Consider the following 68512-nt stretch of genomic DNA (forward strand, 5'->3'; position numbering starts at 1 on the left):
ATTGTGCAGAAACTTTACAAAGGTATGCAGTCTACAAATAATATTTGGAGGATATGTTTGTTTGCAAATAGTTGAGGTTTAGTGGTCTAGCCATTTTTATAGCCTTTTGCATGCATCAGTAGAATCATCTTAATGGTCTGATCATTTTTAATGCCTTTTGTTTTTAGAGTAATCTGTTTGCATCAGTGGAATCTTTAAGCTCAAACCATGATTCGAGTGGTTTGTTCAAAACTGTATCGGTTTTGTTATGATTTATTTAAAAACTTTCCAAATACATTTACTGATTTTCTTGGAAATAACATGAAACCTTGTTGATCAGATAGTGCCTTGCAAGAAAATGTTCATTTATATATAATAATTTCGGTATGAACAATATATTACCGTTAACGTACCGAAATTGCAGTATGGTATCGGTATGAAATTTATATCATACCGAACAATCGGTATACCGACGTTTCGGTATTCCGAATATTCGGTACGGTATCGGTATCATATTTTTTAATACCGAATATTTTGGTACGGTATACGATATTTGGTAAAAATCTCGGTATACCATACCGACCCAGCCCTATGCATGGAGAAGACGAAAAAAGTTATGATATGATGTCGTAATGGTAGTATCAGTGCATGGAAAAGGCGGAAAGGGTGATGATATGTCTTGACATATATATAACTATTGACATTATCAATATATGTGAGGTCCCCTATTTTTTAGTGGACTATGCATATATTGATGAATAATCACCCTTAGATCTATCATGGAGGTAGTGCCCTTATAGGTAGCATGAAATATTCCATGATATGTTGTCGTGATTGCAGTATCATACTATCATTACAATATATTCCATGATTCAATTTTAATTAAAGGTAGATGAGATCCTAGCATATCAGTAATACTCAAATCATGCATCCAACGGTTCGTATTTTTACACATAGGCGTAAATAATTAGATATTGTTGACGTGACAAATCATGAGACATTAGATCTATCATTGGGGTATTACACATATGCTAGGTTGAAATCTACCTTAAATTTAGTTATATGGAGACTATAAAAAGATATAGATCCAAATATTAAAATCAATTTTGAACATTTAGATTTAGTATAACCCAATCAAAAAAAATCAAGAGGGACAAATTTATTATCTTACTGGATGTTTGCATGATCTTTAATTTGAGATAATAACATCAATATCGTGTATCAATGTATGGAAAATGCGGGAAGGGTGATAATTATGCTAACGTGATGGTAATTTCATCAAACTATGTCCAATATTTCTATCAATTTTGAACATTGGATTTGGGAATTTGGAGTACTACTTTTGTGCTTGGTGAACTCAATCGAAAAAGGTAAAGAGTGACAATTATATTTTATTATTAGATGTATATTTTATGTTACACTTGGATGACATTTTTTATGATAATAAAATAAATGAAATATAATTAAATTTCAAGGATATTTGTGCGATTTATAATTGTAGTAAACTAGTATCCGTTTTAACTAGTTAAGAGACTAGGCGTGTTAGAATTGTTAAAACATGATCGATGAATCTTAATTTGAGTAAATTTAGTAGAAAATCAGATTCAGGACATCCGGAAAAGATCCGGAAGGTTCCAAGGACTCGAGTAGTTGGAAGAAGCATTGTAGTTCGGAAGTAAAGGGTGGGTTCGGAAGCTTCGAACCCACGATCAGAAGTTCCGAAGTCATGTAGTCATACAGAGTATGAGTTTTGATTGGGTGATTGGACAGGTGATAGTTTGGAAGGTCCGAACTATGTGGGCAACAATGTGTTGTCCAATCAAGAACACGTGTTTGGCGGACAGTGATCGTAAGGGCGATCGGAAGCTCCAAAAAGCGCTCGGAACGTTCGAACTGGTGATCGAAAGGTCAGATATTTGCCTATAAACAGAGGCGAGATTTTCTTATAGTTAGTGCGTGTTTTAGGTGTGGGTTTCGAGACAATGTATATTTCTTAGTGATTTAGTCATCTTCTCGAGGGTCGGGCGATAACGAGGTGCTACGGGGCATGTAGCAGATCTGTGCTTGGGTCAGAGTCTTTGACATCAGCAGGCTGGCGACGAACGCAGGTATAAGCTTGGACTCTCAGTAGCTATTGAGAGTAACTGTTAGTCTAGTTAAGACTTTTAAATTAGTATTGGTGATGTGGTGTAATCTTGCCTTGTAAGCTTGGACTGTAGACAGTTGTTCACCTAGACCAGTAGTTGAGGTACGTACGTACTGAATTAGATAGTCAATGAGTATGCATATATTTATGTGTTGCATTATTATTAGAGCTGTCAAAGTGGTTTGAGCTCGTTGGGTTGGCCCGCCCCGCCAAGTAGTGGGTTGTGGTGGGCTTGCAGGCCAACCCACCTCAACCTGCCAAATATAATTAAAAATTGGCGGGTCGGCCCGTCCCGCACCGCCAAATAGGCGGGTTGAGTTGGTAATTTATCAACCCGCCTAAATGGTGAGCCGCCTCGCCAACTTGCGGGTTTCGGTGGGTTGCGGGTTGGCCCGCCCTGCCGGTCCATTTTGACAGCTCTAATTATTATGTGTTGCGTTACTATCTGACATGAAATGCATGATATTATTGTTCATGAATTATATGCGGCATTGACATATCATGTTAAGCCTATGTATTCTTTCGAGATAGCTTGTTGTTTCTATGGCCGCCCAGTCCTAGGATTTATTTGTACGATCGGGTACCGTGTGACACCTACTGTATCAACGAAACAACGTGTGCGGTTTTACCCAGGACGGTGATATTCCAAGATTGGAGTTCAGTATGTGTGTCATCCACTGTATCTTCGGAGCAGCGTGTGCATTCTACGAGCGACTGTGTTCTCAGCACGATGTTCCAGATCTTGATCCCAGTGTACAAGAGCATTCATTATTTCATGTTGCATGCATTATATAGACTTATGTTCTCGTACTTTGCGTTCTGGGTGTTAGCGCTCACGTCCCTGCTTTTATCTATGACACCTCATTCGATGGGACATGTTTGTAAGTGGATCAGGATCGAGTTCAGTGGTTGATCAATGATCAGGGCTTGGTAGCAATGGATCACCAGAGGTTTATAGTTTTAGATTTTATGTCGGGTATTGATTAGGTTCCGGTGATTTACCGATTGTATTTTGCCATGTTGTTAGATGGTTTACGCTTTCCGCAGTTTCTCTCATTTTTGTTGTTGTTTAAGTTTTAAATTGCATGCGTAATAATTATTTAGTATGCGATTCCGGAACGGATCGCTACAATAATAATAATAATAATAATAATAATAATAATAAAAATGTAAGTTTGAGTGCAACTTAAAGTGTGTACTCGAAATTGTATCAATTAAAATAAGATCACTACTTTATATAAAATACAAATACAAATAACAAAATGGGCCAATAATGGCTTCTTTTTTTTAAAAGAATATATTTAGATATATTATGATTATGATTATGGTATACTAGATTAAAAAATCGACGAAAATAATTGGGAAAATAAAAAAAACATGTCCATATTTTATATATATATATATATATATATATATATATATATATATATAGACGAGTGTTATGGTTTTCTTATTAAATACAAATAGAAGGTTTGTAATTTATGAAGAGAATAAATTTTTTTTATCAAAAAAACATATAAAGGCAACAAATTAGTTAATTTAACCTTATAATAATAATAATAATAATAATAATAATATATATATATATTTTTTATTATCTTACTATCTTACTATATTATTAAGTGTGCGTAGGTTATATAAACTGTTTTTGGTGTCATGGTATTTTTTTTAAAATTTACCCATTATATCCTCATACCCCTCATTAACTAACAAACAACCTTCTTCATGTCTCATTTCCTCCCGACACCTTAATCAAGTTAGAATTTTTACCAAATTATATATTCACGGGACACACATCGCGTGTGCCATGGTGGCTTGTTATTTAAAAAAAAAAAGAAGCTCATAGTAACTGCATTTGATATTTTAATGTAAACGTCTTAAAATGCCCCTAATTATACTAATTGAAATATAAAAAAAAAACCAAAATAAGAAGGATAAAAAAAATAATATTTCATTATCACTATCCCACTTTCTCAGCCTCCTTGTCGCGTTCATACTGTAAAAACATAAAACATTTCATGTCTTTTATCTTTTTTCACTCAAATTTTTCTTTCAATTATTGTATTTTATGTAGTTTTCATAAATATGTGTGCTTTTTTGCTATTATATATATATATATATAGAGTTTTGCTATCCTGTCCATCCACCGTGCCCACCTAATGTGCCCACCATGAGGTGGCATTCAACTATTGGACGCACAATTAATCACATCAAATAGTTGAGTGTCAACTCATGGTGGACACATTAGGTGGGCACGGTGAGTGGGCAGGATAGCAAAATTGTATATATATATATATATATATATATATATATATATATATAAATTAATGGAAGATAGACGTGTCAAATTCTCACACAGTAGAATCTCAAAGCCTGTAAGCATGGCTGCCATGAGTTCCTTCACCATGTCGCTCAGGCCCCCGGAATTTTCCTTCACAGTTACTAGCCACCGAAGCTCCGCCACATTGATTCTCGGGAGGAGATCATCACCATTCGCGGCATCCGTTGTTTCACCGGAGACGTCCGCTTCCCCACCGGAAGTACCCGAGATTCAGCTAGAATTCATCGGGGTACGGATTCTGTTCATTTACGCAAGTTACTTCATTTCTGTTACTTTGATGTCATGAGTAAACCTGGAAATCACTCGGTGGATCGGTTTGTTTGCGATGTGTCGTGTAATCGAGATTGACTCTTGAATTCGAGTGTGTCAGGGAGTCTTGAATTCGAGTGTGTCAGGGAGTGTTTGCAATAGATTGTGCTTTTGTAGAAATGATTAATTTATAAATTATAAAAAAAGTTGAGTAAAATCAAAAGTTGGTAGTGTTTGAAATAAATTTGAAAATCTAAAAATCAATGTTGGAAAGTGTTTGATAAACAAGCGATTAGAGTGATTTTAAACCTTCTTATTAGAATCACTTTTTAAGAATCATGATCACCACATGACTAGCTTTTGGATTTTAATTAAGTTAAGCATAAGCTAGCACATAATCTAGGTCTAAGAAACACACAAAAATGATTTTTTAAGCCAAAAGCTAACAATCAATTTTTTTTTTGTGATTGCAAACACTCCCTTAATTGCTCTAGAAAATTCAGAGAAAAGAATGGTAGAATTGGATCCCCAAACACTTTTGGGGCAATCCAGTGCCCTCGCCTACAAATTGCAGTTATCCCTAGTATAAATGTGAAATGATGCGAATTAATTTTAATTTTGTTGGTAGCCCAATGCAGGAGCAGAAGGGGGGGAGTATCCGGTGGATAGAGCTGCGGCCGTAAGTGGAGAGAAGCTGCTTAGAAACATCATGTTGGATAACAAGATTGAGCTCTATGCGGCGTACGTAAGTTCGGGCACTCGCATCTCATAAATATTTATATGCATTCGTTCATATGCTTCATATACGATCTGTAAAAGTGTTGAATCAAGAGTCGAGAAGATTGTCGGTGATGTGAAATCTTGGATGCCATTTTTAAGAATTAGTCTGTTGCACTTGCACGTCGGCAGTTGGCACCATTTCTTGGTGTACTCTAGTGTCTCATCCTCATTTGGTGCTACTAGGAGAGTATGGTTGCTCTCTTAGCACATTTGAGTTGTATCAGTTGGGAAAATGTGAACTGTGAAGTACTGTTCAAGATGGCAAAAACTGGAATTCATAAAGAAACTACTTCCACATTTTGTGAACCGTGCTCAGGAAAAAAACCTTTGGATCCTTCTACTTTTCTGTGAGGTTCATTTTTGCAGTAGGAATAGGTATAAATAGGGCATTTGTTGTGCAGCTTGATGGTTTTAACTCTTCATTTTTGCAATGGAAAAATCTCCCCAACGGCCCAACTCTTTTTCCGGCTAGCTGCTCGAGTTCTTAACAGTTTCCCCCCTTTGCATTTATCAATTTTTTTGTATCATTCCTCCTTTAAACATGCACTTTGTTTGGTTTGGATAGGGTAAAGTGATGAACTGTGGAGGTGGTGGAAGTTGTGGGACTTGCATAGTGGAGGTAACACACCAATCTTTATATCAGCTACTCTCATCTGTAACGTCTCTTATTATGCTTTCTGGTTCTTGCTTCATTCGTAAACCAGTCTGTCGGGCACACATGATGCATATGCATCAAATGGCCAACATTGCAATGCAAAGTTTTCATTTTTTTACCTGTGTTTTCTTCTTTATCTTGGAAAGATTGAAAACTACGACAAATTACAATCCTCTGAAGTATTAACTGGTACATTGGCATCCTTGAGATTTGAACAACAAATGTTATAGTTTGTTACTTTACATTTTAACTAATATTCAGCTTGAAATGAACCTGCTTCATTCTCTGGCAGATCATTGATGGAAAGGAGCTTCTCAACGAGAGAACAAATACAGAAGTTCGATATCTTAAAAAGGCACGACTATTTAACTAGTTCTCTCCAAGGTTTCCCATTTCTGTTTGAATGATGTTGCTCGATATTAAACACTGAGATTTTTATTGTAAGACAAACACATGTCCAAGCTCGAATGTGTTTGTCTTACAATAAAAATAGTTTCTTGATAAATCCTGGCTTTGCAATATTCTGTAGTGTGTTGGGGTTGGTTAAAGTTGGCTTTTCTCATGTTTGATTCGATTCTGCAGAAACCTGAGTCTTGGAGATTGGCTTGCCAAACTATAGTTGGAAACAAAGAAAATTCTGGGAAGGTATGTATGGACACTTACTTGCGTGTTTGGCATAAGTATTTTAAATTTAGTCAAATTCGAAATTTCTTGCACATAGAATTTATCCTCATTCATGTTTGAGTACCAAACTAGTGGAGTCACTGAATGGACCTTTTCTCTGTTTGAAATTTGAAATCGAGCAAACTTGTTTTGTGTTTGAATCTTGGTAAATGATAATAATAATAATCAGTGACATTTTTTTTTCGCAATTAGATTTATTTTTTTGTTTTTCGTTTGCTGCAGGTAATAGTTCAAAGGCTGCCCCAGTGGAAAAAATAGTTATGTGGTTTTTTTTTCCATGAGAGAAAAATGTTTCATTAAAAACTATTTTTAGAAGTCATTGGATACAATATCAAGAAGCCAAAATGGATAATCACCACCTATCCACTCCACATTTAACAAACATTTAGTGAAGAAGAATGTACAAAAATAGCCCGTTGATGTGCAGCTTGGTTTGTTGTTCTTCACTTATGCTTGAATGGTAAAAACTCTAGAGAATCAAGAAGTGATGTTATTTCCATTGAGACAACACCCTCAAGCCCAAGATCCTCATCTGGTTTTGTTACTGTTTGAACGTCGGTATGAAAATAATTCAAAAATATGACAATAGAAATAGAACCTCAACTTAGACAAAACTCCGTTCCGACGCAAAGAACCTCTGACCCCGCTCCCTGGATTTTTGCTCCAAGAACGTGCGTGGCACTTGCATCTTTATAAAAAGTTGAAAGAAAACATACTCTTGAAACAATCAGGGAAAAAAGAAGAGGGAAGGAGATTGAATGCAACAATAAAAAAAGGTGGAAAGATTACCGTCAAAAAATACATAAAATTGTTTTTCTAGTACCATGCCCAGATATGAAAACTGATTCTACTTTTCAAAACAAGATACCTAAAAAAGTTGGATTAGTAATTTTGTTTAGGTTACAACCTGTGTATCCAAATCGCTCGTTGTGATGTTCATGTGATAGATATATTCTGATAATGAAGTCGGAACAGAGATGCAACATGAGATTGACGATTTTATATAATTGATTGATATGTTGAATTTGAATTTTTATATATAGTTTCATTTTTTTTTTTATATACAAGAAAAAAACAACTTATTCCAATGGATACATCCCCCACAATTGTGTCCATGTATGTCTGAACGAGCTTCCACACTTTGAAATACGAGGGACTCTTCTTCCTTCACGATGGCCAAGATGAAGCACAATAAATGTCTCATTTGAATTTGAATTTGAATTTTGAATCTATCAAGATTAATGTACATATTTAGTCACATTAAAAAATAATTCGTAGGTTTTATAGGTCCATCTAAAGTTGTGTATTTACAATTTTACAGCACTAGACTAGGGTACGGTTTTGTTCACCATATTACTAATATATGTATAACTCATCTCATCCCATCTCACGTTTTTCTCATTATATTATTTATCCATATATTAACTATTTATTTTAAATCAATCAAATCATTAATTATTTATCTCATATCAATCAAATCATTGAATTAAAATTACTATATTATCCCTTATAAATAATATAATTTTTATTTTATTTATTGTTAAAAGGACAAAATAGTCATTTAACATTTTTATATAAAATTTAATCAATCAAATCAAATAAACCATAATCTATCAATCAAATTCAATACTATTTTAACTATCATTTTTTATTTATTTTTTATTACATTATATTACTTATCTATATATTACTTATACAATGGCTCAACCAAACGGTGTCTAAATACATATGTAAAATAATTGTATTTAATATATATATATATATATTTATATATATATATTTACGATTGAACCATAGTCGCTGTTTTTGGTGTAAATCGGATCATGATAGCCAGATAAACCATATTCACGGTATAATTTTTCTTTACTATATTGAGTAGATGATTTTTTTCCGCATATTATCACGCGAGATCAGATAATTTACAACTGTTTTCAAATCAAGAAGATGGCACATTGTCAGACATGGACCACGCAAGTAAAAGGATCTGCCCTCATCTAGTCTTCCCCATGAAAGCAAACCTTCACTGTGAAAGCTGGAATTTTAAATTTAATGATTAAATTACTCTAATAATTGGACGTCGTAAAGAGACCACATGACTTGTCTCTCCAATTATTTCCTAGATATTTGATTTAAAAATATATATAAATTATTCGTAATTTTAATTTTTTTTTAAAAAAAAATTGTATAAGTTTTACCAATTTTACCGGTAAACAAATGAGTGCACGCGTTCCTCATGCGACTGAGCAAAGATTTTGATATTTTTTTGCAACAAATATCCCTGTGAAATATTAAAAATGCATATTTGACCCCTGTGAAAATAATTTTTAAATCTATTCAACCCATAATACACAATTTTTAATAAAATACAATTATAAATATTTAGAAAACATTTTTTGTTTTATTATTTTTTATTTTTTATTTTAAATGTATTATCATTAATTAATTATTTTTTAAAAAATATTATTACTTTATCCTGTTATCATTATTTTATTAAATTCATTTCGTATTTCCAACTTTTGCATTAAACATGCATTCATAAACAAGTATTTAAATAATTTCAAGTATCAACATATTGAACTATACTGATAAGTTCAAACATATTGTTTTTTCGATTTAGGACTATATATTGTTGAACCAAAAGTTAAATTTTTCGAGAATATGCATTGCACAATTTGTAATAAATAATAAAAAAATAACATGCGAATATAATTCTAAATTAAAAAAGTAACATTCATAAACTTAACATTTGGTTCAATATTTTGGTATTTTTAGATATTTAAATCTTTATTTATGAATCATGTTTAATGAAAAAGTTGAAAACAAGAAGTGATTTGATAAAATAATGATAACGAGATACATTAATAATTTTATTTAAAAATAAATTAATTAAAAATTAAAAATTAAAAATTAAAAATTAAAAATTAAAAATTAAAAATTAAAAATTAAAAATTAAAAATAAAAATAAATTAAATGAAAAATGTTTGGTACTTATCATTCACTTATCATTTTGATTTAATATTTTGGCACTTTTAGGTATTTAAATCTCGTTTATGAATGCATTTTTAATGGAAAAGTTGAAAACAAGAAGAAAGTTTAATAAAATAATGATAACAAGATAAAATAATAATATTTTTTAGAAAACAATTATGTAATCATAATAAATTTAAATTTAAAATAAATTAATAAACACAAAAAATGTTTGCTAAATATTTTATATTTAGATTTTAATAAATATTATGTATTATGGGTTGAATATATTTAAAAATTATTTTCATAGGAGTCAAATATGCATTTTTAATATTTCACAGGGATATTTGGTGCAAAACAAATATTAAAATATTTTTCCAGTCGCATGAGGGGCGCGTGCGCAACAAACACTAATCTGAAGGGGCGAGCGCGCTAGTTTTTTTATAGGTTAGGGTTGATGATGCCTATTAAAATTTTTACATGGAAAAATGTGCATTTTCAATATTTCACAGAGATGGTTGATGCAAATAACTCGTAAACAAATATACAGTTTTTTTTCCCTGTTTCGGATTTTATACTGAATGGTGATAAGAAACTCAGCAAATTGTACACATTTGTTTCATCTAACTTTTTTTTTTTATAAGTCATGTGAAGTTAGAGTTATAAATTATTATGTTATCTATATAAATATTCATATTATCTATATATTAAGCATAATTCATCATAAGAATGAAATTGTGATTTCGAGCATGAACCTCATATGATTATACTAATGATGATTATTTGATATGTAAGCAGTAAGGAGCGTGAATCAAATAAACATTGTTACCAAGATAGATTCAATATCCATCTTTGTTTCAAAAAAATTTATGTGATCATATGAACCTCACGTGTTTAAACCAATGATGACTTTAATACCTAGAGTGAGCATAATAATTCAGCATAATATCATCTCATTAACATGACCAGGGTAGTTGTTTAAAATCGGCTAACATTTAATTGATTGTATAAATATCACTACACTCTTCAAATTCTTCAACTTTTATTTGATGGGTTTTATTTATGGAAAATTTGATGATTTTGGTTCTTATACATTTTTTTAATGTCTTTTTATTCATGGAACATTCGATAAATTTGCTTCATATTGCAATATTCTTGGATCCTCGATTCTTAGCAAATTTTAAGTTACAACAACCCGTGCATGAATCTAGTCGATCGACCAAGGATTTAACATCGCAAATACTCCTTGTTTCTAAATAATTGATTCATTTGACTAAATCAAGCCATTAAATCTTGAAAGGTCTAGAATCCAATGAATATATACAATCTCAATCAACTACCAATTTTATGCAAATTTGCAACCAAATTATCTCCCACAAACTACGACCAATCCCTTTTTTAACACAAAAAAAAAAGAAAGAAAATAAAAACCACCATAGTCGCACGACTCAATTCGAAATAAAAATGTCATAATTAATATATGATTATTATAAAATATAAAGTTTATTTATCGACAATGTTAAAGTTTTATAATTACGTTGATAAACACAGTGAACGTTATAAGAGATTTTTATATATAAAAAACTTAACCGTGATAGTATCTATTAATTATATGATTTAGACGAGAATAACCAAAATGGATCATAAAAACCTAAATTCAACGAAATAGAAAAAGGACTTAAAATATCATACTTCAGTATCTACAATATATTCCAAATTTTTCCTTTATTAAATTCTTGGATGAATAAAAACTAAATAAACCAAATCAAATTGACCTATACTAATTTATATTTGCATTTAATACAAAAAAAATTATTTAATATCATCATTTATTACAACAAATATGTTAAAGGACATTTATAGTTTACTGATAAAGATTGACTGCGAATTTATAAACAAGAGGCGTCGCGATGTAATTTGGAGTGGAAGTAACAAAACAGGAGTGGCGATAGGAAAGTTTGAACTTTGCCTGCATCCCGCTATCCCTCCACGTGTATGTATATATATATATATATTAGTATACCTATTGCTTTCACGCAGTCTCCCAATCAATCTACACCAGCTGCACATATATGCAATGCGTTTCGATGCTGGATCTGATTCAATGGGTTTCGGGATGTAAATGCAGGGGAACCCGAGCACTTCGCGTACATTTCTTACATGCATTCTGTTGTTTCGCCCTTTTTGTGCTTCTACGATGTTTTTAGCTTCCAGATATTTGTTTTTGTGCTTCGAAGATTTATGGGTTTTTTCATTTTTTGTGCTATTTATCTGTTGTGATTACTTGGGTGGATCTTTTCAGGTGAAGGCGAGGTTTTTGTTTTCTTTTTTCATTGATTATTGTATTTCATGCACGAGCCGGTGGGATTGTTGTTTTGTGTGTGGAAATCTAAGGTTTTTAACATGAAATGGATTTTTGACTGCCGAAACAAGCTGCAGATCTTGAAGTATCTGTCCGAAGGAATAATCAAGGACTGATGTTTTAGCCCTCTCTGTTTAGCACAGTAGAATGAAATTCAAAAGATCACTTCTTTTTTTCTATTTCCAATGAAATTTTGATAGTTTGATTTCAACTTCATAAGTAATACAATACAGGGCACTATAATGGGGGATAGTATCGTACTAAATCTTGAAATCGGAAAGCCTAAAACTTTTCAGGTTAATGTTTCATTAGAATGGAAGGCTACCAATGAACCAAACATAATGTGATATGGGCCAGTAGCCTACAGTATTCTGTAGTTATGTAAGAATTTTCCTATGCTCTACATATCCAGTCTTGATGGTTTTTCATTTAAAAACTAATAGTGTGTTGTTCTGTATAGGTGGCTTAAGTAGCTTTGGTTATTATTGGAATTATGCAGAGTGTATGTGATGCCTTCAGTTGCTGGAGAGATATGACACTGTTATTGTCATAATTGTGCAAAAAATCTGACCAGCCATCTTTAAATTTTTTTAAGTTACATGTTAAATGTACATGTATAAATCTCAAAAAATTACAGTACTTATAAAATTGTGCAATAAAGCTTCTGCATCACATTGAGCTTATTGTAACAATGCATTATACTATCTCTCAGGTGTCAAGACATTGTTGTTTAGCCGTTCAAATCGTAATCTATGAGGCATGCGGTTATAAATGACGAGAACGTGTCTTTCAACCTCAGAGAGCCCGCTGCACGAATCACACGAGCGAGGGCCAAAGTGTCGGGCTCATCAGAAGGATTACCTCCATTATATCCTTCTGCCAAACTAGATGGCAAACGGTTCCTGAGAAAAAACTTTAAAAGAGCAGCACCAGACAACAAAGAACCTGGAACAAGCTCAGCTGCCCCTCAGCTTAAGAAAAGAGTTGTTCTTGAGGATGTATCTAATATCAAGAATGAGAATTTTAACTTAAACTGGAAAAGTGCAGCCGGAAGACAGGTAGCATTTCATCCTCAATTTGGAGGAAATTTAAGATTAAGTTGTCAATTGAAAGACCATAAATAATTATGCACAAATTCTCAAGCAGTAGTTTACATGGGGAAGGCTCGATTTATTTCTCATATATTTAAAATCAGGATATTTATTTTTTCAACTTTTATGAAGTACCTTTTTCCGAAAACAATTTGAGCTATCCTTTTCTTTTGTTACAACCCTCAATGTAGATGTTTTCGTTTGTCAGTCTAGCAAGCAGGGCAGAAAAAATTCCTTATTAAAACATGAAAATGTGGCTACCGCCCGCTCTGAAGAGTCTCAGGTTCAAGAGAACAAAAGAGAAAACGGGATGGAAGAAATGGAGTTATTGGAGGAATCACTAGAAACTTGTTCCACAATATGCCCGAAGAATGCTGAACCATGTGAAATGATAATTGCACATAGGTCTCTTCCAGCAGGTCTGATTTCTTAGTAGCTAATTTCTGTTGAGCAAATTGTTCCAAATCTTACCTGAGAAGAATTTATTTTTCATTGATATTTTATCTCAAAATTCAAATATATGTATGTCAGAGTGATGTGGTTTGGGTAAAAACATGTAGCTGGAGATTAAATGTAATGTTTGATGATATTGCTTTCAAGCTAAAACATTTTTATGTTTAATCATGCAGAAGATGTGAAGCTTTGCAACAAACAGGAAAACCTGCCCGATAGGGGCATTATTGATATAGATTCAAAGCACAAGGATCCACAGATGTGTAGCATATATGTTGTTGATATATATAACAGTTTGCATGCCGCTGAGGTTTGTAGAGCTGCCAAGCTAGACTTAACTTCCACAATCAAATAAGTAGTTCTTTCTCCAATGATTACATCTATGGACAGTTATTACTGTACCTAGCTACACGGCAACTTCTGAAGCCTCTACTTTTTTCCTGCTATCAGTTCTACAATCCATGTGAAGGATTCGAATTATTATACGGAAGCGTGTCTTATTTCAGTAATTGGAATCTATAAAAACTTGGAACTGTTGTATCCGGGATAGAAGGGTTAATGGTCTACCCATGTTTCTCTAACTTTTATTTTTCATGCAAAAGTTCTGTTTCACACAACCTAAAATGAATTTTCATCTCCTCTCAGCTTGATAGAAGACCTTTGCTTGATTATATGGAAATGCTGCAGCAAGACATCACCCCGGGAATGCGTGGTGTTTTGATTGATTGGCTTGTGGAGGTTAGTGAACAGAATCAAATACTCACAACACATTCAGAGATCACTAGTCTTTTTTGTTACATTACTCTGGATTGAATATAAATACAAAGATGGGGACCTCAAAGAACATCTCGATCCTAGTTGTTGAGGATAGCTCTCTTTTTTATTACAGCTTTTCATTGGGAACTTTTGTCCTTTAATAATGCCTGTTTTTTTCTTTTGTTTCCGCATCATTTCATTAGTATCACATTTTTTCCAGGTCTCTGAAGAATATAAGCTGGTCCCTGATACACTCTATCTGACTGTTGATCTTATAGACAGATATTTATCTGAGAATTATATTGAGAAACAAAATTTACAACTTCTTGGGGTAACCTGCATGTTAATTGCTTCGTAAGTGATTCTTCTTGAACCTGCACTAGTTTGTGATTCTTGGGATTTGCTTTATTCTTTCCCCTAAAAATTATCATATAATCATGAATCGTGGCACCGATGCATTTTCTATTCTAGAACCATGTAACTGGAAGTTTAACAAGCTTTGAATTCGTGTACTAAAATGTAAATGGATAGCTGATTCTTGTCTAACTATCTTTTACTGGTATTGTGTTGGCTTATGGTTTGAAGGAAGTATGAAGAAATCAGTGCCCCTTGTGTGGAAGAGTTTTGCTTTATCACTGACAATACCTACAAAAAAAAAGAGGTATATGCCCTTGCTGTTTGAAACCATTTATTTTTAATTTTTATCTCCTATCAACAGGAAGTTCGTCCTTTATTTGGTCAAAGAACTAAAATCCTAAACTATCAGACCACAATGGATTTTCAATGGATAAATTTTTTCTATATATTCCTCAACATGAGTTGCGCGAAGTTAATAAACTTCAATTTGCCAACGTACCAAGTCCACTGCATATTCAACCACTTTAAAGAGTTATGCTCTCAAACTTTCGTCTTAGTTTCCATCTTCATTTCGTACCAAGTTAGCAACAAGACACAGCTGCCTATATAATTCAAATGATTTTACCTCCCTTTTGTTTTAACAATAATCAAGTATTGATAAGTACTTTCATAGACATTATTTAAATTCGCTTGTGTTTTTGGTCATGATAATTTTAGTTTCATATGCATAACTCGTAATCCCATCTGCAGGTAGTGAAAATGGAAAGTCGTGTTTTGAACGTTTTAGGTTTTCAAATATCTGTTCCCACCACAAAGAAGTTTCTTAGGTACGTACGTGATCTATTCACGCACAGTCCTTAACCTATGTTAATGCCAACTGGCTAAATTCACCAACTGATTGTGGCTTACTTTCATTTCTCGTTATAGAAGGTTCATCCAAGCAGCGCAAGTTTTTTACAAGGTAATTTTAATGTATGCAGTACTTTAAAGAACAATACCTTTATTATATGAATTGCTCATGCTTCGCACGGGCTCCCTTTTCTACAGGTTCCTACTGTTGAACTGGAATTCTTGGCAAATTTTTTAGCAGAACTAACTCTATTTGAGTACAGTTTCCTTAAGTTTCTTCCTTCCCTTATTGCCGCATCTGCTGTATTTCTAGCCAGATGGACACTTGACCAATCTGAGCATCCATGGGTCAGTTTTCTTGGTTCACACCTTCTGACTCCACTGATCTTTCCTTCATTGTTTAACATGTAAAATGTTTTACGCGTTCTGCAGAATCCTACTCTGGAGTACTATACAAGGTACAAGACCGCTGAGCTGAAAAGAGCCGTACTAGAATTGCAGGACTTGCAACTAAACACCAGCGGCTGCTTACTTAACGCCATACGTGACAAATTTAAGCAATCAAAGGTAATAAGTGCCATCTGAAACTGGCCTTTCTGCCATTATGCCACAAGTGTTTAACTTCATATATGATTCAGAATTTGCATGTTAAATATACGTATTTACTCCAAAACCATGCAAAAGTTACATAAGAACAAGAAAATCTGAAAATCTATCTCTGGATTTGATTATGTCTTCAACTTCTGAATCATTTCTTGTTCTTGCGATGACAGTTCAAGGGTGTTTCAACACTCCGGTCAGTAAAACCCGTGCAATCACTCTTTACATGACCAACCCTCGATGGCCAATATTGATTGTCTACTACATCTACATATGACTCTCCAACTGCAGACACTTCAGTTCACAACGTCACATTCTCTATTCATTTTACCCTGAGGCTTCAGCTCTCACCATTGTTGTACTGTTCTAATCACTCCTGGTGCTTCCAGATTTTTGTTGTAACAGGAAACATGTAAAGGCAAGAGCGATACAAACTAGCTGTTAATTATATGTAACAGAACATGCTCTTTAGAGCACGTTTTCCAGAATTTTTACAGACTTGCTGCAACTCATTCGTTAGCAGCTAACTTGTATTTCTGCTGTCCGAGTCTCCTGCATTAGTTCTTCACTAGACTGAACTTGAGTTCCCATTCAATTGGTGAAATAATTTATTTTCATGTCAGATTCTCATTTGACATATTTTATTAGAATTCTGAATTAGATTTTATTATAATATCTTTTCGTAGTCCAATCTTTCTATTATATGATCAACAAAGTCAAAATCAATTCGTTTATTCATTTCATTTTGCACAAATAATCATGAATATTTAAGTGATTCCATTTCTGCTTTAAGCGTACATCTGCAATTACCAACTGCTTCCACAATCTATAATGTATATTACAATAAACACTAAGCAAATAAGCATATATTATTGCTCATAAGTATTATGATTTAAATTTATCATGATTACATCATACATTCCAAATATCTGGTAATGAAGCTATCATGGATTTTGACGCTCAGCTTAATTAGGAAAATTTGGAGTAAAGATAACATTTCTCGTTAAAATTTGCGCTACTTGCTACTTCAAAATATGTGACAATCAATGTAGCGAAGATTTGGATGAAAAAAGTTGAAGGTAAGAAAAGACCAAGATACATCATACAACATTCCCATACACTTTCAAGGGGAAATGGATAACATATTCAAAGAGCACAACTGATTACACCATTTTACAACAACAGGAACAGGTTGTCATTCAGATCATCTCAATCTACAGCCATTATCATGCCGACCCTTCTTGTTCCCCGAAACCAAAACAAGACGAACAAGTACATCAGCACGAGCATCGCATGAAATATCTCAAAAAAGTTCAAGTTACCAGAACAGCAGTGTTTCCAGATACCGGCTGAAGATTGGCAACTTTTTCCAGATGTTCCCACGTTTTCTTTCGCTTTTCAACTTGCTCATTCATCTTCTCTCGTTCCTCGTTGTAACTGGAAATGCAAGACGATGCCAACATATTGTCCATCTCTTCGAGTGTCTTCCGTGCGTTTAAGGTTAGGTTCAGGACATGTTGGTTCCAGTGGTTTTGTGTGTTGAACACAAGAGCTGGAAATAGCACTGGGAATATTACTTGTCGGTTGTGAGCGATCAGGTTGAGGATTTGGTCGTTGTTCCATAGGAACAGAGCCCGTTCAGCTACCTGCAGTAGAAATGTGAGGAGAATATGTTCATACTGCTGTTAAGTCTAATAATCAGAAGTCAACAGCTGCGGTGAACCTTCCCACGACTGGTGGGTTGAGTAAAATCCATACATTTGTTTCTTATACAAGATTTAAAGTTGACACTGAAAAATTTACCTGAAAATGGTAGCTATTTATGCAGTGTCGAATGCGGCAAAACAACGGAACCATGATCTTTTGGAACTCAGAGATGTTAATGACTTCCAAAATCTCCTCCAGCTCGCTCAAGAACATCACCTCCTTCTGGGTGTTTGTAACCGGCCAGTATTTCAATAGCCCCAAAATCACACTACAAGCCAGATCCGGCTCTTTTTCGATAAATTGTATCACACAAAACGACAGCTGACTGAAGTAAATTGCCAAAGATTTTGGCTTGTGGAGGGGAATCAATGCTCTTAAGAGAAATATCTTATGCTCCTCCTTTAAAGGCAGAGCAAATCCTGTTATCACACTCCCAAAAATCTCCAGCAATTCGGCTATCCCGTTATGCTTCTCGGTCTCCAACACGAATCGGCTAAACACATTGCTTACGCATTTCCTAATAAATGGACGGTGAACCATAAACTTCCCATAAATCCTATGCAGAATTGCTTTCAAACAATCCCGTTCCCTCGGATCCTCCGAATCAAACAAGTCGATGATTCGCAAAATAAACGAGCAATCTATATATTTCTTCGCGACTTTGGCTTCCAAAGAAGCAGAAGCCAGAAACTTAAGCAAGAAATCATAGACTAATTGCAAGTGTGACCAAGAGGGATCAAATTTTGGTTCATCATCACCATCATTTTCACCGGAACTAGCTTGACTCGACCGGTAGCTAGGCGGAAAAACACGGAACAAATTAATGGAACACATCTTGAACGAAGCTAAAATCGCTGGTTCTGAGAATTTAGGAGGATTCTGCAATACGAAATCGAGAAGCTCAAGCAATGTGGCTTGTTTGAGCTCCTTTTCTTGGATGTTTTTCGCAGGGTCAGTAAAATCAAACACCACACAGCACAAGCTCAACTTACTGATGAAAAGATTCATCTTTTCGGAGCTCGGGACGTCTTTAAAAGCGAGCAATGGCTCGATGCCCACGATCAGACTTGCTGGAAAGACTGCAGCTGATGCCCTTTTGGCAGCATTGGCCAGGGAAGAACCCAAATTGGGCGATGATATTTTAGAGCCCCCGTATGGGATTCTTGACGAATCTCGATCATGTTTCTGTGATTTCCGAGGTATTTTGCAAAGGATTTGCTTCCACATAACGGGTTCTTTTTATTTCCTCCCCAGATTTGATAATAATGGAAAGAAACAATCAAGAAAACCGATGATTTTAAAATAAAAAAAATTTAAGAGAACCAAGCAAGATACAAATTCATCGCTAATAATGAAATTGGGGATCCATTAAAACACAAAATCCCAGTTTTATACAGAAAACAACTTAGAAGTTGAACAAAAAGAACGAGCTAGGACTCTAGTGAATTCCCAGCTGCAGAAACAAAAAAAAATGGATTCTTGAAATCATGCGTAAACAACAACTAATAAACTATTTTAACAAACCTAGGATTCTTCAGAGAGAGGGAAAAAAACTAAAAGAGGGACAAAATCTGTAGATTACAGGGAAAATAGTTAGATCTTAAATTATACAAATGTACATGTACTTGCAGAGAGTGTGAGTGTGTCAGGTATCAACTTGGCCATTCTTGAGATGAATAAGGATCAATAATTTCACATGAACAGTTTGCCATTAATCCTTCTTTCTGTCCCTCTGTCAAATGAGATTCTCTTTTATTCTCATTCAATTTCACCATTTTGAAATACTTCAAATTAAAAAAATAAAATAAAATTCCAAAAATAATAGTATTCCTAAAAAAAATTACAAATTTATCATTATAACATATTTAATTTTTAACTAAAATTTAAAGACATAATTTGTCCATAAAATAGATATTTCATATTTGCATGTAAAAGCTCGTGACTTAATTTTATAAAAACCGTGGCTCGTCAATTATAATTACTTATATAATATATGGTGTGTGCGTGTGTATAATATTTTTTTAGTCTTGTTTTGCTTTACAAGTAATTAAATAAAAAACTTAAAAACCACAGGAAAAACAAAATTGGGAAATGAAATTAATATGTGGAAGTTGATGAAAGTTTAAAGATAGTTTTTTGAATTAAAATTATAAAGTGAAAAGGTATGCACATATATGATGGTTTTTATTAAATGAACAAAATAAGATTTTGTTTTTAAAATTTGAAAATATGAACTCCTTAAGTTCTACCTACGCAAAAAGTAAAAAAACATGAAAATTAAAACTTGGAGGTTGAAGAGCGTTTTGGGGATTTAAAAAAAATTGTCAGATTACAGTTTTCACTAGATTCTCTCCAGTGATTACAGTTTTTACTAAATTCTCTCCAGTTATATATAGTATATAGATACATTGTAAGAATAATTTTCCCACAAAACATGTGGTTATAGACCATATTGAACGTAAATATAATCGTTACCTGCACACAACCATGCACAATATATGTGATAAACAAATCATATTACATGATTGCTTTAATAAATATTTTTTTATTGAAATCATCTGAATCATCTTCTACTTTATTTCTCTCGATATTTATTTGCGCTTCATCAAGAAATATTTGTTTATTCCATCAAGTAGAGCTTGAAAAACCATAATAAGATTCTTGAGATTCATTTGAAGACATTCTCAATCACACGACCATCCATAAATATTGTATCACCTATATATAACATCTTGTTTCAAACTCGATCCATCTCATACAAATTCTCAATACATATTATGGATGTAGAAGATGTCAAATAGAGCATGTTAGATGTTTCAATGTCTTGCTATTATAACTAGATGATAGAAACTGACGCACTTTGCTCGATTATTTCATCAATCATTCCCTCAATTGTGTTTGGTTTTCCTGAAGCATAGTGAGTTTTATCAAAATTTCATCAAATGTTGTTGTACTTGATCCTTTAGCCATGCTCAACGTGAGAAAAATTAACGAGAGAAAGAAATCAAGAAATCAAAGAGGGAAAGAAACCAATGAGAGCACTAAATGTTAGAGTGTCAGTTTGAATTGGTCGATCTCCTATAGAATAGGAGAATAGCAGAAAAGATAAAAGAGAAAAGCGAGAATTTAAAGAAAAAAAATGAAGTTTTATTCGTATTGATCTTGTAAATAAATTATATGATATTGATATATTTATACATTTTTTTTACCATTTTACTAAACTCCACTCCCTCTAGATTCCTTCTAACTAAAAATAGATGCTTTCATAAACTTGAAAATTATATAAAATATGGTTCGTTAACAACTATGAACTAACAAAACAACACACTTTTTGGCAACGAAAACTTCTCAATTCTCATGCCAAGGAGAATTCAGATTTCAGAGTTTATAATTTCAGTTTAAATATTTCTGAAACAAGTCGTAAATTAATAAAACAAATTATTATTATCACATAAAAAAAGTGAAAATAGGACATAAATACTTGTCGGTGGAGGGTAAAATTGGCATATAAGGCAATTTGGTCTGCATTATCAACAAATCAATTAAAGAAAGGAAAAATGTATAATTACTTGGCAAAATCTTACTTGGCAAAATTCTTTCGATGTAATCTTCTCCCTTGAATTGTATTTCACCGCTCAGATCTGAGATTTCTTAATTCCTTTCCATTTCCAAGTAGCGGAGGGTTTAAGATCCTGCAAATTTCCCTGAACTACACCCCCCGATCCCTGATTTTCTTGAAATTCTGGGGCGATTATTTGTTTGTTAGACTTTTGTCTGCTGTCACGGTATTGAATTTTTAAAAAATCTCTTTTAATTGTGGAAATGCCGGTGAAGAGTGGGAATGCGTCGATTAGGGATCGGACGCAGGAGTTTTTGGGGATAGCGGAGAGGGTAAAGAAGTCATTTGCGTCACCGAATGGGCCGAGCAGCAGTGGGTCGAAGACCGAGGTACAGCGGTCTGCTACGGCTACGCAATCGGAATTCAATCGTAGAGCGTCGAAAATTGGGTTTGGAATCCACCAGACCTCACAGAAGCTATCGAAGCTGGCAAAATGTGAATGATTGAATAAGCTTTCTGAATAATAGTTTTTTTTAAATGTTGATTGATATGGTTTTTTAAGCATATGGGCCAATGATTTGTGGATAGATTAATTGCAGTTCAAACTCATGCTTGTTTTTTTTACTTGTTCATGCACACTAAGCTCTTCAAGCTGCATAGGATTGAATCTATTCAAGGGCAGATTAGCGAATTAGTAGGGTCCAGTTTCTGTAATTAGGGAGTCAAAGCATACATTTTTTTTCATAATATAAGCTAGGCATCAATTATAAATTTTTTCCATTTTAGGCCAACCATTCTGCCGTGCTCTGTATATATTTTACTATATCATCGACTTTTGAATTGAATGTCGCCTGTTTTAATGATTAAGTGAAAGTTTATCCCTGGTTAAACTTTTGGATGGTAGAAATGCGGTGACCTTCATCATATGTAGGTGGCCGTGTTGTGCTTTTGCTATGGTTGACCGTATCTTAAATCAGAGAACGGAGACTGAAAGTTTGTGGTTCTTCATCTATGCATTATTTTCCAAGTGATGCATCTTATAAATAATGCAAAGTTGTACATTTTGTCTCGATGATCCTACTGTAACCAATATTTAACTTATGAAAACCCATGCGATCAGGTAGTAGATTGTTCTTGCTTTGATCCGATTGCAAGGGCTAAATGATCTGGTTATTGAATTTTCGAAAATTTACCAAGCTGGAAAATGAGACAGAACGCTGCTGAATATTTTTTGTTTTTTATTTTCCAGATCTTGATTAACCTCTATTTGTTCTTATGCTTGAATCTTGATATTTTCTGCTTTTGATTTTAATTTACATTGCATGTATAGACCCGCTTGAGTGAATTGGTGATCTTATGCTTTCTCACTGTAGTGGCAAAGAGAACTTCAGTTTTTGACGACCCCACGATGGAGATCCAGGAGATAACCGCAGTTATTAAGCAAGACATTACAGCACTTAATTCTGCTGTAGTGGACCTTCAGCTTCTTAGTAATTCACGTGATGCAAGTGGGAATATATCTAGTGACACCACAACCCATTCTACCACGGTAGTTGATGATTTGAAAAATCGATTAATGAGCACCACAAAGGAGTTCAAGGATGTTTTGACCATGCGTACCGAGGTGATCCCAGAATTGCTTCTTATTTGTTTTGTTGATTAATCTACTAGTCTGTTTTCTTTCTTGGTGAATACCAACTGTATTTCCTCTTCTGGTGTATTTACAGAACTTGAAGGTTCATGAAAACAGAAGACAGTTGTTTTCTTCTTCTGCTTCCAAGAACGCCACGAACCCTTTCGTTCGCCAACGTCCTTTGGTCACGAAGCCCGCTGCCAGTACCTCAGCTACCCCTCCTCTACCATGGGCTGATGGGACACAGTCTTCATCTCAATTGTTCCCCAAGTATGATTCCCAATTTATTTTTCCAGCCACTGGTTGTGCTATCTATCATTCCCCTTGAAAAGCGTTTTTAATTTCTTTTTTGTGTTTGTCCTTTTAGTTCTAAAACTTGGTTATGTACTTATGTTTACTTGACAAACACGTGGCTTGCATTTAATGAAGACTAAAATGTAGACTGTGGTCAAATATGTTTGTAATATACTTATTAAATGAAGAAACATTATCTGAATTTCCAGATGTAAACAGAAAACATTGAGAGTCTGAGCTTTTTTACTGTGGTTGCTGTGTGTAGCAGAAATCAAGTGGATGCGGACACTCGGCCACTACTGCAGCAGCAACAAAATCAACAGCAACAGCAGATGGTTCCATTACAAGACAGCTACATGCAGAGTAGAGCTGAGGCTCTTCAAAATGTGGAATCTACCATTCATGAGCTTGGCAATATCTTCAATCAGCTGGCTACTTTGGTTTCTCAGCAAGGAGAAATTGCTATCAGGTATATATATGCCTTTTGATTGTCACATACTCGCAACTTTCTACGTGCACACCATCAAGAGTCAAGACCTTGGTGGTCTTATTGTCTGTTCATATCAATTATCTGAGATGTTTCATACATAATAATTGCTTAATGCTAAACCTCATACTATTTTAATGTTTCTGCTGTTGGTTGTATCAATGTGATCAAATATATTTGACTTCTTATCATAGTGTGATAAATTATCAAATACTTCATATCTAAACTAGTGTGGTGATGTTTCTTTTCAAAACATAAACAACCAGTCCAGTTTTTTTGAGATTTTGAGCAGTGTAATTTATTGCTCAATAATTCTGTTCCAAATATAAACATTCAGTTTGGTAGTACTGAAAAATGGGTAAATGGTTAATTAATATTAAGCAGGATGAAAACAATATGCTAATAAGGCTGAAAATGGGTAAAAGGTTAATTAATATAAAGCAAGGTGAAAATTATTGCTCGGATGCATTTAACTTCTCATATAAATTGACCATAAACATAAATCTGATATTTACTAGCCTGTACCTTTCTTCCAGTGGGAATATGATTATTAATGCAAGTACTTCTCTAAGATCATTCTTGATAATCCTTGTTCCGATTGAAACTTAAATTAGCATAGAAATATAATGAACTGGGCACACAACACAGCACAATTTATGATTTGTCTGGGACAATCACAAAACCATGTCCAAATCATTTAGTGGGCTAAAGCTCTTATTACTCTTGACTTTATTTTAATTAGATGCCTGCCACCTGTCTTTCTTCTAACCATATTTTTGAATCCTGAAAATAAAATTGTTGTTTTTTGTAGGATTGATGAAAACATGGATGACACCGTGGCCAACGTGGAAGGAGCTCAAGGAGCTCTGCTGAAGTATCTCAACAGCATCTCATCAAATAGGTGGCTGATGATCAAGATATTCTTTGTATTGATTTTCTTTCTCATGATATTCCTATTTTTTGTTGCGTGATACTGACGTCAGTACGTGGGACGACATTACATCGACAGATCTATTTCTGTATCGAAACATATTTTGTAGGAGGGTAATACATGTGCTCTAGACTTGATAAATCTGTTTGAACCCATAAATATGTTAAAAATTTTCACATTTGTATATGTTGACTGTAATTATTCTGGAGCTTCAAGTGTATTTTCATGTGATATGTTTTGAGTTTGTAGAGAAAATTCACGACGGTGATGTGTGAAATCCTCTTGTATGGGGTAAATTTGTATGCTAAATGTGAATCTCAGTGGTTAATTTTTATAATTTACAAAAGGAAATATTTTATTGATCTTCGTGTTTATTATGTTCTAAATTTTTTGTTTTGTTTTGTTCTCTCTTTATTGTTTTTTTTTTACAGGCTCTCTTTATTGTTTTTAATCAACTCGAGTGCAAGAAAAAAAGATGATTTGGTTTGACATGGGGTGGGGCAGGGAATGCACATGCATGTTTTCGGATCAATTTTTTAATATCCTAAGATTTGTATTTAAATAATCAGATTTTAGACAAATTCTAATGTGCTTGAATACTTTTCGAGTTAAATTGAGCCAAAAAGTTTCGTTGTATGAAATTTTAGCGGAACTTCTTTTATGAAGTATATTTCATGATAGAAAAATATTTGGATAAAACAACTAGCTATACCATTAAACATATGTAACCAGCGGGATATTCCAAAATATCCAATAATTTCTAAGATGGATCGACTCCATCTATATCTGAAAAATAATATTTTAACATAAAAACAAAAAATAATAACACTTTTCACACAAATCAACATATATAACACAATATTTCTTCATAACATAAATAATAAAAAATCATAGTTTTCCGGTGGAAAACAATAACTTAGACATAAGATATAATATTTTCATGGAGCGAATACTTTTAACTCGAATCAAGATATGTATTACCCGATATTTTTTTATAACATAACTAACAAAAAAAAGATATTTTTATTGTGAAAAATAATAATTTGAACATAAAAATTAATACTTTTATTGGTCAAATCTGATCCAAAATCTATCACATCAGGCCACACTCACAAAAGTTTTTGTGTTTTCGATATCATTATCATATCAAACAAAATATCCATAAATACAATATTGTGTTAAATATTTTACTCCTACTATATTATACTATATGTCTATATCGTAAAACATTTATCCCCTGATCTGTAAATAGGGTAGAGTTCAACCTAACATATGAGCATTACTCCAATGATAGATCTAATGTCCTATGATTTGCCACGTCAACAATATAACATTAATTACGCCTGATGTCCCTAAAAAATATACGGGTCTAACCCGACCCGAACCCAATAAACCATATTTCTTGAAATATACATTAAGGCTCATCTAGTCTTGTTTTTTGAGAAACCCAGCCTGAAATGGCCCTGTTAGGGAATATGATCATAATCATAAATTCATGGGCTTGAGCCCTAACTGGTATGGTTGAATCCCGATCCGGGCCCAGGAAGGGCCCAATAGCTGGAACCTTCCAGTACTTTCGGACACATGAAGATCTGCAACCAATAAGGACAATATTCAATGAATCCAATATTTGATATTATCTCTAAGTTGGTTTTAGAGTCCTACTGGGTCAAGGATCCTACCCGAGTAGAGTCTTACTCTAACACATGTTCTACCTCATCAAGGTAACCTACCCCTCCAAGCCTCTATAAATACAGGTATGGTTCATGGTTTATTCATCATCTCTTCTATTCACTTCTTGTTCACACACTCACGCACACATATTCTCTTGTTCTTACTTTTTGTCGAACTCTTTCACTTTCGAGCACTGACTTAGGCATCGGAGGGGTCACGCCGAAACACCTTCGGCGCCCCCTAACTTGGCTTTTTTTTTTTGTGCAGAAATCCGTCGTGCCCGACCCGATTTACTGAAGATTTGGAGATCCACTCTACCAGATCGAATCCGGAGAAAAAATCGACATCATCAACGCCTATGTGTAAAAATAGAAACCATTGAATGCATAATTTGAGTATTACCCATATGCTAGGATGATCTCATCAACCCTTTAAATAATCCAAATATATAATAGATAATATCATTCAACAACAATTTTTAGAGGTTTACTAGTGTCCGAGGTTGACCTATACAAGAGGTTATATATGGGCCATATGGGCTATGGCCGATATCAGCATCAAATATTATCAGCATTTTTATAATTTTATCCCTGAATTTTATAAATTGCAGCATTCTGGGGACAAAATGGAAATAAACCATTCTACAGGGTCCGAATTGCAAACGAACGACAGGTATATAAACCCTAGCTTCTCTTATCTTCCCCACGGCCAATTTCAGCCGAATCTGCACACCCCCGAGTCCTCGCTCTCACTCTGCATAGTAAGTTCTGCAGTAACATCTTTGTTCTATACTTCTATCTATACAATATATATATATTATATACATATATAATCTCATACAAAATCCCACATACTCTACAGGCATTAGCCTCCGCCGCTACTTTTTGTCAAAAGCTCTGATTTTTGTACGACTGTGTTCTCTTGGTTCGCATAATCCGGCGACAGGCTGGAAATATAGGGTTATGGGAATTTAAATTTCCTCTGATTTTATGTTTGTATTGATTTTGGGAGTTTCTGCTCTGTTTATCATCGGAAATTCGTTGCTGTTTTGTGCGAGCAGTGTTTGGTAACTGATTGATGGTTGATAGGAAAGAATACAGTGATCGATACTTCTCTGAACTTGAGATTTGCGTATTTCATTGCATTTTTGCGTGCTTGAGAAAATGGTAGGAGGTGGGAACAGGAGGGACGATGGGTCGTTCATAGGAAACAACACAAATGGGTTTGCGGCGCTGGAAAACCTTAGGAGGAAGAAGAAGTCTGACAAAGAGAAGGTATCATCTAAGGGTGCTAACAAACTGAAATTGAAAGAAGTTTCTGACGAGAAGCCGCAAGTATTTTGGGCTCCCGCACCTTTGACTGTGAAATCATGGGCTGACGTGGAAGATGAAGAAGATGATGATTACTATGCGACCACTGCTCCGCCACAGGCAATCTGGGCCGGTTCTGGTTTGAGTCAAGCTAAAGAGTCCGAAGCACTTAATCCCGTGGAGGTATAATGAACGGAAATAATTGACTTTATTATTAGGTTATATATACTTTTTTGTGTGTGATATTATGCATTTACAATTATCCAGTTATCTATTGGAAGATTGAATAAGACTGGTGCAGCAATTTGACTTTTTTTATTTTTGCTCCAAATGGTAGAAAATCACTAGGTTGTATTGATTTTTGCTGGATCACGTGGACGTTTGCATGCACATGATCCAGCAGCTTAGTGCACTACGTGTATCTTTCATGACATAGGCACGAGGTTGTTATTTGATTAGACAGTGATGAACTGATGAATACCAGAGAAGATCATTTATTGATGCAGTTAAATATCCCGAGTAAAAATACTGAGACAAGATAAATCCTGAAAAATCGTTGCATTCATTATAATTTTCTCTTCTGAAAAACTTTCTCGTTCTTATTCCATGGTGATTGAAATTTTAAGCCGTCTCCACTCTGGCTTGATAAGAATGATGATATATTTGTATGAAAACTGGTCTTTCTTTGTCCTTTCGGTTACATGACCACCCTCAGGTATTATTTTGATCTCTGGACTGCACTTCCGGTGCTCAAGTCTATCTATGTTCATCACTTTATGTCCCTAGGGGAGGACTTATTTGTCTTAGCATTTCAGTAGCATTTTGCCGAAGAGAGATAATTTTTATCATTGGATCTGTGTATGGAGAATATCAGCCATGTCTTGAATTTCGTACTCTTTTTGGTTCAAACAGAAGTAACACTTATTTGCATTAATGCATTGAGTTTCTTCATGATTATAAAATAATTCAATCCTGAATTCCATTTTAGCATACTGATTGCTCCCATAACTTGTCGTGGTTGTCCATCCAAATCGCAGGAAAGCGAAAGTGAAGATGAACTTCTTGATGAGGGTGATGATGACATAGAAGATGATCATGATTATCAAGAAGAGGTACAAGACCAACCAGAGCCAATAATGCAAAAGCCTGTTGAAGTTCCTTCGGTGCCGAAAGAGACAGAAAGACAGCTCTCCAAGAAGGAGAGAAGAAAAAAGGAGCTAGCTGAACTTGACGCTATTTTGGCTGATTTTGGAGTTGACACAAAACAGAAAGCTGAAGAGGAATCATCTGGTATTTACCTTTTTGCCAGGAAGCTGTTCATTTAGTTCATTATGGAGATAAAATCATTTCCACCTGTTGTTTAATGCAAAATAATGGTGATTGCTTTTTGGCGGTGTTGTTCTGTTTCATAATCTATAATATAATATGAGTTTGATCTTCTGATATGTACCAGTGGTACCTATCTAGAAATGTTTTACTAGCAGTGCATGCTCTTGTTCTGCTCATTGGTTCATGCCCATAGAACCTTGACATGGTCATTCATGGAACAACGAATAAGTACATAATTTTAAAAGATGACTATCACACTCAAACTGAAAGCGTGTTTCTTGAATCTCCTTTAGATGTTAGCAAACAGATGAAAGAGGGAGAGCTGAGTGGAGATGTAGAGGCAAAGGGTCCTGCCCCTTCAGAGTCCAAAACTTCAAAGAAGAAGAAAAAGAAGGATAAGGTTCCAAAAGACGAGAAAGAACCCCAAGATCTACCGAAATGCCCAGTAGTTCCTGATAGGCAAGAACAAGAGGAAACTGCCGAAGCTGTACAACTGGTGGAAGATGCAGCTGCTGTTGATGTAAAAGATCGTTTAAAGAAGGTGTTGTCTAAGAAAAAGAAGTCTAGTAAAGAGATGGATGCAGCTACAAGAACGGCTGCTGTGGAGGCTGCGGCCAGGAGTGCAAGACTTGCTGCCGCTAAGAAGAAAGAGAAGAACCATTTCAACCAGCAGCCAACGAGATAAGAGATGATTCTTTGAGCTGCATATTAATGGAGACAGGCATTTTGAATATTACATCATAAGCCTCAATTTTCAGTGTCTAGTTTTATGTAGTTTGATGTCCCAGACAGTTTTGCCTACTGAAAATTTCTTCATTTGGTAATTGGGTATAATTTATCGTCTTAAATCGGTTTTTGTAATGAACCAGTCCTTGCTGTATGTATCTTCGTTTTTGAATCTTGAACGGAAAAGCCGAGACTTGAAATGATGTATCACATTTTGGAAGCCTTAGCTGAATGTAAATGAAGCCATATTCCCCGGGTGTCATCATGTTTTTCATATATCTTCATCAGGTCTGCTATGTTATATACTTATATGGAAACAAAAGCTTGGAGTCGTAGTGATTAGGATGCGAAGGGTGGTTTATGTATATTGTATATAGACTACGAAATGATTATGTTATGGAAAAAAATTGAGGGATACACGCTTGAGATGATATCGGTACGTAAAAAGGCGACCTATAAAGGATCCAGTTAAGACATGGGAAGCTATGACTAGTGCCCATGTTACTAAAGGAAGAGGTATATCAAAATATACTTTGATAAATAACGATTAAGTGTGTGATATACATTATTTAAAAATATAGATCAATATATTATAGGAGATAGTCGCCCCCACTTGGTGAGATAAATTCTTGTGGTGGTTGTCTAAACGAAAAATGAGACTAAGAAAATTTCATGCAAGCGGAATAAGATATATAAAATTATATTTTTAAAACTATTTGTATACATATTAATATATATGTCCAATAGTTTTTTCGTCTGTCATATGTGTTATTTTATTATTGGATTAATTACATATATTATCTCGATAAAATCACTTTGTTAACTTTTTTTTTTTTTTCTTTTCAAATTTTAAGCATAAATATTATTAAAAAACACACACGAACAAAGGGCGAACGGGTGAAAGAAAATATTAATATGGCAACGTCGGTCTGTTCTTCTATTTTACGTAGTAAGATTTTTTTATTACTTTTGAGCTGAAAGCCTCGAAAAAATGAAGAGTTTAATGTTAATATCGCAATCTATTTCCCTCTTACGATTCGAGAATTTCAATCGATTGCATTGACTTTTGATTCCTTTGCGTTACTACACATAATGTTTTTCTTTATGTGGGTTTGTTCTATTTCTCCAGAATATTAAGAAAAATCTTATCTTCACTGAAGTGTTATGCCTCATCGTTCAAGAAAAAATTCTTGAATTTTATTGAAGATACAGTATAGAAGTTTAATCTTTTCAAGATTCGAGGGGATTAATGAAGGGTCATGAAGCAAAGGTACTACTTTTCTACAAAATGTAATTGACCAAGGTTGTTTTTGTTTTAATATCAACTCTCAACTTCGCTTGTTACGGGGAAGTTTCGTGAGAAAGCCGATGCTTAACCAGTAATTTAGTTCAATTTGGGGTGAAACTTAAAATTTTAGAAAATCTTGTTATTAGAAGTTGATTTTTTTTCCCAATTCTCTAGGGATGGACCTTGGCAACCCGGAGTTCGATTTGAGCTGATGAATTGAAATAGAATGATTTTTATGTTATTGGTATGATTTTCTAGAATAGGCAGTCAATCCATTAGTGCCTCAGAAGCTTTAGTTATATTCGGTGGGCACTTTTTACGGGGAGTCGATGGGGAATTGCCTGATAAGATTTGGATAATGGTAAATGACAAAATTTATGCTACATACGGAATTAGAACTGACTTGGCATTTGGCTGATTTATTGACGGAACTGTTTTTACAACTTCATATGCACGATAATAAAACATTGTAGTATCAATTCCTAGTTGATGCTTTTTAGCATTTCGAAGTTATAGTTTTGTAATTTTTTGTTTTTATCATGGCAGATGGCTAGGATGGAAGACATACTAAGTCTTCCTGTGCAGGATCCTCCGTATGCAGAGTTTTCGGCAGCTCATATAAATTGGGTGAAAGTGGAAGGTGGCCGTCAAGGTGGTGACGATATAGCGATTATTCCTTTTTCTAGAGTGGATGATTTCGTAAAAGGTGAATCAAGTAATGCACAATGCCCAGCTAATTTTCGTGTGGAATCAAGAAGGAAGAGAAATGAAGGGAGTCTCCATAAACCCAGGGTCGATGGGTATCTCGAGTACACACTGTATGTCACTCCTTGTAAGTTTTATTTTATTAATATGCTCTCTTGGAAATCATTCTTGAACTGGAATTGCATGTTGATAATGATGCCAACAAGATGCACCATTCTTTTCTTTTTTAAAAATAAAAATAAAAATTTAAAATATTAGTATTATTATTATTTTTTAATATATCAAAATTTATCGATGGAGTCTTAAGATTATCAAATCATTCAATTATTAATCGAGGACAATATGGGTAGCTAACCAATTGATAAGTAGTTGATTTGAGGTTTTTGTCTGGATTCCCAAAGTGCAACCTAATATCTTATTCTTTTCGGCAATTGGGGTGCGTCTCCACGGATGTACATTCTACTAGCTCAATATATCCTAAAAGATCTTTGTTACTGTAAATTTGTTGCAAATTCATTAATATGGTTTTGAAAGGAACTAAGCTAGAATCGGTGATGATCCTTTTTTTCCTCCTTTCGCGGACATACAGGTATTGGTGCTCTTATGGTCCTGAAGATTACCGGGATGTTGACTCTAATATTGGGGAAAACTCAATAATGAAACCTTCTTCTGGTAAGGGAAGTAGACCTGGGAGACGACACATGATGAGGGGTTGTCTTTGTCATTTTACAGTCAAACGCTTATACCCTCGGCCTCTTCTTGCTCTTGTCATCTACAATCAGAGATATCACATCGATAAAACCGGAGCTCCATGCCACGGAATTCTTGATCAGGAAGCTGTTGGAACAAGGGCAATGTATGCTCCACGAATATCTGAGGAACTACGACAGAAGGTGATGTCCATGCTCCATGTCGGAATATCATTAGATGCAATAGTCCAGAATCACATGGAAGAAGTGCAGAGGCATGGAGGGCCACTCAATAGGGATGATTTCCTCACACGTAATGATGTGCGTAACATGGAAAGGCTTATCCGCTCCACTTCTCATGAATTTCATTCCAATGATCAATCCAGTGTAAAAATATGGGTGCACCGCCACCAGAAACATGTTTTCCACTATCATGAGAACTCAGGTTCAGAGCCTTTCATATTAGGAATACAGACAGACTGGCAGCTGCAGCAGATGCTTCGCTGTGGACATAATGGATCTGTAGCTTTTCATTCAGTGTTTGGTTCTAAGAAAATTAAGGTTGTCTCTTTGCTGTCTTCTCAGCAATTACCTTTTAACGTTGGTGATTTAATATTCCTTGTTAGAACCTGAGCCTTCAAACTTGCATGTTTGACTGCTGCTGTTTCTCGAAGGACAAGATAATAGTAATCGAGACAACTATCTAAAAAAAGTAGAGTCGGTGCACTTGCATTTCTGATATACTTTCATTATTTTAACACCTTGATTTGAAAGAACTATACTAATAAGGTTTAATAGCTCAGTAATTTTAAATTATGTTCTCCTTTTTATCTCTACAGTTTTCCCTATGCTCTCTTCTTGCATTTGACTCAAGTCAGAACGCAATCCCTGTTGCCTGGGTGATTACCTCCTGTTCTGTTGGTCAAGATGTTTGCAAGTGGGTATTGCCTCTAGTTGAAAGAATACGGGGTAAGGACCCCAGGTGGAGACCTAATGCAATTTTTGTGGACGATCCCTCTGTAGATGCTTTGGTTATTCGGTAAACCTAACAACTTGGCCAGGTTATCTTTTGAATATTTGTATATTTTAAAAATTCACCTAATATCATGCATCTTCTTCACAGAGAGGCCTTCCAATCCCGATTTCTATTATGCCTCTGGCATGTTCGCCGCGGTTGGCTTAAAAGTTTATTGAAATATTGTAACAATTTCAATGTGCAAAAAGAGATGTTCAAGCACCTAGGCAGGATTTTGTACGGCACAAAAAGTGGGCTGAGCACTGGCGATACTCTTGAAGAGTTCATGCAAATATATGTGGATCAGTCTGCCTTTATACACCATTTCAAAATCAAATGGTTACCAAAAATAGGTTTGCATCCTCCTTATTCTTTATTTTGGTGGAGATGTGTTTTGCATTTATTTCTTGGCTGACGGTCCCCTCAATATTTGTAGGAACCATGTTGCTCTATATTTTATCTAAACTCAAAACTATATTGTAGTATATCTATTTATTTATGTTTTTTAATATGTAGTTCATGGAAATCATTTTTTAACTTGTGATAGTCTTTGCTGGCAGAATTGTGGATCAACTGTGTTAGGACTCTCCCGGTGGCCAGCCAAGAGCCTTGTGCATCAATAGAATCTTATCATCTAAGATTAAAGTCTAAAGTGCTGAGCAAACTACCGGAAAATTCTTTTCAGAGGGTCGATTTCTTGTTACATGAGTTAACAACTCAATTTCACTCTTGCTATTGGTTCGAACAATATACAGCTGAAACTGGGCATTTTAAAAACTCGAGGGATGGTTTCAGCGTAATGAACTCTTGGAATCTAGCCATGCAAATCCCTGATGTTGACGTTTTATTGGATGAGGAAAATCTCGAGGTTGCCAAAGTTGTTTCTCAGGCAGATAGAAGCATGGTATATACAGTTTGGAATCCTGGTTTTGAATTCGGAATCTGTGACTGTTCTTGGTCTATGATCGGTAATATGTGTAAGCACGTGATCAAGGTTGCAATCTTCTGTCGAAATTGTCAAGTAGCAAGGCCATTATTATCTGCTCAAGTTTATAGGCGAGCATTGCTTAATATGCTACAGAATCTGCCAGACGATCCTCTGGTTCTTGAACATTCCATTGCACATTTAACACGGTTACAACAAGATATAAAAAACTTGGAGGATTTGTCAAACAATGGATTGCTTCAGCCATTGCCTTCGAGTACAAACTCGACACTAGCTGATAACCTCCAAAACTTTCCACGAATTTGATGATTGATCACTTAATTCTGTAATTACTTTTAAAGGGTCTCCTAATATGCGGCTTTGGAATCGAATTGAAAAGTGATCTCCAATGATTTCTTGTATACTTTACGAGATGTTTGGGGTCTTTTCGAGTGAGATATACTTCAGATCTTGCAATTGGATGGATTACTTTTCTGGTGAGTATTTTATCACAACTTTGTCTGAAGTTCGAGATTTTTCGTCAAATAAAAACATGGGTAGTGTTTGGTTCTATTTTCCAGCGTTGCTAGAAAATATTTGCTAAGAATGTGGTTCAAGAAAATGAATTGCGGAAAATGATAAGTATTTGATTTGATTTTTTTAAGAAGAAAATTCTGTCTCCTATAGAATGTATTAGTTTATCACTTCTTTAATAGTTATTTTAATATTGAAATAATTTTTATGGGGTTAAAATATAATACAACGGCTGACATATCTTTGTGATTGGCAGAAAGTTGAACTTAAAAAAAATGCTTGCGTAGAAAAATAAGAAATGGGATGAAATTTTGTCTTGGGAAACATATTGATGATTTTTGTTATGGTTCTCTGTCAAACGGTAAAGGCAAAGGGTCCAGATCTTATACTCATTGAATTTTGTATTATTAAATGCTACTGTTTATGCACGAGGAACTGCAGATGATTTGAAAGAAGGTATGAATCTGAATATGATCCTTTTTTTTCCGTAAGCAGTAGAATCATTGTCAGTGCAGTGCGTTCTCCTACATGAATCGGTATAGTTTCATCACAAGCGAGAAAGTTCTTTCTTGTACCTGCTTTTGATCTTTCTTTTAGCTTTGATATTCCTTGTTGGTGGCATCCTGAGACAAGCAATTCATTCTTCTAAAAATGAACGTTACAGGATTGGCTTGATGTGCAGTTAGGACCGAAAGAAGTGAGGATTCATTGTTGATGGGACCACAATTACTGACTTGATGGTGGAGCAATTTCTTCAACATGTGGAAGTTGTGATGAGGTTGAGAATGGAGATGAATTAAAGAATATGATTTTGGAAGAGAGGACTGAGTTGTTAAACATGGACATGTCAGTGAAGGCTGGCTAGGTGAGATCTTAATCAGTTAATCGCGGAGGCGGAGGCATTGGTACACAACCTGGCGGAGGCGGAGGCGGAGGCGGAGGCATTGGTACACAACCTGGCGGAGGCGGAGATGTTGGTACACAACCTGGCGGTGGCGGTGGCGATGGTGGTGGCAGTGGTGGATGGTTAGGGGGTGATGGAGGTGGAGGTGGAGGTGGAGGTGGAGAAAACAAGGGCGGAGGTGAGTAAGTCAAGGGTGGGGGTGGTGGGCTTTTTGCAGGTGGTGGTGGGCAAGGTAACGGTGGAGGAGAAACAGGCGGCGGTGGAGAATAAATTGGTTCGGGAGATGATGGAGCTGGTGGCGGAGAGCTACCACAGTTGAAACTGCTACAATTGACCCTCTGAGACAAAAACTTCTTACACTGGACCTCTGATCTTTGCATCGGCCTTCCTCTTAAACAGTTCTTTCTGTCTTCAAATTTAGTTGATTTCAAGCAAGCCGGAGCCTCAGCCCAGAAAAAGTTGTGATTGAATGAAAAGCTTACTAAATTTGTGAGCGAACATGTCCTCATAGAAATTGTCCCCGACATCATGTTATGGGCCACATTCAGTTGCTCCAAGCTCGTCATATCTCCTATGCTTTCAGGTAACGGCCCCATTATTCGGTTTCGGCTCAAATCTAGCACAGTCAAGTTCTTCAGCTTTCCAATCTCGCATGGAAAACATGACGAAAGACCGTTGTTTCTAAGAATAAGTTCTTGCAGAGTCCTTGCCATCTGGCCTAAACTTACTGGTACACATCCCTCAAGCTTATTATTGGCCATAACGAGGACGGAGACGGGGGAGTTACCAATATTATCAGGTAGCGATGAAGAAAATTTATTGTTGTTTACAAGAATGGCATCAAATTCTTTCTCAAATAGCTTACTTGGGAGCTCGCCTTCAAATTCATTGTACCGAATGTCAAGATACTTCAGGATCGGCAACTGGAGAAGAAGGTCAGGAAACTTACCCGAGAAGCGGTTGTTACTGAGATCTATCTCAAAAAGTAGCTTCAAATTCAAGAAACTCTGTGGAATGGTACCACAAAAACGGTTCGAGTTGACATGAAACAAGGCAATATCATAAAGCAGCCCGAGTTCATGGGGTAGGTGCCCCGCAATGTCACCGTGGGTAATATCGATACCAGAAACCGTACGCTGAAAAGGGTCATCAGGTGCTGGCCAGCAGAACACACCAGTGTAGTTACACACATCAGATCCAACCCAATCCGCAGTTATGTTGTTTGGATCAGATATCATGGATTCTTTCCAAGATTGCAGTGCTATATAAGCATTCTTCATTCTTGTGTTCTCGAACCATAGCCATGGCTGGATGGCTAGAGGGTCCCCATTGTAGGACAAGAGCCGCCTATGGTTGTGAAAATGATTGTGGTCATCAAAACTCGCACGAAGATGAGGTGAGAGGAACAGAAGGGTAAAGACGACGTATAAGGAAGCACGAATATGGAGAATCTTGTTCTTCATGACCAGTTTTCGATCTTTTTTTCATTCAAATCGTCATGACAGGAATTTTCTATGGGATTTTGGGCAAGAATTTCGAGGTGGAGTAATCGTTTGACGCAAGATTTCAAGTGAAGAAGTGACACAGTTGTGCAGTTAGTAGACAGCACAAATGTAGCATGTAATTTGACTCTGCATATTTATGTTGTGCAGGAGGCAGTTTGTTTAGATGAGCTAAAGATGGCTATATTGTGGGGACAAGGTAAGGGAAAGGCGTAGAATTGAATTTTTCTAAAGATGGTACATATATCTATTTGATTTATTCTCCGGTAAAATAGCCTAAAAAGCTTCAGAAACTTTTATGGCAAATTTTGTGAGGTGAAATACGATCAATATTCATTTATCAAATTAGTGAAAATTCCTTTTTTTTGACAGAAAAAATATTAATTTCGACATAATTAGGCATTTCTGTTAACAAATAAATCCCAGGTAAAAATTCCAACTTGAGAACCACTGGAGCCCGAAATGAGAGCATTATCTACAATCACATTATTTATTATTCCCAGAATAAAAATTGGATCTTTAGTTTTATAAATCGAACATGTATAAAAACTTTCAATAAATATTATTGAATTTAGGAAGAATATCATTTTTCCAGAATTATTCACAGACATCGTATCTGTAATAAGGTATTAAATGTTCGTTCTGTCTCTAATTATGATTTGTCGCGTTGCAATACAATAAATCCAGTTTTTGAATCTTCTTCCCTAAACAGAAATAAGCTTTGTGTTGAGTCTAATGGATGAATGTGCAAACTGAACATTTAAAAAACTGAAGTAAGCCGTCTCCTTGCCCCGACTGCTCCTCCACGTTCAATGGGTGAGTAGGCATGTAGGAGTCTCTCTATCCTCTTACTTCTGCTCTTGAAAGCATCCCAAACAAAAGGGACATACAGAAATGGGAAAGAAACCAATTAGGAGCGCGCGGTTCTGCATGATAATAAATGAGAAACTAGAAATCCACTTTTAGCTTTTTGTCGATGCTTGAAAATGTTCTGTAAAATGCCTTGAAGTGTTTGTAAGCAATGTCCACGTCTTCTTTTCCACAGATTTCCCTCACACTGAAGATAAAGATAGGAAAGCAAATGGGAATATGAATATGAGGGAGTTATTTAATGCGAAACAGATATATGAATGCTGGTGTATCAGCATACATACAAGATGGCTTATTTCTTGCATAGCGCTTAGCCTGCATAGGAGAGCACAACGTGAAATAGGCATCAACTTATTAAAATGCTAACCTATGCATAGATAGCTGAGCTATACCACAATCAACAGTACGAATTCCAACTCCTGAAGCAAGGATGGGACCTATGGTCGATCCACATCCCACATCATTTCTCACAACAAATTCCTGCATAAACCAGGCACTACATTTAACAACTGCACTGCCTTGATATTGAAAACAGTAATCAGCACATCATCCACATTCACTACTTTCTCCAATCCCCCAGCCTTTTCCATCAACTACCAACAATTCTTCCCATTCCGGCTATAGTGAGATTGTTCTATCCAGTTCAGGATTTGAATTGAACGGTAGTCAGGTCTATCCCAGACAACTTGCTGATTGTAAACTCCGGCAAATATTGTTGTCTCTCATGACACTAAAAATTACACATCTATTAACTGAAGACAAGTTCTTTATAACCGATTGCATCCCAAAATTGTTGAACTCGAAGAATACTTTTCACCCAGTATTTCAACAACATTATTAAAATAACCTTGCAACCCAAAATTGAAATACATTAATGTTTTCAAAGCAGTATTTTTTTAATGAAATCTATCAACGCACTTAAAATGATAGACACTGCAACATGAGTACTAAAATTGAACCATAACACTTGTATAAAAAAAATTATATTGATCTATTTAAAAAAATAAATCATGTCGATACCATTTGGTTATCTTTAATATATAAATAATCACACGCATATGAAACATATTATAAACACAATTTAGTGTCTTAATAACAAATTTGTTCCGTAGACAGTATGACTTATTATTCCATATTATTTTCTAATTTAGTGCAAATTATTTTTTTTGGCATTATTAACCATTGTCTAGCCTGACATCGAAATTGACACCAAAAGTAGGGATAACATTGACATAGAAAAACATGCACTAATCTAACCCAATAAAATTTTTAGTAGCTTGACCAAAAACAAAAGTCTTCTCGGCAGCAAATAAAACTAGAAAGATTGAGTAAGTATCAGGAAAAGCTCCTGGAACCAGAAATAAATAGCCAGAGGAAAGACATTGTACCAAATACAACTTTTCCAAGCCTATAAACTAGGAGGACAATTTTGAACTTTTCTTGCTATAAATGAGAATTTATGGGCCTATTGAGTCCAATTCCGAAGGTGCAATGCAAATGAATCGCCAGGCCAAGTCTGCTATAGAATGAAGCTAAAATTCTCAGGATGACTCATTGTCATGCAAAACTAATGTCTCACTCAGAGGGCATGTGTCGAGAAATAGAAAATTTATAAAAAGTTAATATCTATTTTTTTTCCGATCTCACGCACCCTAGCGTGTAGGATTTACTAAGACTTGGAAAGTAATCACCTGAACAGGAAGATTATGGATTTTTGCAACTTCTCTGAAAAGAAAACCTGTGATTCCACTTGTAGCATATCGTTGGTTAGCATTATGCTTGATCACGAGACCCTTCTGCAAAACTGGTCGATGGTTTTCTTCATGCTTATCCATAAAATTGGGGTGGACTCCATGTGCCATGTCAGCAGATACTGCAAAACAGCGCAAATAGTTAACACATTTCAGATTAAAACTTAGTCAATCCAAATTCCATGTACAAACACCCAGATTTAGAAAGGGCATAAACAAGGATCCCTTGCCCTAGTGGCAAAGGTGAGGCCCCAAGATCCTAGTGGTCTTGGGTTCAAATCTTACCGGCTGCGGGGATGTTTAGTTAGTGAGGTTAGGTTTAGGGAAATCCCCCACCCCCATTATATTAGGAAAAAAAAAGAAAGAAAGAAAAAGAAAAGGGCATATGAACTTGGGAAAGTAAATACCCAACAACCCTTAGATTGAGAATGCATCAATTCAAATAGCCAAGACCAAGTACATGCATACATCAATTACCAAGTTAAACTTCTAGCTATGTCTAAATAGCAGGCATACCTACTCATAATCAAATAATTAATGATGGGCTACTCATAATCAAATAATTAATGATGGGTAGCTGGCGTTAAAAAAAGAGAACTCTTATATTTGAAAGGTTTCCATAGGCGCAGTAGTTATTTCACCACCACTATGAAATTTCCTGACCATTTGTCATTATCATGGCTATGTAAACATCTTACATATAAATAAATAAACAGGAAGGTGTTCGACATTTTCGAGTGCATGTTTCAATCATATATCAGCATCTATTCCTCTCTTGAGAATAACCCTAATCAACAAACTAATCAACAACTCTGAAAATTCAATTTAGAAAAATGATCTTACAAAAAGGAGGTTGAGTCATGAGATAGAAACATGTACTCTAAAGAAAAATTTGAGTACCAAGAAATGAGTTACGAATTGCACGAGCAAAGCTGCATTCACCGACAGTCTGTTGACCTAGATTAGCACTTATTCGCCTCATAGCTTCAAACATAGTTGGTGCACCAGCACCCTGGTATGAATCTGAACCAACCTGTAAAATATTAACTCTATATCTGTCACTGTTTTTTATAATCTCACAATGAAATTTACAAAGCCCATTCTTTTGTCTTTGCAGTAAAGCTGTAATGATAGAGCTAAAATCTAACAATGTGCTGCAACAAATCTTTCAGTATGCATAGACATGTAATACTACTTTTTTCCCTCTTTTGTACGTTGAATTATCCAGGCAAAGTTAAGTGCCCTATGAGCTCGAAGCCTAAGGAACTGTATGAGATGATAGGAAAATCATGACTTCTGAGACACTAAATTAATACCATCAATTAAGTTTCGATCCTCAGCACAAACAGCATACAAGAAATACATTTATGGAGATCGATTCAATTTCTTGGATCTTCAATTACTTGTGAGAAACTGAAAGTGGATGTGCTATGGAACTCCTAGTGCATTCGTTTTTAGATAAGATAATATAATTTTGTTGGATTGTTTATTCTAATTAATTTTGTCCATTGGAAACATACACATATAAATCTCTATATAACTGTAGCAGTGAAGAAGCCCCTCTTTCTCATCTTTCGTTCTAAATCTAAGGCTAAGTAATGATTAATGTCCTGTGAGTAATCTTCTCTTAGACATGTGCAACAATTCTTCGAAACAACGTAAAAAGATTTACAAATGGTGGGAACTTTTAACTTTTCAAAGGATAGGGGATGCAGTCACCACTATTGTAATACCTGAATACCACGTAAATTATTTATCACAACTTTAAATCATAAAGGATTAATATCGGGTCATAACTGAGTTGGGCCGCTTATACATGTTGGTAAGTGTATCAGGGGACCACTATAAAGTTTGAATGACAGCTGATAAGATTGAAAAAAATCAAACAAAAGATGCAAGGATGAAAAATTTCCAGCACCAGCATTTCAATATGGTGAGGATAATTTTCTAATATGATGTTAGAATTGAGGGATTCAACAGGCCACTAAAGTAAAGAAGAGCTACAATCTTCATATCAGCCTTTTTGCAGATTCCCAACCAAATGATTAGTAGTACAACCAGAAGTGATGAACAGAACAGTGATTTTATTTGAAAAAGAGAACAAAAGTCTTAAAAAAAAAGGCCAGAAATGCATCGCAGATAACTTCGTACAAAAGTCAAAATCCTGCAGTAATATACCTCCTCATTGTCAAACAGAGCAACCATACGAATTTTGTGCTCGTTCTCTAAATCTTCAGGCAAGGCACAAGTATCGATGAGAGCTCTCAATGCACAAAAAGTTAAAGCCAGATTATCCAATCTTCCGGAGAATATGAACTCATTATTAGCACCTCCAAGGCAGCTAGGTTGGGTATCACAGATATTTAACTCAATACTGGCAATATCTCGAACGTGACAGCCCAGCTCATCTGACAAGATCTAAAAAGTGAAATACATGGAATATGATACCATGAAATGAACAAGTCTTTAACATATAATAATCATGAATTGTTACATTTGTGGAAACATCCTAGGCAGTCAACTATGGTTACAAGATGTAGTGTCCAATTATGTTGTCACAAAGGAATTTGATTAGTCTCCTTGGAGAAAGATGCATATATCCAAAAATATGTTGGTATGCACCTATATAATTGATTTCGTTTCTCCTACTAACATCCACGTTGTCAGTAGCAAGATTTAGAGCACACAAAATGCACAGGATTCTTCCACTGTTAAAGCAACAAGACACTCATGCTCTAGGGAACAAAACAATTTCTTATTAAATGTCTTTACTTCTTTTCTATGATGAGATGGGATATCTGAAGCATATAAGAATGACTGCAATAAGAATGCAATTTTAACTACTAGGAACACCCTACATGTCGAAACAACCATGGTGTTTTCTTGGACATTACAGTGCACAAAGTTCAAAAAGGTTTTAGAAAGCCAGAGCTGTAGCTTTCTTTGTTGCAACAGTGATAAACATTTTGCTTGTTTTCCCAACACTCAATTAAACCAAAACGCAACTACGCTGAAAACCATCCCAATCTACTTAACCAGTACACTACAGAGGAATCAGATATATGCCTGTATGAGCAGTTGGTGATGAGCATCTTCTGACGGCAATGCACTACTTTTCTCATTAACATCAGGAGATGGATTGTCAGTTTCTGTAGCCAACAGTGGAATGAGGTGAGTCTCAAGGTTCGGCTTAAAACCATCTGTATTTACGTCCCTGACAACCGAAAGGCAAGCATAAAAACCAATTAATACAGTAATATCACCAATTGATTGAGAAAACCTAATCTCCGTATTTTTTGCCATCACAATGATAAATAGCCATAACTTACATAAACTGAAAAGGATATCCTATGCTGGATGCTCAAGATTCAAGAGTTTAAAGAAATTTTAAAAAATCAAACCACATAATATCATGTGCCATAAATTGCACCAATTATTATTATTTTTGATTTTTTTTTTTAAAAAAAAAAAAACAATGAAGCCTTCATGAGAAGAATAGCCAGGCATTGCCTCCCCAAAATTCATTAAAAATTACTTCTCCAGTGCCATTGAGGCACACAAACAAACCTAGATGATAGATTGATAACAAATGCTCATTAATGTGATTGTAGATTTGACATTTTAAAGGATACACATGCATGATGTTTTCTAACATGACAAATGTCATTTAATAAATATGAGAGGTCAGCAGATCTTTGTCTTAATATCAAGAATCACAGAAACTTCATCAAGACGGCAAAAAACTCTAAGAAAGGAGTTCCAAGACGTACCTATTTAGATGAATGGCAAGTGTTGGAACTCGCAATAAAGGCCTCTTTATCTTGACAAGCTTGTGTGAAAAAGAACCATCATGATCTCTAACAATAACCCTTCCAGCTAGGCTTAGGTCTCTGTCAAACCAAGTGTGCCACAAACCACCACCATAAGTTTGCACATTGACCATAAGATAGCCGGATTTAGATGACGCAGACTTTGGCTTCAGCTTGAGGCATGGGCTATCTGTATGTGCAGCAATCACATGAAAACCATTACCAACTGAAAACCTGCAAGACTAATTTATGAGTTCATTAATTAATATCATGGAAAACTCAAATCCATATTTAATTTCTTTGTTCAAAGACATGAAATGAAATCAGGAATAAATTGTCGATAGGACAATAATTTGTCAGATCAATAAAGAAAAACTGAGGAACTAGATTTGGAGAAGCTATAAGTAATCAAGAAAATAAATTCTGCAGCCAATAATGACAAGAAGTACTTTTCTACGAATAGTTAAGTGATCACTCAACTTAGGATGCACTTTACTCACTTTTTCCCAATGGCAAAGGCAACTAAAGAAGACATGTTCCGTGTAAAAAAATAGCGACCACCAGGCTTTAATTCCCATTCTTCATTTTCATCCAGTGGACAGAATCCTGCTGCTACTAGCTGTTGTTTTGCTTCAGCTAAACATCATATAAAATGTACCAATGAATTGTATATCCCCAAAGAAATAGAGAAGAAAGATTCTGTCATCGTTTTCTTTCTACTAAGCATGCCAGACTATCGAGAAACAAAACATTGTTAGTTTCTTTCCCCGAGACATATCAAAATACCTATTGGAATACAATTTAAAATTACTTGCATGGAAATTATCAGGACCATCCGATATACGATGGTAGAGTAGATCCTACCTATACAGGCAGTGCAGTGATCCATTCAATACATGCCAAGGGTGCGTGTTTTTTCATTTTTTAAGAAAGTTGTTTATTTTTAGACATTTTTTAAATCCTAATCAATACACGTCATATTTTGGATGGATCACTGCACTACCTGTAAGGGTGGGATGAAATAAACCCCGATATAGATATAAGGATCACGTCACAAGCTAGCAAATCATAATAGAATGATTTCAGAAACTTTTTAAAAAGCCAAATCATGTTGAGACAACAGTTGACAAAAAAAGGCTTTGCAGATGAATTGGCACCAATTCCAGTCCATTGTTCTGAAATTCTCATAGCCTTCAAACATATCTACTTGTGAATTTAGTTCATGGATTTGCATTGCCACTGCAAAATTGGAACAGGATACCTGTCATGGAACGAATGGTTTTGAGCATTACTGATGAGAAGGACTTTATCTTTGATTTGGAACAAGTGTTGCTCAGCTTTGTTCCCGAGTAAAGATTAATCATTGGGTGATAACAACATTAGATTTCATACGAGATGGATAGGGTCAAAAGAAGAAAGGAATGGACGAGTCTCACACTTTGGTCGTGCATGAACTGAACATACCAGTAGCATGAAACTGAGTCCATGACTCATTGAGGTAGTCCAGTAGATCCCCAACTATAGATTGGCTCGGTTCGGAAGCTGAAGTACTGGTCTGTAGTAGAAAAAAAAAAAAAAAAAAAGCCACACAACAAAAACGTCATAAAATCGAAAATGATAGCAAAAGGAGACGAGAACGCAGATGCAGATACCTCCAATGTAGAGCGAATTGTTGTGGAGGAGAACTTTCGGAGATGAGAGTTTCCACATCGGAGATTGGTGTTATCGCCGGTGGCGGCGGGGAAGAAGGGTGAAGCAGCACGGTGGAGCATAGATAGCATCGCGGAGGGCTTGAAGAAGGCCGATGGGTGGAGAACATGGAAGCGAGCTACGGCTGCCATTTCACCCACTGTAATGCAACGCCAATGTCTCTCTTGAAAAAATGAAATCCTTTTTTGTTTATTTATAATATATATATAATGTCATGGTTACAGAGGCATCCAATTAATATAATGTATGATATTAAAATTTTGTGCTCCGAAAATACATGTGGTTACAGAACGCAAGTTAGATATATAATAGTTACAGAACGCATGTGTATAATGTATGATATTAAAATTTTGTGCTCCGAAAATACATGTGGTTACAGAACGCAAGTTAGATATATAATAGTTACAGAACGCATGTGTAATATAATGTATGATATTAAAATTTTGTGTTTCAAAAATGCATGTGTGAGCAGTTAGATTTTTAATTGAAAAGAAAATAAGAGAAACTACTTCGAAAATTTGGCTGCAATTGAGGGGCAAGATTGAAAGGAAAAATTTGAGCAGTTCCAATGCCGGGTTTTAGTTATTTTTGTTTTTTTATTTTTCGTACCACTAAAACATGGTATCGAGTTTTAGTAGTCGGGCACAAAGTGTACATCATTTGTTGAACAACTAAAAATTTCATATATATATATATATGTTGTTTCATATGTCTCTTGAAACATAGTTTCAAAATGAAATTGATATTTAGAACACTTAATAATTTCTTAAAATATAATTTCAAAACGATTTGATGAAATTTTATTTTATTTATTAACAAACACGTTAATAAAATTTCAATTTCATTGATCTGAGTCCAAATATAAATCTGATTCCAATGGGAGAAAACTGGAGCCCATTTGAAGCCCAATAAGGCTATAGTCTGTGGGCCTGTTGGACTTGAAGGGGAACAAATTAAATATTTTTTATTTAAAAAAAAAAAAGATTCGAGAGAAAAGAGGAGTGGAAGGGACGTAGGAGTTTAGGCGGGAGAGCTCTTCAGTTCGCCACTGAATCTGCTTCGTAAGCTAGGTTTTTTTCTACTTTTATCTGATTTTCTCTGTGTTTTATTTCTGAAAACCGCATTCCTTAGTGTGCCACGGCTGAGGATCGCCGGAGGTTTGCGGCGATGGTCGGAGACGAGCGAAATGACGGCGTAATGGCTGTATCGGAGCAACCGTCGCCGACGTTGGACGTCGAGATGGAGAGGAAAAAGCTTCGTCAGCGCTGGGAGTTAGCATCGGTTCTCAACTTTCTCAAAGTAGTAAAACTCCTTTTTTTAAAAAACTTTTTTGAAATGATTTTATGGTGATTGTTTGTATTTTTTTCCTTTCCATTTCCATTTCCTTTTCCTTTTCCTTTTCCTCTTCCTTTCATTTATTTATTGTTTTTGGATTTTGGTATTGCGGTATTTGCACAACGTCCAGGTTTTTAAGCCAGTTATTGTCAATGATCTTAAGATATCTGCTGAAGATATAGAAACCGCGCTTATCACACAGAATGAAACGCTTGCCCAGCTTCATGTGATGCTGTTGAAGGTTTTGTTCGAATCTTCATTGCTGCTTCTTTCATATTTTTTATTTTATTATTATAAAAAGATTTTCCATAAAGTATGTTTTCGGTTGTCTCGTAATGTAGAGAAAGGCTGCTTTTTTAAGAAATTTTCATGACTCTGCCACCATAGGCTTGTCCAAATATCTCAGTCAGTTTGAACATTTTCTTTTAATCAGGTGATTGATTATCCTGATATTGTATGCGTTGTGAGTACGTGGATATTGGTTAAATATTAAGAATGAAAAGATTACAGTGTCAGTGACGTTGACAATCTAATGCTGTTGAGCAAATTTACAGAGGATAGCCTGTTGGAATTCAATTTTTGAGAAAGTATGTTTGTTGAAAGACCGGGATATATTTTTTAAAGAACACTCTGGAATTGTTTGTTTTTCCTTCGATTTGCTTTCGTAAAGTTTGATTGGCATTGTGGAACATTGTGTTATTGGTTTCGTGTTCTTTCTAGTTCCGCAAGTAGATGTTGATGCAAAATTTTACTTTTCAGGGAATTCCGCCACTGTCCAAGGGACTAAACAGCACTGATGTGTGGATGACTGCTCTCTGTAAGAAACTGGAAGCGTGGTGGCCTTGGGTAGGTCAAACTTGGGATTTCAAGAGATTTTTCTGTACATTGTCCTTAAGAGATCCTATAGCCTTTTCTCTAGCATTTTGTTGCAGGTTGCTGAAGGGGATTTTCCTTTACGCGGAGCCAATGGGTATTATCTCTTGCTTGTCAATTTTAATGTCAATTCTGCATTATCTGTAACTTAGCAATCCTTAACTCTTTTTCCCATTCTATCTCTTCCATCCAATCCATGTTCAGGAATGCCATATCCATCTATAAGGAACTTGATCCAACAACTCGACTACTTCTTCTTAAAGCTATTTGTGAAGTTCGAGCTGATGTATGGATCACTTTTTTTTTTTTTCCTGAACGCATTCTTTTGCTCCTTGTATTCTCAAAGAAATTCCTAAGTGGATCCTTTTTCATATAGTGATACTTGTAGGGTTGTTTGGTTTTGTTCTATGAGTTATGGGGAAAGAGTTCTTTGGGAAATGCCTTGAAAAATATTTTGGGGAAATAAATTGTATGTTTGATTTGGTTTTGAAGAAATAGAATTATTACTGCACATGTAAAATCGTATCAGAAATTTAAATAATTATAAAAGAATATAAGATTGTATTTTGATTTAAATATAATACTACAACAATAAATATTTTTTTAGAATTGATGAAAAGTTGAGTTAAAAATAATCATTATCTGTTTTTTATCTGGATTATCTTGGAGATTCTAAAAGGATGAAAAATATATATTGGGGAAATAAATGAAAATGAATTTGAGTGTTTGTTTTGTTTTGAGAGAAGGAAAGTCCTTCCTCAAAAACTAGAACAAACCAGGCGATTGATTTTTATGATGATTCCACTCGTGAATCTTTATAAGTTCTTTTGATCTCATATAATCTCATGGTTTTAATGTTGCTGAACTCATATTTTACACCCAGCAACATGATGCTGTGTCTTATATCAATGAGACAATAAGAGGTGGTGCTGAAGTTTCTACTTTTCGAAAAGAAAAGCTTGCAGGAGATGGAAATGGAATTGCATTCTGGTAACTTCTCTGGGAATCGTACTTTCGAAGAAGTCGATAATAGGGTAATTTTACATTTTTTCCACTACAGGTATGATGGAAATGAAGTTATAGGTCATAGATTGTACAAAGAGGTCTGCTGCCTTGAAACCGAGCGAGTCAAAAGGACGGGTGTTGTTCCAGCGATAATTTCTCATTGGGAGACCATTGCTACTAACCTCGAAGAATTTCAAAACGTTGTGGTAAAACACTTTTACCAATTACCATCACCAAAGATCCTCTTTACTGCTATTATTTTATTTACTTTTCTTCTTTGGATGGCAGGATGAATTTTCATTTGGCGGAGTTCAATGGAAAGTTGCTTTTTCCGAGTCTATCAGAACTGATGTTATTCCTGTTCTGAAAAGGCATTTGAAGGTTGGAAATCCAAGTTCTGTCCAATTAACCTCGTTTTATTTGCTCGAATAAATGTTTCATCATATGACATTTAAACTATCTTTGTATTATTGAATTTGACAGAAGAAACAAAAAGCTCTTCAGCTTCAAAGAGAATTGCTGAATGGTTTTCGAAATTCAGGAATAGCTCGACGCAACAACAAGCCTGTTGATTATAGATTTGGTATGATAATTGCACATCACACCAACTGGTAAAAGCTGCTTTATTGCTAAGGGTGTTCTCTTTATTTTATGCAGATGGTTATGATAAAGCCATTAGAGAGGCCATACAGTTCACCAAGTAAAATCACTCACCTATTCTATCTCTTATCTGTTTTCTCATTTATTTGTAGCACTCTCTTGCGATTCTCTTAACAAGAAATGATATCACATCTCTATGCATCAACATTCTGAATTCTATCTTGGACCGGGAGTTGTCGTTTGAAATTTTTTAGTTTGAATTGTTTTTGGTGACACATATTCAGATAAAATAATGGATAGTCACCGAATTTTGCAACTTTTGTGTTTTTAACGTTCACTTATTTTCTTGTTACTTTTTTGAGCTGTAATCAGCTCCCGTTGTCTTTCATTGTCATGCTTATTTGTTTATATATATTTACATATGTCAGCAAACGGAAGACAACTGAAGAACAAAAACATGGAGAGAAGAACAGCCAGAGAGGGAAAAAGACAGCAACGACCTCAGATGGAGATATCAATTCATATGCAAACTCAAGAAACAGTGAATCCACCGATACTGATTTTGAGAGAATCAGTTGGACATCAAGCAACAGCACTGATGATTCAAGTCAAGATGAGCATAGCAGTGCAGAGGAAGATGGTAACAATGCAAAAGGTGATGTAACTCATGGAAGACAACTTCGCTCCCAGAAAAAGGGCATGGAAATAGCCAATAGGTCCGAACAATTGCGTTTCAGTAAGAGACTAGCTGGAATTCCAGATCATACACTTCAAGAAAGTATGATATTAGGTGCTAAGAACAGGTTAAGGCAAAGGCCCTCGATCAATACTGCTGTCGACTCTGCGGTTGTTCCTGATTCAGAAGAGGAAGATTCATCAAGAGACACAAACTGAGCACTCGTTATCTGACAGAGATAAGAAGTTTTGTACAAGTTCAAGTTTGCTGCAACTGAAGATTGAATCAAGTTTTTAATGTGGTCATTCAAAATTGACACCAATATATAGTGGTTCAAATCTGTTCCATTTGGAGTTTAAACCTGAATTATGTATGTCCCTGTACATGCTATGCTGTTAGGACAATAGAACACAGCACTACTATGAAGCAAGCTTGATTAAAATGACACTAATTTCACCAAGAATTATGATTGAAATTAGCATTGTAATTCAAATGTTTTTGGTCATGAAACTTCACGTGCAATATATATAATGATTTTGCCACTTTCCGATAATATTTCTTTCATTAAGTAATATTGTGAATTATAATGTTTGTATTTCAAAATCACTAACGTTTAAATAAGTGAGATGCAATCATGGGCTACTGTTGTTTGTACGTGACAAGGAAATCTAGAATATAGATAAATAGAGTACAAATATAATATAATAGCCAAAAGGTTCAAATAGTCAGGATGGCCGAGTGGTCTAAGGCGCCAGACTCAAGTTCTGGTCCTCTAACGAGGGCGTGGGTTCAAATCCCACTTCTGACAGTTTTTGGTCAAAATAAAAATTTTTTGTATTTTGATTTTTTTTTTTTTTTTGAAAAGTTGTATTTTCATTTTTAATAAATATAATATCCGAAAATTCTTTGTATTTTAATTTATAATGAATATAAATATCTGAAGAGGGGCGTGGGTTCAAATCCCACTTCTGACATTTTTTGGTCAAAATAAAAATTCTTTGTATTTTGTTATTTTTTTTTTTGAAAAGCTGTATTTTCATTTTTAATAAATATAAATATCCGAAAATTCTTTGTATTTTGTATTTTAATTTATAATGAATATAAATATCTGAAGAGGGTCGTTGTCATATGCGATTATTTTTCTTAATAATTAATTTGTAATTACAATCAAGATTCAATTTTTTTACTGAAGAAGAGGTAATGTTAATTAAAAAATCTATAATCACTTTTTTTTTTTTAGATTGCAAGTGCCCGATGAATTTGCCATTTCAAGCATGATTTTTTTTCGCTCTAATGAGGCAAGCATATCTAGAGCTGGGATACCGAATCAAAATAACGAATTTTCGACATACCGCATATCTAGGGCTGGGATACCGAATCAAAATTCCGATGTTTTCGGTATACCGTATCGAAATTTTTTCGATAGATAGACATCTTTTTAGTATATCGAATTTTTTTTCGATATCTATACGATATTAATATGGATTTTTTCCATACCAAAATTTCGAAATTTCGATATTGATATGAATTTTTTTCATACCAATATTTTTTATACGGTATATCGAAAACCCACCCCTTACATATCATATTCATCTCACAAGATTCTAGCAGACCCCTTGTTTTCTCAGATCATTAAAGGGTGGCATGCTGATCATGTTGTTTTGAGCATCATCGGTGTTTTTCCAGATTTCGCTCTAAAGGAAACGGGGAAGCAAATGCATTCCGATACCATCAAGAGCTCCCATATCAAGAGCACATGTCAAGAATCTGGCCAAACATTACATGACACGTGGTCGATGTCCTCCGTCGAATGAGACAATGAAGAGTGGATGAGAATCTGATATGGGAGCTGCCTCTAGAACCTAATATAGTTCTTGTAATCGAGAAACATATACTTTTCCTCATATTCGAGTACATGCGTTTGTGACCAAAAAGATTTTTTCAAACCTTGTGGTACATTGAATTTCATTAATTTTATTTGTTGTATATCAACTTCAACCAACTTTTTTTGCCATTTCAGTCTACCGAACAGGTCTTTCTCTTCGCTAATCAGTCTACAAAATCCCACGTACATAGTTCCAAACGACCAATCATCAGATATTACCGGGATGTGGGGTCTCTAAAGAAGGGATGGTCTAGAGCTTGCCGAGCTGTGAGGCGTTCAGATGGATCAAACTTGAGTAAGCCATGTAACAAATCGACGAGGGACGATCTTGTAGAATCAACATGCCTTGAGACAAGTTTCTGTATTTTTTAGCAAAAATGTAAGAATTAAATTACGAGCAAGTTGTAAGAAATATTACCGTTCACAATGCAGAGTCATTCTTTACAGTTGAGAGGAGAGGCTTTTTTGATTTTTTGGCATGCCATAGGTAGGTTGGATTTTATTTATTTATTTTGACTTTTGAGAGGAGAGGCTTTTTGTTTTTTGGCATGTCATAGTTAGGTAGGTGTTATTTACAGTTGAGTAAATGCAGTAGAAGTTTCACCAGACCTGACGGAATAAGAGAGAAAATAGAAAGAACAAGAAAGAGAGTTGCAACCTTCAAGTGGTCCAGCTTCTTTACCGCTCGAATGCTTTCCCTGGAAACAGCTCCTTCAGGCCAGTTAAGCCTGGTTCGCTTGAATAAGTTTTCAGTATCTCTGCCATAAAAGGATCAAAAAAGAAACAAAAAACCTGTCACCCTTTCTTTTACAAGGAGAGTTTATTCCGTCTATAATGAAAAGGGAGATGCTGATGATAAATGATGAGTACAACCCAAAAAACCTTGAGGAGCAAAACTACCACCACCAAAAACCAATGCAGATCACATAATCAAAGCAGGAGCGGGATGACTTACTTGGCTCTTCGTATCATATGCTCTGGAAGGGCTCCCAAAACCCTCTCCATCATAGCCAAATGCTCCAAGTTGTCATGAGTTTGAAAAAGTGTTTCGCCCTGAAAAAATTGCTCTTCAACCTTTTCAGTACTCCCAATGTTTATTTATATATGTATATATCTTATATGTGTGTGTGCGAGCGTGCGCGCCCGCGTGTATGAGCATGAGTGAACGTGCAGATATCTTTTTATCTGTGTGAATGTATAAAATGCTAATTGAGAGGACACTAGAGGAAGGAAAATCAGATCTAACCAAGCAAAGTTCTACAAGTATGCAACCAACACTCCACATATCACAAGGATATGTCCATCCTAAACCTGAAGTGGAAAGCAGAACCAGAATAAGTCAGTATTTCATACAGATGTCTTACAAAACTATTGCCACAACACGAGATAAAAAGGATGCTTACGACCCTCAAAAGGCAAAAGAAGTATATATTCTACTCCAAGCAACACAGCACCTTCAATCCATTTTTATTTTACATATTAAATAAATGAAAGATTTTTCATCAATGTTCAGTACCTCTTAACCATGTACAAGAAAGGGCACAATATGGAAAATGCCTCCAAATATAATGAATATTGGCACTCAAACAAATATCTATTGCCCTATGTTCCTAAATTACATGGGAGTTTGGTACAAAATGGTAGCAACATTCCACGACTGCTAGTGTCTTCCTTGTTTTTAAGGTTGAATTCGGAAACGAGTGGTGCAGAAGAAAATCCCCGCACAATCCGACGTATATGTACCATGCATTAAAAGTAGTATGGTTGTGACACTATATGGTATGGTTTTAGAGCTATTCTTATCTTTCACCAATCAAGTATAGTCTCAGTATGTTCAAGGAATCACATGCACCAAAGATAAGCGGACAATAAAGGCACATCCAAATCACTGAGAATTGAAAATAAAACATGTAGTTGCGGATAAGTACAAGTGTTAGCTAAACCATGTAGCAAAGCATTGTCCCTTGTCCGTATGATTCTCCTACAGCCTCTAATTTTCCCTTCCCCCAACCAACAGTGCAAGAAATTAACAACCCTTGGCACACTCCAGAGCTGGAATCTAGAAGATTACTGACGGCTGGGCTAAAAAATATGAAGCCAAAAAATGAGAAGTAAAGGTGGACCTCTCTGACAAAAATAACTAGTTACCTAGAATGACCTCAGGTGCCCTGTAATGCCTTGTCGAAACAATGGAGCTATGTATCCGATTATCATAAGCAGTACTGCCAAAGTCAATCAGCTTAATCGCACTTGACTTTGGCAAGCACCTGAAATTTGTTTCATCTGATATCTTCTGTACCATCCAAAAATTTTATTAAGTGTGACGAAGTCCATGTCCATCAAGATGTGGTTTTCCAACTATAGAGATATAAATACCTTGGAGACAGGAAGCGTCACAAAATCAGAAGATACGAGGAGTATGTTTTCTGGCTTCAGATCAGTGTGGATTAACCGTAAATCATGCATATCTGTTTGATAAATTAATAGCATGACACAGAAGTCCAAAAGGACTGTGTTAGAAGTAGAATTAAGTGCTTGTGAGAACACAAAACAGCCAAAACAGATCTGAATAGTTTTGTAAACCAGATGAATATGCAAAAAGGGATAAAGCAAGGCCAAGGGCAATCCACACACATGATACAGATTCCAAAAGCTGGCGTCCAAACTCCCGAACAAGATCCACAGGAAAGGGGGAATATTTATTTCTCTTTAGAAAATCAAATAAACTTGGTCCAAGCTTCTCAAACACCTGAAGCCATTGAAATGCATTCAAAGGAAGTTTTCTGTCAATCTATCACATGGATATTCATATTTACCAATCAACTCAATCCAACACAAGCAGCAAAGACGTTCGCAAAGATAATACAAATCATTACACTGCACACAGGCTCACAATCACATAATATGTGAAGGATAAGGATAGAAGAATAGTTATAAACTACATTTTCTATAAGCAGATGAGGTATTTCTATGGAGTTCGAATAGCTGAAGAAAACGTAAGTAAGAAAAATGAATTTTTTGAGGTACTTACTATGCAAATATGATTCCGATGATCAAACCAATCTAGCATCCTCACGCAGCTGCAAAATAAGCAATAAAAATAAATATAATGTGAATGTACAATTAATGAGCAGAAACTTGCTAACAGAACCAACTCACTGTGAATTGCCTTTATCATTTTCAGCAAGTTGTTGAAGTACATCGATCTCAATCCTTGCTGCGTCGCGATATTTGGCTGTGCTTTTGACTACTTTTATAGCCACATACTCCCGTACTTTCCGGTCCCAACATTCCAACACTCGACCAAATGTGCCTACAGCACTAGCAACTTGCTGATACGGTACAAGAACAACGAAAATATATATCAGCAGGCACATGACCGCTAACCTTCACCCATCTTTCCAAGTATCTTATCTGTGCAAAAGAAGGCAGAGCAAGGTTCCAAAGATCAGCTTGACAGATAATTGGGATACTAAAATTATGATCATCACTATATTCACACGAATATATACCAACAACAGAAGAAAATCCGATAACATTTCAGAACGGGAAACAGATGAATACCACGTAATCATCTGATATCTATTCAACAAATGCAGATTATTTCAATAGAGAATGAAGTTCTTTTAAATAGCATCTGTTCGTCTCTAAATCCATGCACTTTACTATGATGTTTATCATAATGCAAAGAACTGTCATTGGTGAATGCATACATTGGGAATACTACTGACCCCGACCCGAACCCCACCAACAACAAAAAGAAAAAGAAAAAGAAAAAAATATCCGCCTGTCAGTGAAATAATAAGAGAGAACGTAATAGAAACAGGAATTCCATGCCAGACTATAAATTTCCAATTGAAATTCAAGCAGGCATACATCTAGGAGTGAGATTTTCGCCAAGGCTAAACACGTAATGCCCATCACGATCATCTTCCCTCTTCGGTGGTGTAACATGGCGGTGAAGAAAAGGAGCGACATGGAGCTTTGCCGCATAATCCTGACCATCCCATCGACCAGTCTGGAATTACAACCCAAGAACTCTCATAATTTTAATCAATAATACCAGATACATAAACCCTACATCATTTTCGAGCAAAAACAAAAAAAAAAACTTGGCAACCACCTCCTGTTCATGCCATCTCGACGGAGCGACCCCTCCAGCTAAACGTCGCCGTTTTTGATATCGCCGCTGTCTTTCCTCCGCCATAAAAATCCGCTCCTCTGATTCAGTATGGTTATATGAGCGTATCTATAATAATTTCGAGAAATTGGATTTATATGCAATTAAAAAAACCTAAAAAAAAGAAAAAGAAACAACAGGATGAACGTTAGATACAAAAAATTTCGTCTTTGCTGACTGAAGGGATAATTTAGGGCAAACAATTTGGGGGAAAACGGATCGGCGATGCAATAAGGATTAAACCCCGTTATATGGGATTTAACGTAGCCATCAATTATTTATTATTTATTTGATCCAACTGTTTTTTTGAAATTATTATTTTTATTAATTATTTCACACTTATTTTGTTTCCCTCCCTTTCACACTTATTTCAATATCAGCAATTCTCAAAAAATTAAAAAAAAAAAAAAAAAATCAGCAGCACGCACACGCAATTGCTCACGTAAATTACGTGCGTAAAATTATATACAAATATTATATATTTTAATGTATAAAATATAATATTTATATTTTAAAATATTTGATTTTAATATGTTTTTTTTTTTTCAATTTGACATTGATATGCATTTACTTTAATATAAATTCGAAATTATGTTCCGCGGTGTGATACAAAATTATGCTCCGTAGTTTCAAAACGAGTTAGACCATCCACAAATCAAATTAGAAATATCCTGATTCGTCTGGTTACACACAATTGGTTAAATTCGTCGTGTCGGGTCATCCAAGCCGTATAAATGGATATGTGGGATTGATAATTTCTCGACCAGCAAAAAATAATATCTATATCGGATAATTAATTATTGGTTATAAGTCGATCACTAACTGTGTTGATTTACCAAGACTACCATGTTCTGACATGAATATTAAAAAAAAAAAGGCAATATCATCTCAATATATATACGTGGTCGTGAAAATATCTATGTAACTTCTCTATTTGTTGAGAAAATTACTACATGCAAATTTATTTTACATCTCAAATCGTATGCGATCCCAAAATTTTCTTCCTTAGTTTTTGTGATTCTTCCGTCTGTCTTTGCCTAAAATCATGAATAAACCTAATACCGGGATTTCTCCCGCGTGACCCCTTCGATGCCTATGTCAGGCTGAGAAAACATGGGAGAAATAATGGAAGAAAACGATGAGAGAACATCATGGGATAGAAAGTGCAGAAACCTCTCTTCCCACCTTGTCTGCATCATCAGAAAGAAAACAGTATATATTAGTGTTTTTAGAACCGGACCGGCCAGTTCGACCAAGAATCGATGGCTGGTCAGGTCTGAAACTCCTTCAAGAACCGAAAAACTGGTTCAACCGGTCAGAACCGGTCAAGAACCGATTGGACCGGTCAATAACCGGGAAAACGGTTGGACCGATTTTTTGAATTTTTTTATTTTTATTTTTTGAAATTTAAATTTTTTATTTTTAAAACTTTAAATTTAATTTATATATATATATACATAATTATTTGAAATTTGTGCTTCATTAAAAATTTATTTTAATAATTATTGTTTTTTAATTAAATAATTTATTATTTAAATAATTTATAACTATAATTGATATTTTGAATATATTACATATTTATTTAACTTTCAAACTATGGAAAATATATATTTTTTGTCTATTTATATATATTTTTGAGATTTTAAAATTCAAAACATATTATTTATTATATTGTATTATATAAAAGATTTTTCGGATCGATCGCCCGGTTAAAAAGGTCCAACCGGTTGGATTGTTTTTTTTAGGTAGATCGGTATGGATGTAAAGGAGCCGAGCCGATCCGAGACGAACAGTATCAGGCTCGAGCTAAGCTCGTTTGGTATATATAAAGACTCGGGATCGGCCTAAGTTCAATTGAAAAATGGATACAACCCATGATATCAACAGATGATACCCGAGATGTATCCTAGGGCATCACTACACCCCCTTAAGAAGTCGGGCTAGAGTCACCACTCATTGCCCTGATCTATTCACCTTATCCATGAACTTGGGCATGAACGCGCGCGCCAGTTTCTCACCTCGAGTCGAATCGATGAGGTAGGTGAGAATACTCCTTCCATGCTAGGCCGAGAAAATGGACATGAACTTGTGTTTGACGAGGGCTCGAGTTAAGATAATAACCGTCGAAGAACATAACAGTCCTCGATTTTGGCTCGATATAGTCGTTGAATACTGAGTAAGTAATCAAATAATCTCTCATGCCAAGTCGATAGAGTTGTAGTGCCGAACGCGTTGGGCTTATAAGATGTGCCAGGACCACATGCCTCCTGGACTTTGAGAGGTGTCGGGGACTCACGTCTCTCGGGCTTATAGAATGTACCAGTGCCTCATGTCTCCTAAATTTGAGAGGTGTCAGGGCCTCATGTCTCCCGGGCTTAAGTAGTGTGTCAGGGCCTCATGTCTCCTGAACTTTGAGAGGTGCCAAGGTCTCATGTCTCCCGGGATTTAAAGAGTGTGTTAGGGCCTCATGTCTCCTGGACTTTGAGAGGTGTCGAGGCCTCATGTTCCCCGGGCTTATAGAATGTGTGAGGGCCTCGTTTCTCCTGGACTTTGAGAGGTGTCGAGGCCTCATGTCTCCCGGGCTTATAGAGTGTGTCAGGGCCTGATGCCTCCTGGGCTTTGAGAGGTGTCGGGGCCTCTTGTATCTCGGGCTTATAGAGTGTCGAGTCATGGATTGGGGTCTACTACTAGATTGCATGCTCGAGATATATATTAGAGCGGGGCTTACTGCTAGATTGCATGCACGAGCTCGTGAAAATTGTCATGATCTAAAATTAAACTTCACATGCTAAAAATAAATTTAATTAGGACACCAGGTTAAACTTCAAATGATTCCTTTTATGATGCTTGAGGCACTAGACTGAGTTGGCGGCCAGTGTGTTGTGTCGGGCTAGAGTGCTCCATAATAAAAAGACATGAGTTAAATATGAGAAATGACTATAGAACAAGATATAACGTTTTTCGAGTCCCGTGTTAGGACACTGCAAGAAAACATAAGACCAATGAAGAAATAATCCAAGATAATAGCATCTCTTAATTTTTTTATGCACAACGTATGATGCCAAATCCTAAAAATAATCCCGAGTCCATGGAATTTGGCTTATGAATGCGAAATATAACAAATAAAATATCCACAACCTGTGAAACTCATCACAACCACATAAAACATTGCCCCTTCTCGACAGTTTTTAAATAATACACTCACGACATTTGCACCAGCCCTTTTATTAAATAATTTTTCAGCAAAGCAATTTTTTAGCAAAGTAATTGTAGTCCCTTTAGTATTTTTTCTAATTAAATTAATAGACCAAAATGACAGAGCAACAATCCATGAGTCTATTGCATGTTTCAATCCTATGAGTAAGTGATTTAGCATTTAAGGAATGAATAGTGTCTTTTGACACGTATATCCAAATCAACAAATGTTTATGATCTTCACTCAGCACAAATACACGGTCGCAAGTTAGAGCATGACTCAGTACAAAATTGTCTGATTGGGCAATTTAAAGTATGTGTTAAGATGACACAAGGTTGCACATTACTTCACAAGGAATTCCACTACCACGAGAACAAGTCCAATCACATTGGTTTTTGAAATGAAGATTTAACAAGCCTTCCTTCTCAAGCTAACTAAAGAAGTCAATCGGCCACTAGATTTCGAAAGCTCAATCTTGCTAGATCTGCAAATAAACAGATCACATGTTTGATTTCTAAAATAAAATGAACATGAGTGGACCTTCATGTCCATGTATTTACTTTCCTGGTTCTTCGTGATGTATTCACCTCATATTGGACCGAGATATTTGCCAACGAGATAATGCTTCAAGTGCTGCCCCTGCACTTTAAATAAAATGTTAAGCAATAGATCAAAACTATATCACCATATTCCTCGGGATGATGACACGTGCGTATTCAATGGATGCGCACTATGGCAGCCATGTAGAGCTGCTGTTTACTGGGAAATTAAGGGAGCCCAAAGAAGCACTAGCTGCAATTAGGGGTGCAAACGAATCGAACATGTTCGTGAGATTTTCGAACCGACTCGATAAATATTTGATTCATATTCAAACTTATCAAACTCGAGCCGAATTCGAACATGTTCGAAATTTTTTTCGAACCGAGCTCGAGCCAAAATTATTTTGTTCGATAGTTCACGAATAGTTCGCGAGCCTTAATATTTAATTAATATAATATAATTATATAATAAATATATATACATTTCGGATATTTTAGAATATATTTCGAGCTTTTCAAACCATAATATCCGAGCAATAGTTCACGAATAGGTTCGAATATTTCGAGCCGAACTCGAACTTCATTTCGAGCCGAGATCGAGCCAAAATATTTAAAATTATCGAACATTGAATCAAACTCGAACTCAAATATAATTATATCGAGCCGAATTCGAGCCTTAAAATTTTACCATTATTCAGCTCGATTCGGTTCGTTTGCACCTATAGCTGCAATGTCCAGCTTATAAGAGGGCTAAGAGGCATGAATATGTTGTGAAGAGACGACCAGCAACACAAATTGAAGAAAATTCATATTAAGCAATACATCGAACACGTAATATGCTATAAATAAAGATGCATCGATACACCAAGAAAAAACATGAACGAACACAGTTAAAAGACACAAAATCGCCAAATTTATATCATTCTTGGCCAAGATAAACGGGAAAATCCAGGAATTTAGCACCCAACTATGAAAGCGAAAGAAATCCCAAATGCAAAGAGTCATCTGCCTCCGAAAATTCATCAAACATATAAAATGTAGCATATGTGAAGACCGGATAAACTCAACAAAGAATTGATGCAACCTCGAATACCATGTAACCAATTTGCCAAACAAGGCAACCAGCAACCACAAACAAAAATCGAGGAAAACCACAAAAATGGAACTAAACAACCCCCAGTCTCATACTAATATTGCTCTCAGAAGATGATTACTCGAGAAGCTGATTAGTAACATGAATTCAGCCATATGGCTTACCACCCGCAGTATGAAAGCCAGGAAACACCTTGAAATTCCAAAAAAAGTCAAGAAGGAATATAAACAAACACCTGTCGTGCCCCACATAGATAGCAGAGACGAGGATGAGCATCGATAAGCATTGCTTTTAGATGATGTCCTATCCTCAATTCATCAAGAGAAACAGAGAGGGATTCACGATGGTGAAATGCAGAAAAGAGAGCACGACTCGATGGCACCACTGCACAAGAGCCACATGTGAAGAGAATTAATGCAAGTATGTGACTTACAAAAAAGGCTTGACCGTGGATGGGATTGATCTCTTCTTCTCCAGATTTATATTTTAGATATGGCTTCTCAAAACTAGAAACCTAGATATCTACTTTCCTTTTTCTTCGTATTATGCTTCTCGAAAACTTAGAAAAACCGGATTTTTTTAGATCTCACGTCATAGCTCATTTGTTCCCACAGACGGCGCCAATTATGCGATCCCAAAATTTCCTTCCTTGGTCTTTTTGATTCTTCCGTCTGTCTTTGCCTAAAATCATGAATAAACCGGTTAGGGGCGTCAGGATTCCTCCCGGCGTGAACCTTTCGATGCCTAAGTCAGGCTGAAAAAATACGGGAGAAAGAATGAAAGAAAATGATGAGAGAACATCGTGGGGGAAGAAAGTGCAGAAACTTCTCTTCCCACCTTGTCTGCATAATCAGGAAGAAAACAATATATATCATAAAAACTTCCCTATGATGTAGATGGTGGAAACTGTTCACCACGTTATGTCAACCCATACCTGAGAGGACAAGGCTCATGATCTGATGAGATGCGGCCCATGACCTGATGATTCTGACAAGTCCATGCCCAAATTTAGATAGTGCATATCTGAAAGGCCCATATCTAGTAATAATCATCTGACACAACCACCATTGATAGTGTGCTTTATTGCTCAAAAATCCCGGCCTAAGTTCAATTGAAAAATAGATGCATCTCGTGATATAATCAGATGATACCCGAGATGTATCCTAGGGCATCAGTCATAAAACTGAAATAAAAATTAAAACACATTTAAGCAAATTGGTTCTGGTTTGCGGTTTAAACATAGTTCGGGAGTTTGAAAAGAAAGGAAGAGTAGAGAAAATTTTGTTTGAGAGTCGGACAAATAAATAAGAAGGAAACAAATTAAATTTATTTGAAAACAAAGTTTTTTGTGTGTGTTTCATTCCATTACTTCTCACTCCAGGAAGAAAACATTTTGAACACTGAATTTGATTTTTTCTTTCATTTTCTTTCCTTTTTTCCCTTGAAAAATTCACAAACGAGACTTTTTAAAACTTTTTTTCCTTCAATCTTCTCTCGATCCATTTTAACCTTGTAGAAATCAAATTTATCTATTTTAGAATAATTAATCCAAAATACAAGATCATGAGATTATATATATCATATCAACATATAAAGAGATATTACAAGTTCGATTCAAAATTATTGGTCTGTTAGGAATGGTCAACCAAAGTCCCACATTGGATCTTTAAAGGAAATGATGCGATAACGGATAGCTCGCATGTTGATCACATGGTTAAGGATCCGTTGGAGATGCCTCGAGGATCAATTACGAGAGGTTGAGCTAAGAAGTTCAAGGAAGAACTTCAATCATTGATGATAAATTGTCAAGAAAGCATTGGAATGCCTGAAGAATACTTTGGGAAATGTTACAATCTTATTGAAGTCCAAAGAAGTCAAGAGAGTAGAGAAAATGTCAAAGAAAACACAAAAATAGGTGATAGGACCCGAGAGGCATGCGCGCCCGCGCGCATCTGTGTGAGTTTTGAAGAGGATGGACAGAAGCCCATGCGCGCCCGCGCCTTCCTGACGTGCGCCCGCGCCTGACGGTTTTTACACATAGTTCGGCATGTTTGTGTGTGTGCAAAACTTTTGATATTTTTGGCATTATTTTCTTATTTTGAGTCTTTTATTCCTACTAGGAAACTTTTAGGAAGATATTATCATATCTTTAGATATATTTTTGAGTTATTTTGCGATATCTTTTATTATTTGTAGTTGTATTATAAATACAACAAAAACATTCATTATTGATATAGAATTCAGATTTTTTATATTGATCAATTAAAATTCTCTCTATAATTTTTATTAAGCTTTTTGCTTGCTAAAAAAAATCAAACTTATCAAAGTTTTCAACTTTGTGGCGTTTGTCGATTGATTATCCTCGTGGATTGTCAGAAACAGGTTTTCTGAAGGTCCCGTTGTGATCAATTGTTTACTCTTCGTGATTGTTTGTTGCTAGTTTCAAGTAAACTAGAGGTGAATAATCCAAAATCTTTACTTGTTTTCAAGATTGGGCAATTTCTTGATTTCTTTTGTTATTGGATTGAAGGTACGATTTTAATATAGTCGTGTTTGTCTTCCATACATTAAGAATTCATATATTTGGTATCAAAGCCAAGGTTTTGAATCAAGTAATTATCTTATCTTCATCTGTTCTTCATGCTCTTCGTGTTCGTCATTCGTCATCCTTCGTTCTTCGTTCTTCATCTATCTTATATCAAATTTCTGTGTCTTTACTTTCAAACTTGTTATATAAGTCTCGTGTCTTGTGCTACAAGTTATAATTTCCAAAAAAAAAAGAAGAGAAAATTCGAAATTAAAAAAAAAAGTGGTTTGAAATCGGTCACCAAAAAAAAAAAAGTAGAGACCGAAATTGTCGAAAAAAAAGGGAAGCAAAATAACTTGTGGTCATAATTTCTTGTGTCTTGTGAGTCTTGGGTGCCAAGTCTATTTCAATCTTCATAAAGTCAATTTCTTTTTTTTTGTGCAATCTACGTGAGTCGATTGGCAAGTGTTTACAAGTTTTGAACTTGTGAGTTTGATATTTAAAATCACAAAGCATAAGCTATTCCATATATTTGAGTAAAAAAAAAAGAGTGATTGAGTGAATTCGTTTGGAGGGATTTGTAAGAACTTGTGTGAGGGATTTTATTACTAACTTTTCTTGCAGGTACGATGAGTTCTAATAGTCAAAAATTTTCAAAGGAAGATTTGAGTACGATGATAAGGGAAGCGATGAGAGCTGAGTTGGAAACGATGCATGAAAGAATAAGTAAACTTGAAGTTAGTGAGGATGATGAGAGTTTTGGTGAGAATTCGGGTAGGAATAGGCGAGGTAAAGAGGATGGAAGAAATGGAAGAGAAGCAATGCGAGGGAGATATACTGAAGGGGTAGAGAATATGGGAATATTAGTGGGATTAAGATGAAAATTCCATCGTTTCATGGGAAATATGATCCGGAGGCTTATTTGGAGTGGGATATGAGAGTGGAATCGGTATTTGATTGCCACAACTACAGCGATTCGAAAAAAATAAATTTAGCGGTTGTTGAGTTTGTGGATTATGCTCTAATTTGGTGGGATCAGCTGGTTACAACTAGGAGGAAAAATCGTGAGAGGCCTGTTGAAACATAGGAAGAGATGAAGCAAATTACGAAGAAAATGTTTGTTCCTAATTACTATTATCGTGATATGTTTAAGCGATTGCATAATTTGAAGCAAGACTCGAGTAGTGTAGAGGACTACTCCAAGGAGTTGGAGATTACTATGATTCGAGCTAATATTGAGGAGGATAGTGAGGCAACCATGGCTCGATTTTTGTGTGATTTGAATAGAGATATTCAAGACCAAGTGGAGCTACGACATTGTGTGGATCTTGAGGAGATGGTACAATTAGCTATGAAAGTAGAGCTACAGCTTAAAAGGAGAGGCATTGGTCGAGTGTCCTCGGGTGGAGGAACTACTACACCTTGGCGCCCAAACGTTGGCAAACGAGAGGATGTCAAGACGGTGTCCAAACCAAAAGTTGACACCAAGCAAGAAACGCCAATGCAAGGAGTGCAAGGTAAATCTGAAACTCCCAATAATCGTTCTAGGGACATTAAATGCTTTAGATGTCAAGGTCTTGGTCATATTGCTAGTCAGTGTCCTAATAAAAAAATAATGATTGTGAATGATGGTGGTGAGATTGAATCGGAGAGTTAGGAGGAGAATTATGATGATATGTCTACGTTGGAGGATCCCGATGACGAGGGATGTAATGCAGTTGTTGGTGAGTTGTTGGTGACTAGGAGAGTGTTGAATGTGCAACAAAAGGAGGAGGAAGAAAATCAAAGGGAAAATTTGTTTCATACTAGATGCTTTGTGAAAAACAAAGTGTGTAGTGTCATCATTGATGGGGATAGTTGTACCAACATCGCGAGTAGTGAGCTTGTTGAAAAATTGAGTTTGCCTACTTTAAAGCATCCTCAACCATATAAATTGCAGTGGTTTAATGAGAGTTCTGAAGTGAGAGTGACTAGGCGAGTTGTGGTGCCTTTCTCAATTGGTAAATATGAGGATGAAGTGTTGTGTGATGTTGTTCCTATGCAAGCCTGTCATATCTTGTTGGTTAGACCGTGGCAATTTGATAGGAAGGTGACACATGATGATTTTAAGAATCGTTATTCTTTTACTATGAAAAAAGAGTCTGTTGTGTTGTTGCCTATGACTCCAAAACAAGTATTGAAGGATCATTTGAAAAAGAAAAAAAGAGAAGAGGCCGAAAAAAAGAGTGAACAAAAAAGTGAGATGACCATGAAAGAAAAAAAGATGAAGAAAAAAATGAGAGGAAAGAGGCCGATAAAAAAAAATATATGGCCCAAAAGAGTGAGTTGCGAGAGATTTTACATGTGCATACTCCACTTGTGTTGATTTCTATAAGGAGATTCTCCTTAACACAAGTGATATAGCCGGAAATCTTCCGAGCATTGTTGTTTATCTCTTGCAGGAATTTGAAGAACTATTTTCGGAGGATTTATGAAACGCCTAATGCTAATAAATGCGGAAATTTTTTTTTTTTAAATAATTTATAAATAATACTATACATATACGCCCATACATATATGTATAAACATAAAAGAAATAATTTTACTACATAAAAATACTTAATTAATTGCTGAAAATATCCTTATGCAAGAATTAAAAATACTAAGTTTGATAATTCAACATTCCCATAATTAAAAATAATAAAAAGATGAACTTGTTTAAAAACTCAGCATAATAAAATAAATGTTTCTTTAACATCTACTAAAATCTGCGACGGTCACGGGGTCCACTGCTCCGTGAGCTCATAGGTCCTCACCACCGGTAGGAGCTACATAAACGTCATCATGCTCACATGCACCATATAAGCGTAGTGAGCCTAGGGCTCAACATGTCTAATCCTTTATAACAAGGTTAAAAATAATGCATCACATAATTACTAATACATATACATGTACATGAGCATGCATGGAAATATTTTCATCACATAATAAAACTGCTGAATCATAAACTGAATTATAACCATAATCATAAACATATTATTTTTTCATCATATATAACATAATTGAGCAATGCTTTTGAAACCTGAAGATGGTCCTATCCATAAGTGTGACGCTCATGTGTCGACTGATCAGTCTCATAAACCAACGTACGATGGCGGTGATAAATCACCTCCTATGGTAGTAAACTACCGAATCATATGGTGGATAACCACCCCTATGGTAGTAAAACTACCGAATCATATGGTGAAAAATCACCCCTATGTCACACATACTTCAATTTCCACCAAAATATTTTATTGCTCATCATTTACATAATTATATACATAATAAAAATTTCATGAATGCATGCACTGAAAATATGTCCGTAATATATATTTAATTAATTTTCATAATAAATATACTTATACTTAAAATATAAACTTTATGCATAAAATAATTAAATATATATTTCGGACTCATTTATTTTTCATGGGTTGGTCCAGACTGCTGGTCACTCATCTAGGCCCATTAAACTTAAATAAAATTCAATAATCATATCTTAGCCCAAATAACTTGATTAACTTAACTGGGCCTAAATAAAAATATTTAAGCCCATTAATTTAATTAAACCCAATAAAATTCTAGACTGGCCCAAAAATCCACTGACTGGCCCAAAAATTCCTATGGGCCCACGAGCCCATAAAAATCATTGGGCTAACTTAAAAATAATTTTGAAAGCCCAAATAAAATTATTTGGAAACCCAAATAATTTTATTTCTAATTAATTGGCCCAAAAATCAATTAAAACATAATATATTTAAAAATTAAAATACTCGAGCCCGGCCTACCTAACCCAGACCCGGACCGACCTGACCCGACCCACTACCCTACAGACCTGACCCGGACCACCCATACCCGACCCAGCAACCCCTAAACACTAACCCGATCCCCCCTTACCCGTCTTCCCCTCGGCCGTGAGCAGCAGGCCTTCATGGCCTGCTGCCGGCCAGCTCCGGCCGCCCCTGGCCGGAGCACCGTCGCCCAGACGTAGCCCACGTCTGGGAGGTCCTAACCTAGCCCCTGAACCCAAGCCATGCAACCCAGGAAGGAGAGACCGAGCCCCTTCCAAGCAAACCCTAACCTGCCCCGATCTGCACACCTACCCACAAAACCCGATCGGCCTAGTCATTCTCAGACCCAAGCCCTGCCATGGTTCGACTCTAGGAATCCTATCAGACCCACGAACCATCAGCCACAGTCCTGGACCGATCCATGTATAAAAAAAAACGTGAATATGCATCAAGAAATTTGAAGAAAACGAGGGACATGCATGGTGTATCATCAACTTTTGCATCCATTCACATGTAATCCGAATCAATCGTAAAAAAAAACAGTAAAAAAACTTGTAATAGCTCATATGGTGTCCAAGAAAAAGAATTTAGACATGCCTTGAATTTATTTGACGAGAGTTGATGCGTTTACGGGTCTCCGGGACGACGAACGGACCAAAATTCTTCAAGAAATGGAGCTTGAATGATCGGATATGGGGTTTTTCTATTGGAAGCTGATGTAAAAATTGAAGATTGGGGTCGGGGAAGAAGGGTTGTCGGCTAAGTGGGATAATGGTAGGGTAGGTTTAGGTTTTAAATAAATTAAATAGAATAAAAATAGGATATTAATTAATTTAGGAATAAAATCAAACCTAATTAAATATTTAAACTCCATATTAACTTAATAATTCTGATAACACAACCAAAAATCCCGAAATATAAAATTAGGAAATTTTAAAATATTAATAAAAGTCATTAAAATGACTTATTTTGGCTAAAAATAAATCCTTAAATAAATATATAATTAAATACTAAAATTTTCTTGACAAAATATCTTAAAATATTATTTTAAGGCTCATAAAACTCATAAAATATTTTTGGCTAAGAATTTTGGTATCTCGTCCGTCCACGGTCCCGTCTACGCAATCAAAACAATTAATTCCTTAAAAATCTACAAATACCATAATTGCGGGT

At 35.5% G+C, this 68512-nt stretch overlaps 10 protein-coding genes and 1 non-coding gene across 21 annotated transcripts; 7 read left to right on the plus strand and 4 right to left on the minus strand.

The window, feature by feature from the left end:
• The first annotated feature begins 4489 nt into the window (after positions 1–4489).
• On the plus strand, positions 4490–7324 carry LOC140872219 (photosynthetic NDH subunit of subcomplex B 3, chloroplastic-like). Its single transcript, XM_073275020.1, has 6 exons — positions 4490–4695; positions 5344–5460; positions 6061–6114; positions 6443–6505; positions 6733–6795; positions 7057–7324. Exons 1-6 carry the CDS (start codon positions 4507–4509, stop codon positions 7090–7092), a joined length of 522 nt encoding a protein of 173 aa, XP_073131121.1. The 5' UTR covers positions 4490–4506; the 3' UTR covers positions 7093–7324.
• A 4523-nt stretch (positions 7325–11847) lies between these two features.
• LOC140872362 (cyclin-A2-2) lies at positions 11848–16847 on the plus strand. The gene is made up of 12 exons (XM_073275180.1): positions 11848–11948; positions 12876–13221; positions 13463–13673; positions 13884–14017; positions 14353–14445; positions 14684–14817; positions 15049–15124; positions 15571–15647; positions 15748–15781; positions 15868–16017; positions 16102–16236; positions 16443–16847. Exons 2-12 carry the CDS (start codon positions 12916–12918, stop codon positions 16497–16499), a joined length of 1407 nt encoding a protein of 468 aa, XP_073131281.1. The 5' UTR covers positions 11848–11948; positions 12876–12915; the 3' UTR covers positions 16500–16847.
• A 400-nt stretch (positions 16848–17247) lies between these two features.
• On the minus strand, positions 17248–19686 carry LOC140872361 (serine/threonine protein phosphatase 2A 57 kDa regulatory subunit B' kappa isoform-like). The gene is made up of 2 exons (XM_073275179.1): positions 18073–19686; positions 17248–17915 (listed from the first exon to the last, which is right to left on the minus strand). The coding sequence occupies exons 1-2, from the start codon at positions 19201–19203 to the stop codon at positions 17583–17585; spliced, it is 1464 nt and encodes a 487-aa protein (XP_073131280.1). The 5' UTR covers positions 19204–19686; the 3' UTR covers positions 17248–17582.
• Positions 19687–21534: 1848 nt separating this feature from the next.
• LOC140871738 (syntaxin-32-like) lies at positions 21535–25222 on the plus strand. Of its 2 annotated transcripts, none has more exons than XM_073274416.1 (5): positions 21535–22030; positions 22909–23159; positions 23263–23438; positions 23728–23931; positions 24761–25222. In XM_073274416.1, exons 1-5 carry the CDS (start codon positions 21799–21801, stop codon positions 24918–24920), a joined length of 1023 nt encoding a protein of 340 aa, XP_073130517.1. In that variant the 5' UTR covers positions 21535–21798; the 3' UTR covers positions 24921–25222. The 2 variants fall into 2 exon arrangements, with proteins under 2 accessions (XP_073130517.1, XP_073130518.1); XM_073274417.1 differs by having other exon boundaries at positions 23731–23931.
• A 2049-nt stretch (positions 25223–27271) lies between these two features.
• On the plus strand, positions 27272–30167 carry LOC140871905 (uncharacterized). Its single transcript, XM_073274649.1, has 4 exons — positions 27272–27314; positions 27416–28047; positions 28902–29154; positions 29487–30167. The coding sequence occupies exons 2-4, from the start codon at positions 27718–27720 to the stop codon at positions 29876–29878; spliced, it is 975 nt and encodes a 324-aa protein (XP_073130750.1). The 5' UTR covers positions 27272–27314; positions 27416–27717; the 3' UTR covers positions 29879–30167.
• A 621-nt stretch (positions 30168–30788) lies between these two features.
• Positions 30789–36037, plus strand: LOC140872346 (uncharacterized). 7 transcript variants are annotated; one of them, XR_012147785.1, is made up of 8 exons: positions 30789–30868; positions 31049–31189; positions 31754–32025; positions 32502–33162; positions 33441–33640; positions 33725–33969; positions 34177–35038; positions 35740–36035. XR_012147785.1 is itself a non-coding variant. In XM_073275166.1 (6 exons), the coding sequence occupies exons 1-6, from the start codon at positions 31169–31171 to the stop codon at positions 34866–34868; spliced, it is 2091 nt and encodes a 696-aa protein (XP_073131267.1). In that variant the 5' UTR covers positions 30892–31168; the 3' UTR covers positions 34869–35525. The 7 variants fall into 7 exon arrangements, 1 of the variants encoding a protein (XP_073131267.1); XR_012147786.1 differs by lacking the exon at positions 30789–30868 and having other exon boundaries at positions 30892–31189; positions 35571–36037; XR_012147787.1 differs by lacking the exon at positions 30789–30868 and having other exon boundaries at positions 30892–31189; positions 35758–36036.
• On the minus strand, positions 35949–37783 carry LOC140871935 (leucine-rich repeat extensin-like protein 7). Its single transcript, XM_073274678.1, has one exon. It carries the CDS (start codon positions 37440–37442, stop codon positions 35949–35951), a length of 1494 nt encoding a protein of 497 aa, XP_073130779.1. The 5' UTR covers positions 37443–37783.
• Positions 37784–38078: 295 nt separating this feature from the next.
• LOC140872347 (probable aspartyl aminopeptidase) lies at positions 38079–45770 on the minus strand. Of its 2 annotated transcripts, XM_073275167.1 has the most exons (10): positions 45564–45770; positions 45376–45466; positions 44412–44547; positions 43873–44145; positions 43169–43316; positions 42281–42520; positions 41003–41135; positions 40043–40224; positions 38719–38831; positions 38079–38538 (listed from the first exon to the last, which is right to left on the minus strand). In XM_073275167.1, the coding sequence occupies exons 1-10, from the start codon at positions 45750–45752 to the stop codon at positions 38430–38432; spliced, it is 1614 nt and encodes a 537-aa protein (XP_073131268.1). In that variant the 5' UTR covers positions 45753–45770; the 3' UTR covers positions 38079–38429. The 2 variants fall into 2 exon arrangements, with proteins under 2 accessions (XP_073131268.1, XP_073131269.1); XM_073275168.1 differs by lacking the exon at positions 44412–44547 and having other exon boundaries at positions 43873–44101.
• An 856-nt stretch (positions 45771–46626) lies between these two features.
• Positions 46627–50625, plus strand: LOC140872289 (DDT domain-containing protein DDR4). Of its 2 annotated transcripts, XM_073275108.1 has the most exons (12): positions 46627–46682; positions 46753–46920; positions 47087–47197; positions 47716–47802; positions 47889–47926; positions 48034–48115; positions 48713–48819; positions 48890–49040; positions 49123–49215; positions 49318–49417; positions 49492–49534; positions 49863–50625. In XM_073275108.1, exons 2-12 carry the CDS (start codon positions 46789–46791, stop codon positions 50326–50328), a joined length of 1410 nt encoding a protein of 469 aa, XP_073131209.1. In that variant the 5' UTR covers positions 46627–46682; positions 46753–46788; the 3' UTR covers positions 50329–50625. The 2 variants fall into 2 exon arrangements, with proteins under 2 accessions (XP_073131209.1, XP_073131210.1); XM_073275109.1 differs by lacking the exon at positions 46627–46682 and having other exon boundaries at positions 46695–46920.
• A 209-nt stretch (positions 50626–50834) lies between these two features.
• Positions 50835–50918, plus strand: TRNAL-CAA (transfer RNA leucine (anticodon CAA)). Its single transcript has one exon. It is a non-coding gene; the product is annotated as a tRNA-Leu (tRNA).
• Positions 50919–51816: 898 nt separating this feature from the next.
• On the minus strand, positions 51817–56412 carry LOC140871261 (serine/threonine-protein kinase AFC3). Of its 2 annotated transcripts, XM_073273688.1 has the most exons (12): positions 56119–56412; positions 55872–56013; positions 55383–55409; positions 55155–55308; positions 55027–55075; positions 54630–54744; positions 54372–54463; positions 54144–54288; positions 53242–53306; positions 52951–53048; positions 52654–52753; positions 51818–52354 (listed from the first exon to the last, which is right to left on the minus strand). In XM_073273688.1, exons 1-12 carry the CDS (start codon positions 56200–56202, stop codon positions 52211–52213), a joined length of 1215 nt encoding a protein of 404 aa, XP_073129789.1. In that variant the 5' UTR covers positions 56203–56412; the 3' UTR covers positions 51818–52210. The 2 variants fall into 2 exon arrangements, with proteins under 2 accessions (XP_073129790.1, XP_073129789.1); XM_073273689.1 differs by lacking the exons at positions 54630–54744; positions 55383–55409; positions 55872–56013; positions 56119–56412 and having other exon boundaries at positions 51817–52354; positions 55155–55243.
• Between the last annotated feature and the right edge of the window lie 12100 nt (positions 56413–68512).

The sequence above is a fragment of the Henckelia pumila genome, unplaced genomic scaffold (assembly GCF_033568475.1).
Source record: "Henckelia pumila isolate YLH828 unplaced genomic scaffold, ASM3356847v2 CTG_461:::fragment_3, whole genome shotgun sequence".
NCBI classification, from domain to species: Eukaryota; Viridiplantae; Streptophyta; class Magnoliopsida; order Lamiales; family Gesneriaceae; genus Henckelia; species Henckelia pumila.

Bases quoted from the DNA above. Each gene is read 5' to 3' on its own strand.
- LOC140872219 (XM_073275020.1), top strand. From the start codon at position 4,507: ATGGCTGCCATGAGTTCCTTCACCATGTCGCTCAGGCCCCCGGAATTT. The intron at 4,696-5,343 runs GTACGGATTCTG...TTTTGTTGGTAG, and splicing joins TTCAGCTAGAATTCATCGGG to CCCAATGCAGGAGCAGAAGG. The intron at 6,115-6,442 runs GTAACACACCAA...ATTCTCTGGCAG, and splicing joins GTGGGACTTGCATAGTGGAG to ATCATTGATGGAAAGGAGCT.
- LOC140872362 (XM_073275180.1), top strand. From the start codon at position 12,916: ATGAGGCATGCGGTTATAAATGACGAGAACGTGTCTTTCAACCTCAGA. The intron at 14,018-14,352 runs GTTTGTAGAGCT...ATCTCCTCTCAG, and splicing joins ACAGTTTGCATGCCGCTGAG to CTTGATAGAAGACCTTTGCT. The intron at 15,125-15,570 runs GTATATGCCCTT...TCCCATCTGCAG, and splicing joins ATACCTACAAAAAAAAAGAG to GTAGTGAAAATGGAAAGTCG.
- LOC140872361 (XM_073275179.1), bottom strand. From the start codon at position 19,203: ATGTGGAAGCAAATCCTTTGCAAAATACCTCGGAAATCACAGAAACAT. The intron at 17,916-18,072 runs GTAAATTTTTCA...TTTCTACTGCAG, and splicing joins TAAATAGCTACCATTTTCAG to GTAGCTGAACGGGCTCTGTT.
- LOC140871738 (XM_073274416.1), top strand. From the start codon at position 21,799: ATGCCGGTGAAGAGTGGGAATGCGTCGATTAGGGATCGGACGCAGGAG. The intron at 23,160-23,262 runs GTGATCCCAGAA...GTGTATTTACAG, and splicing joins TTTTGACCATGCGTACCGAG to AACTTGAAGGTTCATGAAAA. The intron at 23,932-24,760 runs GTATATATATGC...TGTTTTTTGTAG, and splicing joins CAAGGAGAAATTGCTATCAG to GATTGATGAAAACATGGATG.
- LOC140871905 (XM_073274649.1), top strand. From the start codon at position 27,718: ATGGTAGGAGGTGGGAACAGGAGGGACGATGGGTCGTTCATAGGAAAC. The intron at 28,048-28,901 runs GTATAATGAACG...TCCAAATCGCAG, and splicing joins AAGCACTTAATCCCGTGGAG to GAAAGCGAAAGTGAAGATGA. The intron at 29,155-29,486 runs GTATTTACCTTT...AATCTCCTTTAG, and splicing joins AGCTGAAGAGGAATCATCTG to ATGTTAGCAAACAGATGAAA.
- LOC140872346 (XM_073275166.1), top strand. From the start codon at position 31,169: ATGAAGGGTCATGAAGCAAAG. The intron at 33,641-33,724 runs GTAAACCTAACA...TCTTCTTCACAG, and splicing joins GTAGATGCTTTGGTTATTCG to AGAGGCCTTCCAATCCCGAT. The intron at 33,970-34,176 runs GTTTGCATCCTC...CTTTGCTGGCAG, and splicing joins CAAATGGTTACCAAAAATAG to AATTGTGGATCAACTGTGTT.
- LOC140871935 (XM_073274678.1), bottom strand. From the start codon at position 37,442: ATGAAGAACAAGATTCTCCATATTCGTGCTTCCTTATACGTCGTCTTT.
- LOC140872347 (XM_073275167.1), bottom strand. From the start codon at position 45,752: ATGGCAGCCGTAGCTCGCTTCCATGTTCTCCACCCATCGGCCTTCTTC. The intron at 45,467-45,563 runs GTATCTGCATCT...TTTCTACTACAG, and splicing joins CAATTCGCTCTACATTGGAG to ACCAGTACTTCAGCTTCCGA. The intron at 38,539-38,718 runs GTTAGCATTTTA...CTTTATCTTCAG, and splicing joins GCTCAGCTATCTATGCATAG to TGTGAGGGAAATCTGTGGAA.
- LOC140872289 (XM_073275108.1), top strand. From the start codon at position 46,789: ATGGTCGGAGACGAGCGAAATGACGGCGTAATGGCTGTATCGGAGCAA. The intron at 47,927-48,033 runs GTATTATCTCTT...ATCCATGTTCAG, and splicing joins CCTTTACGCGGAGCCAATGG to GAATGCCATATCCATCTATA. The intron at 48,116-48,712 runs GTATGGATCACT...TTTTACACCCAG, and splicing joins TTTGTGAAGTTCGAGCTGAT to CAACATGATGCTGTGTCTTA.
- LOC140871261 (XM_073273688.1), bottom strand. From the start codon at position 56,202: ATGGCGGAGGAAAGACAGCGGCGATATCAAAAACGGCGACGTTTAGCT. The intron at 54,289-54,371 runs GTATTTATATCT...TGGATGGTACAG, and splicing joins TGACGCTTCCTGTCTCCAAG to AAGATATCAGATGAAACAAA. The intron at 53,049-53,241 runs GTTAGATCTGAT...CAATTTTTTCAG, and splicing joins TACTTGTAGAACTTTGCTTG to GGCGAAACACTTTTTCAAAC.